The sequence below is a fragment of the Chlamydotis macqueenii genome, chromosome Z (genome assembly GCF_036417535.1).
Source record: "Chlamydotis macqueenii isolate bChlMac1 chromosome Z, bChlMac1.mat, whole genome shotgun sequence".
Classification (NCBI taxonomy): domain Eukaryota; kingdom Metazoa; phylum Chordata; class Aves; order Otidiformes; family Otididae; genus Chlamydotis; species Chlamydotis macqueenii.
This window is the reverse complement of record NC_141593.1, coordinates 59,742,282-59,803,229: the sequence shown is the minus strand read 5'-3', so window position 1 is coordinate 59,803,229 and position 60,948 is coordinate 59,742,282. Positions and strand designations below refer to the sequence as shown.

General features: G+C 40.1%; 1 protein-coding gene and 1 long non-coding RNA gene across 2 annotated transcripts; both read right to left on the bottom strand.

Moving 5' to 3' along the window:
- Window positions 1-6,932: 6,932 nt before the first annotated feature.
- Window positions 6,933-37,880, bottom strand: WDR36 (WD repeat domain 36). The gene is made up of 23 exons (XM_086770769.1): window positions 37,734-37,880; window positions 36,575-36,602; window positions 33,564-33,664; window positions 32,947-33,064; window positions 31,936-32,068; window positions 30,259-30,313; window positions 29,444-29,576; window positions 27,571-27,746; window positions 26,868-26,988; window positions 24,879-24,944; window positions 23,896-23,979; window positions 22,308-22,462; window positions 21,094-21,208; window positions 19,660-19,825; window positions 19,261-19,369; window positions 18,342-18,421; window positions 16,563-16,670; window positions 15,371-15,468; window positions 14,138-14,280; window positions 12,214-12,330; window positions 11,899-11,980; window positions 9,438-9,625; window positions 6,933-7,710 (listed from the first exon to the last, which is right to left on the bottom strand). Exons 1-23 carry the CDS (start codon window positions 37,878-37,880, stop codon window positions 7,561-7,563), a joined length of 2,673 nt encoding a protein of 890 aa, XP_086626895.1. The 3' UTR covers window positions 6,933-7,560.
- A 555-nt stretch (window positions 37,881-38,435) lies between these two features.
- On the bottom strand, window positions 38,436-38,870 carry LOC147596366 (uncharacterized). The gene is made up of 2 exons (XR_015261391.1): window positions 38,746-38,870; window positions 38,436-38,639 (listed from the first exon to the last, which is right to left on the bottom strand). It is a non-coding gene; the product is annotated as an uncharacterized LOC147596366 (long non-coding RNA).
- Between the last annotated feature and the right edge of the window lie 22,078 nt (window positions 38,871-60,948).

Sequence of the window (60,948 nt, the reverse complement as noted above, 5' to 3'; positions counted from 1 at the left end):
CGGTTAGGGCTGTCAGTTATTAGAAACAGAGAGCTAATGCAGCTTAATAGTTACCTAGAACATAGCATCCCTTTTAGGACTGTAACTAGGACTTAAAACAGTATTTAAATCAGAAGAACAAGAGATCTGGACTAGTGTCTAAAGCTGTGTTTCAGCGGGGTTGTTGTAACCACCCTCTTGCTGATGGAACACACTCAGATGGTCAGAATATCCTGCCATGACACTTTGGATTTGGCTCCTTCTCTACCGTCAGCATTAGCACTGACACTCCACTCCCATGTGCCAGCCCACAGCTCTTGCTAGATTAATTCAAATGAGGTTAGATTAATCTTGTCTGAACAATTTTCATCTGATGCTAGTCAGATGCTGCATTGTGTTTCTGCTGACCAGGCATATCAAGGAGCTCATGGTCCGTGTTTAAGTTGCATGTCAACATACAGGACCAAATTCTGCTAATCCCAGAGCTCCATCTGTGTTTCTTAGTCCAAAGACCTAAGTGGAGTTGGGCTGACAGAGGCAGGTTACCTTAAGACTACTGGTAACATCTGTAATGATCTGTGGCTCTAGGATTTCCTCCTCCAACACATCAAGATGATAAATAAGCTGAGGAATGAGTATCTGAGCTGTACTGTGGTTCTGCTTGAAAAAAAAACTTATGAGATTTTTCAAAACCTGCCCTTTCAGCATGAAAGGAAATGAGGTGTGCCAGAAGAACAGCACCTCCTCAGTCATGCCAGAATACTTTGTTTTAGACATGTCGGCTACAATCAATATTTATTCTTTAACTGCCCAGCACTGGGCTTAGTTAAGAAATATTCTCATACTCATGGAGCAGAGAACCTAACATGGTTAAACTTCCATTAGCACATACTGTTTTCAGTATCATTATTGCTTAGGATTAAATTTTACTTCATTATTTTACCTCTAATATTTAATTGATTTTTTCTTTCATTTTGACAATTTCTGTATTTTCTTTCTTTACAAAGTATACTAACCAAATACTTATAAATTAGGTTAATAAATTTTTCAAGCTCACAGAAACAGATATGTTCATGGAAAAAAAAACCAAAACTTACCTTGATCTTCTGCTTTCTAAAGACAAATCTGTTCAGGTCCCGACAATCCTGAGAAACATTCAGTATATCTCACTAACAGGTTTCTGTTGGGGAAAAATCAGTACATTTTACATGTAATTTTATCAAGGAAATGCTTTGACAATATCTTTGTATTTGCCCACTACATAATTTCTTTCTGTTGTGCTTTAAGAACTTGACATTGGCAATCACAACACACAGACACAAATCCCAGTTTACGTGGAAAAGCAGCTACATTTCTCCGAGAGGCTGAATTCCAGCTTTGGCTCCTCTCTTTACCGGGAAATCATTCCTATCTGGTCCCGTAAGGAAGGCCAGGAGACATCTTGCAACTTGCATGTTATCATGCATATGATATGCTCAATGTTTAACATTAGCCAGCTGGGGCCACTTTTGGACTCTGTGACCCAATCTAAGCAGAATTGCCCATGGGAACTATGTGAGGCAGGATCTTGCAGTCTGCTTGCTGTAAAGGGAAAGAGGGCTTCTACAGCACAGCCACAATGCTCCCACTGCTAAGGAAGGAAAAGGAGCAACACGTGGATGCCCATCTCAATCCACAATGGGCTTTCAGCAACTGGATCCTTGCTTCCCTGCAGGATCACTGCTATTTACTTCACTGACTCCCATTCCTCCTGTGCAAAAAGAGGATGTGTTCCTCTTTTCCAAGCAATTTTTTTTTGGTCGTAACTCCTGCTCTCATATTCAGATATCTGCTCTGACATTTTCATTAATCATTGTGGGAGATGCTGCAAAGGGGACAGCATCACTAGAGACAACATTGTCTCCTGGGACAAGTACCACTGTACTGCAGTCCATCCTTCCTCTTCCTGAGGACTGACAATCTTTCTTACTTCTGACTGCACAGTTTTTTCACAACATCTCAGGCATTTTCCTTGCTAAGGAGTGAGATTTAATTGCAGTTAAGTCCCCAGCTCCTGAAAAGATACATCTCAGTCTGTTTCTTTTACAATTTAGAGATTCCTACTGTTTCCAAGCCTAAGCAGCAGAGTCTTGTTCCAGAAATACATTTCCAGACACTACCCTTTCCCTAAGACAACAGCACTTTTTGTCTCTTTCTCAGCTGGCGACATGCTTTTACAGTCCCTCTTAACAGTGGCTCTTGGACCTCTCACCATTCCCAGACTAAATGCCTTATACCCTAGAAAGGGAGTTTTTGCTCAAGCACAAATTGTATTACCAAATGGTTATAAAATAGTCAGTCTGTAGAAGCTATTATAAAAAGAAGAAAGATCTATAGCTGCAGCAGAGGACGTAATATGGTGGTGATACATGAGAACGAAACCTCCAGGCTCCAGGGATAAAAGGCAAGAACTTGTAAAACAGTCAAATGTGTTGTGGCATCTACCAATTTTAGAATAGTTTTTCTTATCAGACATTCACCTGAAATACTTTCAACTCATTTGGCAGTCTAATTCTTCCATGCCTCATTGCAAATTTCTCGAATGCCAGTAGTATTATTCAACCTTGCTGCATCTAATTTATTGAGCTTCTTTGTTATGGGATATTTAACAAAATAATACATTAGGCATAATTAGAATGTGACTAAATTATTTTCTGTATTGCTGATTATACTGTATTACTGCAAAAGTAATTCACACCTCTATGCTGTAGACCCAATAACACCCATAAGCCAGCCCACAGTATAAAAGGTACACGGCACACAGAATGCAATGAACAAGCACCAGAATTTGCAAAATCTTAACTGACAGCATGCCTGTTTGCTGCCATTAACCAGCAAAGCTCCATGATGTGCCATACAGTATCAGAGAGCTTACTCAATTTTTCTGGGGAACATGTAATAGCCAGGGTAGAAGGATCTTAGTTATTTTGTCCTTCATTTTTCTTCTCTCACTTTATCACGGCTTAACAAAAACAAAAGCACAGGTGCTAAGGACATTCAATGACAGCATTTTATTCTCCTGCAATACATACTGCAAACACATAAAAAAATTAAAGCAGACTCTGCACTGACATCAAGTAAGGCATTGATTGGATTCCTCATCCCTGAAAAGATAAATTATTTTTTTTAAAATTAAATTTTTCGTCAAACAAGTAATTCTTAAGAAGTACAATCTTTACAACTGGCAAGGTGCAGAAAAGACTGATGTGCTAATATACTATGCTCAGGAAACATCTGCTGATGTGAACAGTCAAAAGGAGAAACTACTTATATATTGGTGATACCTAAACAATGCTAAATTCCTTCAACACAGCTCATCGACAAAGTTCAGATAAGCCAACAAATACTTTGGCTTTTCTATTTCACAGAATGCAAATCAGTATCTTCCAGTTTCCTCACTCTGGTGCAATGACACTTGCATTATGACAATTTGCACAGACTTGAATCTTTCCTAACATTTCTTTTGAAGAAGCGAGAGTTAAATTTGAAATGTGCAAAGTATTCAAGTGGTTCAAGTCAGTAGTCTATGCTGGTGGCTGAACAACATGTAAACATTCGCATGTGTTTTCTCTCACTTCACATTTGCATGGTTTTCCTCATAATACCTCTATTTTCACTTGAAAGAAAAATGAAAGGAAAGATTGCAGTGAAGGGTTATTATGGCTCAGAGAAGAGCAACTTTCACTGTTTAGAGTTTGAATCCAGCCAGCCACAAATTCAGCAAACAAGGTCCAACTAACAGGTTTGGTGTCAAAACAACCACGAGTACCAAATCACTCTGAAAGCAGAACACACTCAAAAGAAAATAGTGGAAATACTGAGACCTAACTTGACAGGACTGCTGTGTACAGGAGTTGCTAAGAGAAGCAGCTATGCTCAGAAACTAAAAAAGCAGAGAAAATCATGGGGAAAATGGAGCACAGGAACACAGGCGAGTACCAGACTTGAGAAGAACCTGGGAAGAGTGCTGTGACACAGAGTAACATGGAGAATCTTAACAGAAAGCTGCTAGTCAGAGCTAGCCTAAAAGGGGCTTGGGCATTGTGCAAGAATGGCAAAATCTGCAGTAGCTGACCAGCTTCGAAGTAAACCTAGGGTTAACAACTATTTCCCTTAACCCAGGTAATGTTTTTTTTCTCATACCATAGTGCATATGCCACTACAATGCCAACAGGCTAAAGTGAGTTCTTACGGGTAATGCGAAGCCTAATCTATCAAATTAGATTGGAATGTGTCTTACCACTTGTAATCAACAACTTTTGAATAGTATCACAAGAGACTGTTCTTTTTGTCTTGGGTGAAGGAATAATACAAGAAGTAGCAGCTAAAATACCCACTTGCATCCACTAGCAAGTGGAAGTTATTTTTTGTTTCTGAAGAAGTTATTAAAGGCAGAAAGTTGCTCACCGTTTTGATGTGGGGAAAAAAATGGCAGAATAAAATGCTAACAAGAAGCAACCTACTGGTGTAAGACTGGAACCATCTTTAAGAATAGCCAAACACTCCTGAAATAGCCGTGATGATTAGGAATGTCAAGGAAAAGACAAAAGAATAAAGCAGGTGGGATATCACTAAATTCTAAAGACTATTTTCTGAAGATGATTGAAGTGTTCTGGGTAGACTTAAAACCATGTGTAAGATACAAGAAACTGGATTAACATATTTAATGAGATCATCCAGACCGCAAACATTATGTCAACAGTGTTACTCATAAATTGTTCAATGTTTAGCTTGCTCATTCTGCTTTCAGAAGAATGGCCTATTTGGTAAAAAGTATGTCTTCTTTTTTTTTCCTCCTAACTACATCAAGTAGTCAGAAAAAAAAAAAAAAGGACAAAACACCCCCTCCTCTACAAATCTTACAGGTTTTGTAGACAAATCTTGTACATACAGGTTTAAACCTCTGTGCCTAAAAAAGTGTTCTTGTATGTCAGTGAAAAAAACATATGTGCACACTCAGTAAAATGAAGTATTTCCACACATATGAAATATTTCACAACTACTCTGGCTGAGAGGGAGTGAAGCACAAGGACCAGAGCACAATTACTATTTATCATAGTCACGAAGTAGGAGGGGCATAAAACATTAGAAGATACCAGGTCTGGAGTATACATTTTTTCCCTTAGTATTTAATGAAATTGTAGGTGCCATTACTACAGGACATTATGAACAATAAATGAGTTCTAAAAGAGATTACATAAACTCGCCAGAGAACAAACAGGTCTGTCACAGAATATTAAACACAACTGTTAGAACACGGCTGGGTCACAAAGTATCTGAACAGCTGTCTGCTGAAAGCTGTTGTGGTATGCTTGACCACATACACAGGTCCTTACTCCAGCTGGAGACAGGACACTAGGCCTGACAGACCTTTGCTCTGATCCATGAGGGAAGTTCTTTATTCCTCTTACTGAGGTAGGTCCGCAACTAATGACTTACTAATCTTTTAATATTCTATTGTCTTGGTTCAAAAAATGATTCCTTAAGACCTTCTAAATTAGTTACAGTAACATCTATAAGTTCAGAGGTTTATTATGTATTTAATAAATATGATGCCCAGAGGGCTGGAGCACCTCTCCTATGAGACCTTACAGCGGTCTTCCAGTACCCAAAGGGGACTAACAGGAAACTCTTTAGCAGGGCCTGCTGTGATAAAAATGAGGGGTAAAGGTTTTAAAACAGAAGGAAGTAGATTCAGACTTGATATAATGAGAAATTTTTTTTACACTGAGGGTGTTGGAACACTGCAAGAGGTTGCCCAGAGAGGTGGTTGATGCCCCATCCCTGGAAACATTCAAGGCCAGGTTGGATGGGGCTCTGAGCAACCTGATCTAGTTGATGTTCCTGCTCCTTGCAGGGGTGTTTGACCAGATGACCTTCAAAGGTCCCTTCCAACCCTAACCATTCTATGATTTTATAATTCTAATGCATTTAAGTTGGAAAGATTTGGGGCTGCTTCAGATCCATTCAAGAAATTGGGAGTAATGGGTTCTCAAGAACTGTATCACCAGAAGCTAATCACTCTATGGTACAAAGGATTTGCTTAAATCTCAATAGTAAACTTCATAAAAAACCCCCTCAAGTGGACATAATTTCCATGGACTCCACATCCTCAGTCCTAACTGGCTAGAACGCCACAGTCTGTAAACTTCCAAAATACTTCTCTGTTCTCTTCAAGCTTTAGCATGAGCCAAAGTTATGGATAAAGAAAAGAGCCAAAAGAAAAGAGAGAAGCTGTAAAAGCTGACTTCCCATCACCATCACCTTTGCAGTCCTTTGATAACAGTGATGACTTTTCTTGCAAATTTGAACAGCCAAAAGGATGCTGATCTCATGATAGATGTGGAATTGTCTCTTGTTTCAAGCAGTATTCAATACTCTACACTGCATGTGCATGTTTGCAGATAATTTGTTCCAGGATACGTGACTGAAAACAGTTCCATAATGTGATGGCATTAAAAGAAAAATCATATATATATAAAACAGCAAAACCACACTACTGTTTCAGTCTTATGCCAAATGCAGTGAACCCATCTTTCAAGCTTTCTCATCAAAATTCATACACTTATATTAGTTTCTCTGGTGGTCTGTGTCTCTGGCTGGAGCCAGAGATAGATAGCAAAGGCCTTGTTCAGGAGATTCTTCTGCTGTGAGGCAGTACTCTCAAATACCAAAGTTCAAGTTCTAAGATAATTCCATTCTCACATTCCCAAACCTTATTATTTGAAACCTGAATTTCAATTCATAAAAGTAACATCTGATTAAAATAAAAATTCTCCGCAACTCAAAGCTTTTATGCTGGCAATCTTTATCTCCTTTAGAAAAGAATCCTAATTTCTGTAAGAAATCAAGTCTCTAAAATTAGAGCAAGAAACCTGGTTATAAGAAATCGGTGGGGTTTTTTGGTTTAGTGCCATCATTTGAAACATTTGGTCAAGTTCCATCATTTGTAGTGCAGCTAGAAATCTTTGCTTTCAGAAACAGGTGAACACAGCTTTCCAAAGTGAGAACAAAACTAATTTTCACAAACTTGATAGTAAAAGCGCTGATTGCAGAGGAATGCAATTTTTACATTCATTTGCTCCAAATTAATGTTAATAAATTATTAATAAAGCAGACTTTTTGTTTTATTCTTGCATCAACAATAATTGTTTATTAAGCATAATATAGGTTTTGGTCTCCTGCACAGAAATTACATTTCCACTTTTTTTTTTTTTTTGCAAGTTATTTCTTCATTCTGATTTACATTTTTGGCCATGAAAGCACAAGGTAACAAACTACATTAGCTATAGCTGTCCAACTCTTTGTTCAGTGACAGCACAAACTAATGCAACATGAATATTTCAGCTGCACATATTAATTATTGCTCTAGCTGAAGTTAATAAAAATACTCGGTTATGCACATTCTAAAGTACTTTGCCATACACAGATGTATAAAATACAGCATCAGAAGTCCCAGTGTAATTCTTGGAATTCAGTATTTTTGGTGAATTGTATTCTCATTCCGAGGGGAATTTTATGCAGATAAAACCCTTAAGGATTTTACAGCAAAGCACTTTTCATGTATGTTAACAAACACAGACTCTGATTGAAGAGAGTCTGCAAATGAATCCAAGTTTCCTTGAGTTGCGTTGACAATCTGGATACTTCTTCCAATAGGCTTGGCTCTGATACGAGAATCTTAAGATGTAACTGAAAATGAAAACAAGCAGTTAGTCAAATAAACATAGATAATAAAAAATTTAAAAGATTAGTTTCCTTATTCAATTCCAGTACTTTGCATTCAGGAATGTCCCAAGTAAGGCAAGGACTCTTTTCCTTCAATTAGTTCCCTTAATGCTGCCTCCCTTTTCCTAGTCTTTTACAAGTCATTTTACTCCCACGTATGTATTACACGGGATAAGGCAGCAAAATGTCTTAAATAAGTTATTGCTTTACTAGATCATCTTCTGATGCTGTGCTGAATCTACCCTAATCATACACTTCTCTAGAGGGTAACTTTCTCCTCTTTCCAACCTGCATCACAAATTCCTCTGTACGTAGCCTAGAAGAATGATGCCAGCACACTCTATACTGATACAGGGAGATGATGTCTCTCTCTATAATAAACAGTAACCTTGGTACAGCATAAAGAAAAGAAACCTCTCAATCTCGTGGAGAGGCAATATGTTACTACCACTTCATGGATGGAATAGTTATTTTCCCTGGCTACAACTTAAATCTAGGACTTTTGCTAAGATCAGAGCTGTTTTACTTGGAGCCTACAACAGAAGATAGTGGTATTCATGTGTCATAGGGTGAGTTTGTATTATTCCACTGTAGTTCAGATTAGGAGCACATTTTGGAAGCAAACTACCTAGCTGTTCCTAATTTACACTAGAAGAGCTAAATTTATTTTGTATGAAAATAAGGAGAGATGAATTCTAACATCTTAACAGTGCAACTGTTAATTGTATCCGGTCCATGGGACCAGATTAATACAATCCAGACCAATAATAGACATGATAAAAAGTCACCAGCAAATGAATACTAAGACCTCAACCCTAAATGTTTCACTCTACAATCTACTACTATTTATCTCCACTACTTGTTCTTGTGGAAGCTGCCCCATGCGTTCTATTTAACTCCAACAAAAGGAAAAGAGCAAGTTGTATTTGTCCAGCATTACACTCTATTTTTAAAGCCAATTCCTGCAATACTGCTATCAAGAAATATTCAGTTAAATAGACAGTATTACATGTGTCTAAACCTTTATAACAACTTTTTCCTAGTAGACTGTAATTAATTGCTTTCCCACAGTTTCATAAATCAGAGTATCCTGACAAGGTAAGCATTTGTACATCAGAAGAGTTTCAATCTTTTGCAGAATCACTTTCCCTCTGAGGGTAACTGCTACTGTATTTTATCACAATAACTTTCTAACTTCCACACACCTGGGAATAATTTCACTAGCTCTGTGATGCTTCACTGATCACAGAAGAAAGGCAGCTCACTGACATGGAAAGTAAAAGTCAGGCTTGCAATGTCTAGTGACAAGACCAACAAAATGGCTATTTTACTTCCCAAAGCATCGTGCGTTGAATTATTTTCTTACTTACGACACAGTGTATCTTAGCTTCGGTATTAATAACCATTAAGAACTTCGGTATGTTACAAAAAATAAAAACAATTCTAAGTAACAAGTGCTAGAATAAAACTTATCTGGCATGGTCCTCTTCACAACATCTGATTTTTGCAAGTTTTTCTTGACTGTGACCAGAGGAGTTTTCAAATTGCCTATCATTCAGTTAGTCATTTGAAAACCAACCCCAACAAAAATCACTTAAGGTAACTCTTTCAAGCAGACAAGTTACATCCTTTTACTGGCCAACCACAATTTTAAACAGGACTAACAAAACATTTTATTAGAAAATTGTTACCTTTAAAAACAGCGCAAGGTATGCCTGAGCAAGTTCGAAGTTGTACTTCTTGTTCAGCATTGTCTCAATCATTTTCAAAAAGCTTAGCATCACCTCCGTTGAGCCACCACCTTCAGGGGCCAAACTCCTTAGTTCTATCTCAATATTAGATGGTCCCAAGCTTTTCAGTAAGTTAAGTGGAGCTGTATCTGTGTTAAAGCATTGAGTGATACATTATCAGTAATATTGTCAGAAAAGGACTCAACAAATCCTTCATGTGGACAGGTTTGTTCCAAAACTCTCAAGCAGTGACTGTACGTTTCAAGTTTCTACTCTTTCCTTACTTTTTGGTTTTCCACAGAATGCCAACCTGTTTTTAATGTACTACTCCATCACATACTACTGAGAAGTACATCTCTAATAAGATAGTTGCATTTTATTTGTAAGTTCACCTTGAAAAATACAAGTAACATATTTGCATCTGTATAACTTTTTTTTCCCATTTCTGTCTTTTAAGATGAACAAAATTTCTTATTAACCACATAACATTGTCATTTTACTTATCTTGGCTAAAAGAATGTATACACTTGGAACTTCAAACTGTTACTACAAGTATATCTTAGAAGAGACAGAGAACTACTTTTACTAGGAATCTTTAGAGTGTTTACTCTTACTGACATTAAACTAAATCAAGGATCATTTGGTGCATCTAAGGTAATTACTACTTTTGTTAAGTGAATTTCTGGGACCTTGGGAGTGGTGGAGTGGGGGAAATCCCACTCTGGTAGAAATACATGTTGTTTACAAACTCTCTTCCTCTTCTTCATGGATGTTGTTCTTCAGGATTTCTACAGTCCTACCTGATCTTTGACAATTCCATCCATTTGCTATAAAAATGTAGAAATATTCATGGTTGCAAATATAACTGTTGGTAAAAACATTTTTTAAGATGTCTTCTAATTCATATTTGTTTTGCTAAGAGGTTGCTAACAAGAACAACTTCTCATACTCCTGTATCACGGTAACTAATTGGCTAATATTCATTAGGTTGTGTAAATCTGCTTCCATCTGTATTTAATTCCTATGAAAATTATTATCTCATTTTTAAATGTAATCGTGATATTAACAGTACTAAACAGATGCATTAAGTCATTTTTGTGTTGTGACATTAAAAAACTAAGCACGGAACATGCTATGAAGCTGGTACGCCTATAATACGGAAAAGGTGCCCAGCTCAATCTATGTTCCAGAATCCTGATTTGAGGTACAAAACCCTGTCTCCATCCCACTGATAAGCCAGGACGGCTTTTAGTATAGTACTATTTATCTGCACAGCCTAGTCACCTTTAGAAGTGATGCTTGTAAACTAGCAAGCACAGAGCCAGCTTACACATCAGCAGCTTCCTGAGTCATGATCAACAGGTTCCCTGGACTGGGATTACAGCACAGATCCTAGAGCACACCTGCCTTAGCAGAGACGTGGCCTGAGGGAGGCCCACAGGACCACTACTGCAATGCATCACGGAGTGCATTTGTTCCCTGGTAGAGCCAGCTTCTAGCTGCTTGGTTAGGTTTTTAAATATTCACCTGATGTTTCACTCTTCTCTGAGCAGCTCTGAAGTAGCTTAACAGAATACTATCAACTAAAACCACAGCATAAAAATACACCCCCTTTGTGACCGATAATTAAGTTCTGCAAATTAATTTTTTTTTTTAGTGCAGTTGGATAAGCCAGTCATCTCAAAACCGTATAAGAAGGGGCAGAAAAATTATCAGCCGAACTTACTTGTGGACAAGCTGCCAGCGACTGTCCGTTTACACTGCCGGCCAGCTCTACTACAAATCATTTCCAACAATCTAAATTTCAATTATTCTATAGCAGCACAAGTTAAACAGGGAAAACAGCAGGTACATTCCACAGACAGTTTCAGTGACAGAATTTCAAAATGAATTGACTGTTAAAAGAAATCCACCAGCTTATTTTTATAGAAATTATTTATTCTTAAGCTTTAAAGTATAAAGCAATTAAAGCTCTAAGTTTGCTGAATGCTTAGTGAAATAGCCCTTGAGAATAGAATCTGCTAGGCAAATTACATTTTTCATGTTTCAGTGAATCACCAGACTATTCCTTACCAGATCATTTCCTTCCTTTCTTACCCTACATAGCACCTTTTGTCGGTGAGATCACCACAGTCTCCAAAAAAGTCTAATAACCTTAGGAACATTAACTTATTTCTCTGTATACATCTTAGCCAAAACCAGGCCCCATACTGCAGGCAAGCTGAAATACCAACGGATCTTTGATCTATATTGGCTATCTATGTATTAGCCAGCTTTATACATAACAGATCATTCCCTTTGTTTTTGCTACTGTACCTGCGTATTTTTCCTCACATATGTTACAATTCTGACATTAGAAATCAAACTTATATAAAACTGTTATTAACATCTACATTTTTAGTGAAATGTCGTGTTAACTTACATTCGTTAGTGCTCAGGGCTTGTTCAAGATGAACGTAGAAATCTGATTTCTGTGCCAGTACTCCAAGGTTTACTATCTTTGACTAGACCATGAAAGTATAAAAGAGTGTACATGAATAAGTAAACATATTTTTACATCTCAATTACATTTGTTTCCTGCTGATAAAATAAAAGACTTTAAGAAAGCATTAATGTAAATGTGCTAGAACTGGTACTTCAAAGTCTTCAGCAAGATTTCACTCAGCATTAAAAAGCATTTAAGATTTTATTGCAAAATACACTAGATAAACACTACTATATTGATTCTTGTTTTTACCTGTGTATCATTTTCTTCCTCTGGAGCAACATATCGGGGTATAAGACCAGGAACTGTTGGGATGAAGAAAGGGGCTGACTTGGGAACTTTTGGCGGCTCTCTTGGTTTATTTTTTTTCTGTTAATTGGATATTAGAATTAAAATCATCATCACAGTAAGAACATGTAGGAATTCTCTTTGTCAAGAGCTTTATTTTTACAATACTATGAAAACTGTAAAGACCAACTGAAAAGCAAATACAGATAAAATGTTTCACAACTAAATATGACTATTTAGAAGAAAAACAGCTCCTCTCCGAAATCCCAGAAATCATGAAGAATTCCAAATAGTCTTCTAATGAAAAACCTTGAAAAATACCTACAGAATGGGATCAAATTTTGTGATTAGGTAAATGTAGCTGATAGAAGAAGGGCAAATATATGTGGCTGTATACTACTATTTTTTGCATATTTACTCTTTTTCCAGTTATGGGAAGACTCAACAGTGATTTGGAGGCATAACCTAGAACAACTTTATAGGCACTTATTAGCTGCATTGACATGGAGCTATCTACCTTTAGACAGCTATTTTTGCATGTTGCAGAAATAGTAATGGCAAAAGTTATGAAATAGTTCCTCTTTCTCAAGATTTATTGAACATCAAGGTAATGGTTAAGACAACTATTTGTTTTACATTACAGGAGAAACAGCCCTTATTCCACCTGCTTCTTAAAAAATACAATTGTGTTGGTTTTTTTTAGTGGTGGGGGGGCTATAGTGGCAGCTTCTTCAAGAACCTTCTAGAAGTTTGCCTTTTGTTTGGTGAACTCAGCTGGGCCTAGGGTAGACCCGCTGCTGGCCAGGGCCAAGCCAATTGGTGACAGAATGTTCCTTGGTAATGCCTCTGTGATGTGACTATTTAAGAAGTGAAGAATAACTAAATGAAAAAAAAAAAAGAGTGAAGATGTGAAGAAGTAGAAGCACAGGCAGAGAGGGGGAGGCGCAAGCCCTGTCGGCCTTGCAGCCCTCACCCTCTGGCCTCCTGTTGGGTGGTCATCTGGGCCTGACTCAGCCCAGCTGCAAGAAGTGGAGAGGAGATGAGAAGAGATCCTGAGAGGCATCTGCCTGAGCCAGTTGTGAAGAATTTCTTGTGAGAGGAACGCCTGCAGATGCCAAGGTCAGTGAAGAAGGAGGGGGAGCAGTGATGCTGCTCCTGGCAGAGATTCCCCTGCAGCCCGTGGTGCAGCCCATGGTGAGGCCGGCTGTGCCCCTGCAGCCCATGGAGGCCCACGGAGGAGCAGAGATCCACCTGCAGCCCGGGGAGGACCCCATGCCGGGGCAGGCGGATGCCTGAAGGAGGCTGTGGCCCATGGAGGGCCCGCGCTGGGGCAGCTGGTTCCTGAGGGACTGTAACCCTTGGAAAAGGACCCCACGCTGGAGCAGTCTGTGAAGGACTGTAGCCTGTGGGAGGGACCCCAGACTGGAGCAGGGGAGGAATGTGAGGAGTTCTTCCCCTGAGGAGGAAGGAGTGGTGTAAAACAATGTGTGATGACCTGACTATAACCCCCATTCCCTATTCCCTCCTATGCCGCTCACAGAGGCAGAAGGAGGTAGAGACAACTGAACATAAACTTAAGCCCAGGAAGAGAGAGGAGTAGGGGGAAGTTACATTGTTCTCTTTCTCATCATCCTGCTTTGATTTTAATAATAAATAAATTGTTTCCCCCAAGCTGAGTCTTTTTTGCCCATAACAGTAACTTCAGTAATCTCTCCCTGTCCTTATCTCAGACCTTGACCCTTTTTTTCTTATATTATCTCTCCTCTATTCCCTCAGAGAGTGGGTGGAGTGAGTGAGAGACTGCGTAGCTAGGTCCCAAGTGGGGCTATACTATGACAACAATCCAAATACTACAGTAGATAAGCAATGGTGTGCCTAATATCATTACCTTGATAATGTCAAGACTGAGGAGATTTTTCCACCTTGACTCTGGTAACAAGGAAAGAGTCACCAGCTGCTCTCCCAGTTGCTCAGGTGAGACATATTCTACCATTTCATCACACGTTTCTTCATCTCCCGACACATCTACATCTTTGAGGAACAGGTATCTTTTATGAATATACATACTTCATTTTTTTTTTTTAATTAAAAGATGGGTGCTAGTATAACATACAGCTGAAAAGCTACAGAAACAATCTTTATTAACCCTATTAGGTTTTCTCTATAATTCCTATGTAGTCTTGATCAAACACCACTATTTTCCCTTCCTTTTTGCAAAATACTACATGGTTGAAACCATGAATATGACAGAAAAGCTTAAAACAACAAAGAAACATAAACCATTAAAAGCTTTTCTAAGCATCTAAACAGAAACTTTACATTTGCTGACAACATAAAGTGAATTAAGCATTCAGTCAGAATCAGTTTACAGTATTAAAACATTCAAAGTTTTGGGATGAAATTCTGTCTCCCTGCTTTAAGTATCTAAAATAACAATGTGCTTAATATAGCACTCACCATCAAGCATATTCCTTGCTCTTTTATGCAGTCAATAGCTAGGTATATTTCTCCTCCAGGTGGAGATCTAAATGTAGGCACTGCTAAACCTGGGCAGACAAGATCTCCATCTAGAGGCCTTCAGAAGCACAACCATTTCTAGTTAAGGTATCAAAATGCAATTTAGGTCTTCTTTCACTAGGAATCTACCACAGGTACACAGACATGGCAGGTTACCTGAACCGAATTCTCTTGCCAACAAGACAATACACAGCAGTGAAACTACCATGGCATACAGGCAGACAAAAAAGTTGGAGGGACGTGAAAGAAAGAACAATCTGCCAAATAGCAATGTTAACTTCAAACTGGCCTCACAGATGTCAAAATGGAAGGTATTTACACAAGTCTGAGATTAAAGAAAGCCAGCAAGTAGCACAGATGTTTTTACTACCTACAAAATCTCCTTTAAGATGTATGTTATTCTTTATGTCCAAACTCAGAAATGTGACTAAACTTTAGTAAATATTAGGATCTGAGTAAGTATGTCAAAAATGGTACAAGCAATAGGAACAGTTCAGAGAAAGAATGCTAAGACACAACAAGTTCTCACTGGGGGAGCAAACCATCTTGTAGTTGAAATATAATACCAAACTGAAAATAAAATACTCTTTCATCTGAAGATTACCTTGCACAGGGCAGGTGCTGGGGCGTGTCACCATACAAGGTTCATAATCTGCCGGAAGGGGCCGTAAAGAGACAAGTGAATACAGAGAACGGTTTGACCTGAAAAAGCAAGACAGGCATTTTAAAAACAATTTTCAGGTGAATAGGAACAAGTATCTCAGACATAATTTTTACCGCAGTCTAACACTACTGCACTACAGCAATTCAACAGATTCTATTCAAGATTAGTTTACCTCATGTACCAGATAAACAAGAAATAAAATGTCATGATATACATAATCTGAAAGTCTGAAACACAAAAGTTATGCTGAAGTATTACTGCCAAGAATGTTTAATACACATGGCATTATGCAGTATGAGTACTTCAATCATTGCCAGTTACTGTATTTACTTGAAATTGCAAAATTGCTTATCTAAAAAGCTTGCTTTGTACTTAATATGTACAATACATTATGCAAATATAAATTATTCATCCTGCTTTCACAGAATTTCAGAGTAGTACTCTTGTAAATTTTCTCGGTATTTGAAATATGCACACAAGTCATTTGGGCAAACTATTTTTCCTGTCAATATAAACCAGGGCTAGGTAAAAACATTTGTCCTTATTCACAATGAAGCGTTTTTAGTTAAGCATAGAAATGACTAACAACTGAACACCCCTCAGGCAAAACTACAGGCAACAAATGTAACCTGTCAGTACTGCACCTAACCAGTCATTTGCAGAGGAAATTGAACTAAAACACATTTTACAACTGTGCTGATCTATCATTAAAAAAAAAAAAATATTTGCAACTTCCAAATTCTACTCAGAAGTCTCAGACAACATTGTATAACAGGACAAGGACAAAATCTTTTCTGAAAGTAACACTGTATGAGGACTGACATTTCAAAAGGAGTGAAAAAAAAAATAATAGAGTCAAAGAAAAACTTTAGGAATGGCATAACAGGAATTTTTTATAGGAACATTTAGAAAAAAAAGAGATAATATAATTATTAGAATAAATATCTTAACTGCAAGAGGTTAAGATTTACAAATCACAACAATGCAGAATAATTGTCTCAATTAGAACCAGAGAAGACAAAACTCTGGAGACGATACTTTGCAGAACAATTCTGTATTTGTGAAAAAGGTGATAAAAAGAATTCTTTCCCATCTGAAATTCTGTGTAGAAACAGATAGATTACCTACTCACCATAAATAAATTCCAAGATCATCCACATGTGTTGAAGCTAGAAAATCTCCTGTAGGAGACATAGTAAGGCTCACAGCTGCAGAGTCCACCAAAAAACAATCTATGAGGCTAAGGAGAGAAAAGATAACAGAGAAATTCTCAGCAAGATGACTTTGTTTATCTATGCATACCTGAATTATATGCAGAACTACTGCTAGATAACTTTTAAAAAACAGTATCAATTGATTCTTATTGAAAAGCTTTACATTATCAAAGAAATGAAAGACACAAGTAATGTTTCTGAAGTTTTACAATTAATGCTGCACTTTTTTAAAGGCATATCATTTTGGAAGGGAAAAATTATTAGAAAGAGGAAGTCCAAACAGTGTTAATTTCCCTCCCATTTATGCTGGAAAGAAGACAGTTACTGTCCATCCAGACCCATTTTAGACTAGTGTAATTCATCATGTAAGAATAAGTCAATTGTTTGATGAAACTCAATACACTTTTCATAGTAAAATGAAAAATTTACAGTATACAAAATTATTTACCAAACCATGTCAACAAAAGTAATCAATTCAAATGAAACCATTCAGTTTCAGGTATGACCAGAGCTGCACACTGCATAGCACTACCTTAAATTACTAAAAATCTATCTGATGTGCTGCTAAAAGAATGCACTGGCAAAACTCAAAGTTACTTTTCAGCCTGTTTTTTTCTGGGCTCCTAAACTTCTTGTGTGTGTATACTTGTGTACTTCTTGACCAAATTTCATTCTGAGGGAAGACTACTCACAGTGGATCATAAAAGTGTACTTTTGGCAGTTGCAAGCATGCACACATGAAAAATATAACTGAATTGAAGTCTTATTGAGTTGCTAAAATGAACGTGAGAACAGGCTTCTATTTATAAAATCAACGTGAGAACAGGCTTCTATTTATAAAATCAACTGGAGTATTGCATCCAAGTCTGGGGTCCCCAGCACAAGATAGACATGAAGTTAGAGCAGGTCCAGGAAAATGATCAGAGGGCTGGAACACCTTTCCTATGATGAAAGGCTGAAAGCTGGGGTTGTCAAGGCTGGAGAACAGAAGGCGCCAGGTAGACCTTCTTGTGGTCTTTCAATACTTATAGGGGTCTTATAAGAAAGACTGAGAGACACTTTTTAACAGGGCCTGTAGTGACAGGAAAACGGGCAACAGTATTGAACTGAAACGGGGTAAGTTTAGATTGGATATAAGACAGACATTTTTTATGATGAGAGTGATGAGACATGGAACAGGTTGCCAAGAGAAGTTGTGGACGGCCCATCCCTGGAAGTGTTCAAGGTCAGGCTGGACAGGGCTTTGAGCAACCTGGTCTAGTGAAAGATGTCCCTCTCCACAGCAGGGGGGTTGGAATTAGGTCTTTGAAGGTTGCTTCTATCTCAAGCCATTCTACGATTCTATGAACACTTCAGCATATCACAAAGCAATTCACCGCAGGCAATCTGTTGCCATTTACATTATAGTTCTGCTCACAGACAAAGAACAATTTCACACTCATTCACACTCATGCAAACTCCAGGTTTCATCACGAGATCTTCAGGACATTCTTATTCTGTATACCCAGAAAAAGGCACATATTGCTAGCATCGCAAAGAACTAAAATACTGCAAACTAATTTGTTACACTATGTACAACTTTGAACATCACATAGTACAGTTGGTGACCAATAATCAAGCCAGAAGGCTTTCTGCCACTTAACAGACAGCAACGGGATTATAACACATTTCTGCTGTATGTTTTTAAATGGACTCACCATCCAGAGGGAAGGTCCCATGTCTTAATGGTACAGTCCATTGATGAAGTTATTAGCCAACGACCATCAGGACTGAAAGTCTAAAATAAAACAGTCAATTCAATAGCACAACTGACAAGTCAGTCCCTACAGGAGGTAGAGGTTTTACAGACTTCAAGATTAGATTGGTCCCTAAAACCAGGATGACATGATATGGCCATAAACAAAAACTGACATCATCTTACTGAAAGCAAGAAAAGGACCAAAACAGAAGCTATTTGAGAATAGGTTTAAATATATGACACAGGACACATCTGGTTGTTAGTACAAACACTTTGGTCCTTGCTTTTATGTTAATGATGAAAACCACTCAGCATAAAACTGAAGAAATCAAATAAATACTAGCACTTAGAATTAAATCAGAAGCTAAAAACTATTTCAGTGAACACTACAAAGCACTATTACACAAGATGTAAAATAAAGAATTATCAGTGCATTGCATAATCTCAGATCTGTTTACATCTTTTATTTACCTGGCACATCTTTTTTATATATATATGTGTGTGTGTATACATGTGTGTGTGTGTATATATGTGTGTATATATATATATATTTATATAGTTGAGACTGTTGCACAATCTTGCTCCTCAAAATGGTTTTCATTATTCTTAATGCTTTATTTTGTTAAACCCAAAATTAGCTTTTTGCATAGTTATAGTAAAATACGAAAACACACCAAAATACATGATCATTCTAATACCACACATTTTAGTTTGAAAACTAACATGGCCAAAACTCCTGTAGAGATGAACCAGAACTTTACCATTCACAGGTGAACATAATACTCAGTGACTTAATATGCACAGAGAAATTCACCACGTTTAAACTTAATTAAGTATTTGTGTATGTCACCTGTTACAGAAAAGGAGCTAAAAATTACCATGTCATTAATGCGTCCATGGTGTCCTGAGAACGTCCTGACAATCTTCCTGGTTTCTATATCCAAAACACTAATACTGAAGTCATCAAAGGCAATTCCCAGAATACCACTGCCAAGAATCATTAGCACATATGATAGTGAATATTCAGACACAAAAAATAAAAACAATATCCTAACATTGCTCCAAAAATCTTTTATTCCAAGACAATCTCAGACAAACAGTATTATATTCCTTCAGTCTAATAAAATATCCTGTAGTCATTCATGGTTTGTAAACTAGTAGTCAGTTTATTTCAAAGCATCAGAAATTTAAAACTTTAATAGAATATTTGGTTGCCATGTTAGACTTATGTATTTACAGCAAATCAATAGGCACATGAAATGGCTTTAGTCTCTTACCTGTCTCTGTGAAGCAGAATTCCACTTGGAGAAGAAGAAAGCTCAGTGGAGTAAACTAGATCTTTAGTTTTGAATTTCCAAAATTTAATTAATCCTTCACTACCAGCTGTGATTATCAGCTGGTTTAATCCGTCCACTGCTACCCCCCTAATGGCCCCTTCATGTGCTGCAAACCAAGGGAAAAGAAAGCTGTATTTCAGAATTTCAACATAGCATAGAAATCCACAGAACGCAAAACAGCATTCTCTATGTCTTTGCCTAACTACACTAAATGATCAGTAAGCATGGGACAAACAATTCTAAAGCCACCTGACAAGACTCCTTGAATATTAATGTTTATTTGTCAGCGAAGAAACCAAACTGCTTTCAGGTAAGTACCTACAATACGATACAAAAGTTGTGAGTAATTGAAGCTGAATATTAGCTTTTATTTCTGCTTTCAGTTTGAGGGGCTTTTTTTGAATGTGAGATTTGACAGATTTTTTAATCACTTATGGAACGCCTCCGAGGGGCCCAACCACTCCAGACAAAATTTACGGCTTCTGGCACAAAGTCTGGGAGTCTAGGCTGCTTTACACTGCAGTGTAAAGAAAAGGCATAGCTCCTCTGCTTTTGGATCAATTTTAACTCTTAATCTACGCCTAGAGCTACTGGCCAGTAACCAAACTTACAAAATTCATCCCACTATCAAACAATGATATTATGAGGAAACTACTTCAGGTTTGCTACACTAGACGGCTTTTAGAAACTCAGAGATGTTCAAGGATTCATCAGGACTCTTTCCTTGTTGCTACAACAAAAAAGCTTCAGATCATGAAGGCCCTATTATAAATTGCAGACTTACAAAGCAATAGCAAACATACATGAGGATACACGTAATGAAATAAATATGTATGCGACATTAACAGGAAAAGTCTGAAGATTGTCACACTAAGTCCTAAGTTTGCAGCTGAGTAATTGAAAATAACAGCATATGCAAAGAACTGGACTTGCTTAGGATTTCAGTTTTCCATGCATGTAAAGTATTCCTTCATTTTTAAGCAGGGAGTACAAAACAGACGTGAAATTTTATCTCAGAGATAGAACCCTATAACAAGAATCAAGTACTGCAAATGTGATTATCTCAAAAAGAGCTGAGAGGATCTCATTTTAGTGCTAAGCACTTTGGTAACCGACAATTTTGCGTTAATTAAAACCCAACATATGCTAACATCAGAGCTACTAAAACTAGCAAGGATCCTGTCCTTCAGAGAAGGCTTCAAATTACTTCTGATTACAGTGCAAGATATGACAGTGTAGAGTAACCAGAAAAACTGAAAACATTCCCAAATACAACTCAGAAATTAAGTTAAACTTGCTAGACAACTGAACACCACGTCGTCCATGCTCTGTTAAGAGTCAGTATTTTTTTTTAAATAGTGTAGCAATTCATACCTCTTTCTTTGCCGTAATGCCCTCTGTGAATGCCAGATTGCATGTTATACACATCCACTCGTCCAGTTGACAGCCCAATTACAGCAAAGTTTCCACAGGAGGTAATGTCAACTGCCTTTTCAAGGGAGGGGAGGGGAAAGCACCCGTGAAAACAATTCTTTAAGTGTCCAGCTAATTAGCAAATTTGTTAGAAGGTATGTAACATATCAGGAATACAAAATACTATGGTTTTTATTAGACTTCTTCAAGGAAAAATGCACTGAACAAACAACAGATTACATCTCAAAAAAGTAGAGAGAGGAGCTCTTAAAATAAGCAAATAGTCAACAAGTAATAAACACGGCAGTGCATGCTCATAAAAGATAATGAAATACTGAATTAGTGATATCCATCGTAAGTCTTATCTACTAATATAAACACTGTAACCTAAACGACTAACCTATATAATCAAGACATCCACAAATTCTTTCCCTAAGATAACATCCAAGCATGCTGACAGCACGCTTCTTTCAATGCCCATATTGCCAGTGGCAGTAACAGCAAGAAACAAAGAAACAATAGTCTACATGTCTTTGGAAAGATACAGTCAAAAAAATCTAGCAGTTAAAAGCAAACCACTTCTTGTCTACCACTTCACTACTAAGCATAAGGTCATAAAAACAATTTACCACAACAGTAGTAGTATGAATGCCTAGCACATGAAGTATGCCACAGTAACTGCTTGTCTTGCAAGCTGGTAAGACTCAGTAAACATTTATATCTTTCACTGACTGTTTGACTTTCATTGTGTCCAGCTCCAGTTGTAAAGCATTTTAGAGAGAATATTCTGCCAGCAATTTGGAAATACATTTTTCCATATTGACAAAAACCAAAAGTATCTTCAGCAATTTGCATTCACAGAGCAAGTTTACCATCACAGGCATACAGTCAACTCTGTAACAGTATGACGGATTAGAAGTAAACACCAACCACCTATCTGAATCAGAAAATCAAATCTACACTTGGATGTTTAAGGAAAAAATGGATATGCAGCATTTTTCTTATGACCATATGCTTTACAAAACAGATACACTCAGCTGGCAGAAACCACTTTGCAAAACAACTAAAATATGTCTAGATAGTGCTTTTTCATTCTAAATATTGCATCTGTACAAACAGAAATCAAAATAGCATACGCTGTAATGCAGAAGAAACATTATACTGAATAAACTTACGGTTGCATATATATCAATAGGTTTGTGTTTGCTAAATTCTTCTGGCTTCAGTTTATGAGCTCCCATGGAAGTTTTCTGATAGTTCCACGTTGTACAGGTTATATACCCTTGATGGCAGGCAACAATACCATCCCAGTCACTCTGATGTGCCACTTCTGCAATGTAACACACATTCCTTTCAGAAACAACCATTCTAAAGTCAAATAAGCTTTTGTGATATCATAAGAAAGAGTACTTTGAAATAGCTTTAGGCAGAATAGTTCATATTTAGTGTTCTTGTGAGACAGTCAAAAGGTTACCATTCAGAAAATCCACCTGGCAAACTGTGGTGCATGTGCTAGTGTAACTACAACACTAATAAAGCCACAAGTACTTTTTTGGTATGTTATGTTTCATGACTTTGGGTATTTGAGCGTACGCAGTTTGAAAAGCATATTTAAACTTACATGGTTTAAACAGCTCAATCTGTACACATGTTTAGCTGAGCCTCTTAACTTTATTCAGCTGCTGAAGCAGCAGAAGCCACCAGATAAATAAATTAAAGCAGAGTTTAAGAGCTAAGTCTGCTTCACATAGCAAAAGACTTCTCTGCACTTGCAGGAAAATTGTTCCTCAAAAGCTCAGTACCCAAACTTTACAGCCACATATGATATGTGGGGATCCAAATAATAAGCAAGTTTGCTGGGTTTTTTTTCTCAAATTTATACATTTAAAAAAAAAACCTGAGAGCCTGAAATTGTGTACTTCCAGAACTTCAAAGAATAAAATACCTAGATACGAACTGGTTCACTTCACCAGACAAAGACAATACAGCTCCAAACACATTTAAGGTAGTTCTACTACCTTATATCCATCAGGCAGGTCTAATATTAACTTTAAAAGTGCACATACACAAACACACACACTTGCAACAATTATGTACAGATAGTCTGTATCATTTCAGTCTACAAATACAAATACCTTATGTAGTCAAACAGCTACATAAAACTGTAAATCCAAACCTTTCAACATATGAAACAATTAGCCATCCTCAGAAGACAAACAGCAGCTACACTTAAGACAAAACAGACTTCAAGTCTGAAAAGGTCATTAATTTAAAGAAACACGTTTTGATGAAGCAAAGACAACTGCAATTCTGCTTCAAAAAGTTAGGTTCACTATTTGCATACTGAATTGCAAATGAACAGAGTAATTTAAATTTGACTTTGAAAAGTGAGGAAAATAAAGGAACTGGGGAATCAAAATCAACCACTATAATTAAGATTTCCTCAGCTGACAGAGATCTTCAGCCATTCCAATAGCTGGTTGTCCAGTATGGAATAATATGTACACGTGAAGATTCTGGCTCCCGTGCTGGACATTTTAAAGGCAAGAGCCAGTTAAACATAAAGACGTTTGAAACAAAAGGCTCTTTTTTGAAGTAAAAGAAAACTTTAACAAGTAAAATGTCATTTCCAACTGTTACTCACAGAAGCTCAATAACCTCATCTTGATACAGCATGGGCTTTCAAAACAGTAGCGTCTTGAGGGTTAGAAGGTGAAATGAAGATATGATGAGCTCTCTTATGTATCTCAAAGACTTACTCACCCGAAGCAAAGACTGTAATTGGTGGAAGTGCCATCGTATCAAGCTTAAGACCTTTCTTTTTGGATTTCTTTTTGTTAATTGAACCTTAAAAATAGAAAAGAATAATGGTTTAAAAAGGATTGTTTACTAAATGTAGAATTCCTATTAAACTTAGAAAAATTTGGCTTACATTAACACAGCACTGCTGTTACCTAGGGTTTGAAGAGCTAAGAACATTAACAGAGTTCCTATCAAAATTCATGTACTACTTAACCCATTTTTTTCAGAATCTTGTGTTGACATCCTGAGGTAGAGGTCCCCCCAACACAGCTAAAATGATGGTCATATAGACATGACTATATAAAGTGATATAGAACACCCAGCCTCTTCAATAACCAAAGAGTCAGGAATTTCAAATTTATGCCAAAAGGATACATATAATCAATAAATCTATATCTGTCTATTCAAATCTATCCAAATACACATATATCAATATATAGATATTTAAAAATAAGAATTGTTTTAGTCTTTCTAACTTTCTAGCTCTCTGAACTGTGAAAGAAAGTGTCCTTTAACCATGGTATTGTGTGGAAGATACATTTTTTTAATTAAATTCTACATTAAAATAAAAGGAACTGAAGTTAAGAAATATGAATTAACTAATAATTTAGTGAATTGAATAGAAGAGAAATGGGGTAAAAAGTTATAATTATGCAGCTACTGCTTTACACATTTTTAATACAAAAATCATGCCCAGTGTTTCCCACAGTGAAACAGCATACACTGCCAGGCTACAGAAATTACTTTCCTTAAGCACAAACAAATCTGAGAGTACACTTTATATACATCACGAAGGACTAAGTTTGCAGAACAACTGAGGTGAATAGTTTTCACACAAGAGTTAAAGTGGAAAATAAGGCCTACCTACTGTTTTAGTTTCTGTTTACACAAATACTTTTCAGGGCTTTTTTCACCAATATTTGTACATTCACTTAAACACTTACCACGTCCTAAACTTTTATTGAACTTGTCATGCACTGTTGAAAAAGACTGCAATGTTCCATCTTGACCTGACAAAATATTAGTAGAGAGCAGTGAAGGGCAAAAGTCAACCGTTTGTTTACTCATAAGCTATCTGAGCAAGAAACACAGAAGATAAGCATTAAGAAACTTCAAACACCAAAGTATTTACCAAAAAATCTGGTAAAAGAAAGAAATACAGGTACACTGTAAGCAGAACTAATGGAGCCTAATTTCTACAGCCTGTATCTGCCTTCCCCCACACATTGTCAGAATGACAGCTCTTTTACGGACATCACCTCCTCTGTCCCCACCACAATATCTAGCTGTTCCCAGCTTTCTACGATTAAAACCTTACATAAACTATTACGTCTTTCAAATACCTCCATAATAATTCCGAAGCTTTTCCATGACCCTATATATTCCCTTACCAGCTATAATATTCCTTTCTTTATTCCTTGTCTAACCAACACATCCTGTGGCTGGTTAGGAACACTACGTAGGTCAGCCAGTAAGCTAACCCAAACAAAAGTTGTAAAGCTGAGTTGTCCATCTTTCCTGTAAACCAGGACTCTGATGAGACTTTGCTCCTCTACCCAGTGACCAACGTTTGCAGAACTGATAGGAACTGAATTTAATAGAGAGACAAAAGGCTCAAATCCGAATCTAGCAAACAGGTCCACTTTGTGGACGAGACATGAACAAGGCAGAACCAGAAACTGCAGAAAACGAAATTGCAGAAAGCATGTAAAATTAAAGGCACTGAGATGACAATGGAACAATTATAGTATTCAAGCAACCTTTACTTGCTATGATACAGAAGTAAGGCAGGATGTATACGCTGAGAACTGGGAGAAACGTCAAGGAGAATGAAAGCCAGTGACACTGCTGAAATTTTACAAAGTTAATTTGTGGAGATGCCTGTTCCAAGGAAACCAGGAACGCCTGTATCTAAGGATGCATTAGATCTCAAAGCTTGAGACCCTTTTCACTTTAGTGGTTGCCTCTGTGCCCTCTCCATATGTTTCAGTATAGTTAACAAAGCTAAAGCAAATGTGAGGATTTGTTAACCAATTCTCAATTGTACTGTGGTATATCTGATGTGAGCTGAATTACTGTTAAGTAGTTACTTGAATACAAGTTACTAGTTGGACAACGAGCAAGGAATTTTAGTACAGGTGGTTTTAGCACAGTGTATTGCTGTGCCATATAGATGCAACATTCATCAAAATGTAGTGCAATGTTTTCAAACGTTGCCCATGTAGATAATTTCATTATTTCAGAGTAATTAAAGATTAGAAGTCTCTATTATTCCATTACTGAAGTGCTCTGGCCCACAAAAGTCTGATCTAGTACTTAATTTCCTAAAGGGTCTATTTATAGATTTTAAAATATGCTAGTTTCTAAGGAAAGTTAGTCATTTATGTATTTTTACACTTTTAGATTAATATCTTGGTAACAAGCGACCTTCGGAATATATATTACAGACACAATTGAGCTATAACAAATTACAAAGACACTACAACCCACAGAGCTTGCTCAAACTAGTGGGAAAAGTGGAGTGGCCTCTCTAAGTTACTAAATGCATTATGCCACTTATTTTTCCCTATCACAACAGAATTTCCCTAGTTGTTACAGGTTTTCATTTTGACCAGCTGGTAGTTCCTTAGGAGATAATGAAACAATTTTTACTCATCAAACATATAAATACGAATGACAAAAACAGCTCTTAAGCTTTTCGGCTTGTAACTACCTTTCAGCCTACCTGCTGATACACATTTCTCTAGGAAAATCATGAAACAGTTTGATACGGTATTGAATGATACTGTCTACACTAATAATTTACTACGTTTCATAAATACACTACATAACACATGAAATGTAATCTACTATATTAGTAAAACAAAGACACTTAGCTCTCCATGTTTTCATTATGAAAGCAGGAAATCAGACTGAAGAATGAGAATTCATACCTGCACTAAGAATTTGCTCTCCATTTTGCCCATGGTATCTGATTTTTGTTGGTGGCGCACTATGTCCCATTCGGCTTCTCAATACACGTCCTATACCACCAGGTCCATCAAAAATCCACACCTGCCTCACGCAAAAAAGCACAAAAATGAAGCTGATAAAAACCACCCTGCCAATAATTACACCTCTTGGCAGGGGAACAGGCTTAGCTGGGAGCTGGTGCAGCAAGCTTCATACATTGGCTTTCATCCTTGATCCTAAAACTCTGGAAGTTCCCACCATGGCAGCTGATTGTTTCCCGCTGTTTATTCTGGCCCCCCACCAAAGGCTAATGGCATCAAGAGGACATGTAGCACAAGGGACTTTTATCAACAGCAATTGCTCATGACCCAGACCATTATAAAAACAGATCAAGATTTAAGATGGTGCACCAGGATATAAAGTGTGGTTCTGGAAAAGTGGATCCAAAGCTCTGTTCCTCAAGGCTATCATGAAGCAATAAAGGAAGCAATGACATCATGGTAGCAAATCCTTAAACCGCCCCACTACAGATCATGTGAGAGCCGGCAACTTCAGTAACTTGAATTTTGTTGTATATGTTTCATTTGAGAACTGCTACTTCAATCCAAAGTAAACATTTACACATTGGAGGACTACAAGAGAAAAAAAAGGTAACAGCAGATAGCAACAGCTATTGTAACTTACCCGTATAGCATTATCAGCACCATTAGTAATAAGCAGTGGCTCTCCAGGGACAAATGACATACCAGCTATTGCTGTGGAATGGGCATCTTGCATCTGACACATTACTTTCTTCTCTTCTAGATCCCACAAAGCAATGTGTCCAACGGGGCTACCAGCTGCCATAACTGGGTGTCCATCTACTCGAAAAAAAAGTTCAAAAGGCTTGCTTCTTGACATTCAGTTCATCCTTACTGACTTTTCACATCTTAAAATTGACTCAAGAAAAAGCAAAAGTCACAGGAAAAAGAAAATTCTCAAGCTGATTCTAAAAATAAGGCATGTTTTAACTGAAATATTCTAGTATTTCAAACAGAAAAAAAGTTCACTGATAATAAAACAGAATTTTTTTCATACCAGATCAGATAACAACAAATATATCTAGATCCAGCAGGCGATGCTAGAGGTTTTGCTTGAAAGAACAAGAGTGTGTGTTGTACCTGTACCATTTTCAAAAAATCTGTGCCTCAGATTCTCCCCCAATCTTATTAGCCTTCACACTTCAGTATGTAAAGGCTGCTATATGACCAGTCCTTTTTCTAAATCCTCTTATGTGTTTGGCTCAACAACTTGCAAAAATAAATTCCAGACATTGATTACATGCTTACTGAATCATTCCAAGAAATAATTAAAATTCAGTTCACAGAATTTCTAATTTTGTTCTATGTGCTCTATCCTGTTTAATGCTAAGGAGATACACACATCATACTACCTTCTAAAAACATAATACAAATATTCAAATAAGTTTTAAAACTTATCATACCAAGATAACCAAATCTCCTGCATAACAGGTAACTAATCTTTTTGCTCCAACAAAAGAAAAAGCCAGTTTCCAATTTGCAATTACATACATCATAGATGACAGGCCTAGGATCTTCTTTTTTGGTAAAGCCTCAGATATGGGAATTTGCCAAGTTCATTTTAATTTAAACAAAGAGCACTTTATTAAAAGACTAAAATAAGTACATGAGTTCAAAACAAACAGGTTATATTTACAGTAAAATTTCTAACTACAAAGACAGGAAAAGAGAGAGAATAGAGAATGCCCGAAAGCCACACATTCAAGCAGGCAATGGAAGTTATTTAGATTTATTAACATTTTGAGTTAAACAGCTGACACAAAAAGGCACTCTTTCTAGCTCTCACAAGTCTTTCCACAAGTCTCTTCAGTAGCATTTTTCCTCAACAGGGTCTGCATCAATCTATATTCTGTTAAACTTTGTAAGTTTGTCTACTCAAATGAGAGATTAGATTCAGTATCAACAGCTCTATGGGCAGGATCAAGAGTAAAATAACTAGCTTTAGAAATGAACACATGCTCATTAGGGGAAAAAAAAAAAAGCCAAAACGAACCACCAAAATAAACCCAAAACTGTGAACATAAAGTGTTCCCCAGTAACTCCTATTCAGTAGTCACCCAACCATTAACATTCTAATTTTGTTTTGGATGGGCGAAGACAGTACTGAGAAGTAGGTCTGGACACTAACTTACAATGTACTGATTATTCTGCAGTAACTCTAATAACTATGTAATCTGTTAGTTCTTGGTGCATTGTAAACACAAACTGTCTTATTTTTCTTTGAAAAAGAAGTACTGTATGTCACACTTCCAGTTCTGAGTCAGTACACAAGACTGATTATAAAAGAGCCAGTATGATGAAGATGTATTATCTTCCCTCACTTGTTAGTAACTTTTCTAGATTATCCGCAGTCTTTGAAAACTAAAACTCTCAGACAAAATTTTGATTCTGAAATGTTTTATCAAAACATATTTTACTACCTTCCACTTAGTTTTAGTGATTTTATACACATTTTCACTGAAAATGCTAAGACTTACCTGTACGAAAAGATATTGCTGTGATGGGACCCCAGTCTTGTTGAAATTTCATCAGAGTTTCATCAAACTTAATATTATGTACAATGATATGACCAGATACAAGACCAACTGCAACAACGTCCACTGCTGGAGCCTGCAAGAAAAATTGAACAGCAACTGAAATGAAAAAGGAAAAGCTTGCTGCTACACTACTAATACCAATACGTACGAGACAATGTATATAAGTCAATGAGAAATCATAAGAAATAAAGCATCTTGCACGATATCTTCTACCTATATTACTCTAATGCACCACCAAACATCTGATAAATCTAAACAAAAAATAAGAGATGCAACATGTTGCGCTCAGTCTCCATTGGATGAAACAAAGCTGTTATCAATACTACCAGTTAAATTATTTTTTGTGTCTACAAAAATACAATTACGAAATCTTTTCTTGAATCAGAAAAATTTTATTAACCTCCAAAGCAAAATAAATTTAGCAAAAAGCTACCAGTGTAACAGAAGTTACACGATGCTCATGGATCTTGCAAACAAACTGTTTCTGTGAACTCATTACATCGAGTGAATGAGACTAGAGATGTGATGAACACAAAACATCCCAGAAGCCAAATGCAACAGAACTAGGACTAGAGGAAGGGTAGATAATAAGACTTCAAGTCTGCCTCTCTTCAATGTCCAAATGCTCAAGGGAAGGTTATTAAAATTACCTGAGAGGATATAAGTCATCTTTATTGCTGTAATTTTAAAGAACAATATTTTGCCTGCTATTCTTGACCAGTTATGGAAGAAAATAAGATACCAAAAATACTAACTTGTTCAAGAGCTGTGACCGCTAAATGCCATCCTGGAAAAGCGTATAACAGTTTGCTGGAAAACAAATAAATAAAAAACATAAATCAATTAATCCTTGGAGATTTTCTAAAACAAAATGGATGCTTTATATGTACTTACACAGAAAAGTATGTCAGCTTTCCGTCTTTATAAATCAGTTAAAACAAAAAAAAAAAACCCCTGTGATACTCATAAGTAAACTTAAGAATAAAACTTATGGTTAATTTTTTATTGAAAAAGTTAGTGTCATGCATTAATACCACAAAAGTGACATAATTCCACAACATGAATAGGGAGGAAGACCCCCTTCTATGCCAGTTGGTCTCCATGCATTTCTGCTCTGAATGTACCTCTTCTGAATTCTTAACATCAACATAAAAAGCCAGTCTTGGTCCAAATTCTAATAAAAACAAATCCTTCATTTGTAGAGTAACTTCCCCAAATGAAGACACTAACATGTATTACAAGCACACTCCAACTTGTTTCTTTCAGAAATTACTATAGGCAAAATGTGAAGCAGGACTGTTCACTGACATGGCAGTCATGCAGTACTTACTACGAGTGAAATTAAGAAGACTATTTAAGAACAGATACGATCAAAAAAATCAGTCCATCACCACCAACACAGGCTGTCATTCTTAAAAGACTGCTAGCAGCCACACGTCATCACCTCTCACTTTCCTTTCTTGCCAGATACAGATCAAACATTCCCCTCAGTTCTTCCAATTTATTTTTTTTTGTCTAATTGTGCCCAGACCTATCTAAAAAATAATCTATGTACGAAACAAACAGTCAAAAATAGATATTGCTTAACCCAACAACATTGCTATAAGAGTAGTAACAGTCCCGTGCGTTCCTACACAACTAAGAGAAACTAAGCCGTCTAAGGAAGACTTTTTGTCATCCAGGATGTATTACACCTCAGATGCTGTGACAGGCATTGAGGAGACACAGGAGTACTATGAGCAGAGACCTTTATTTTTCTGTATTTTAGGTTATTCCTATTTCCTGATTTATACAGCATATATGGCATCTCCAAAATATTAGAATATGAAACAATTTAGCAGTGAAATCACTGAAAGCATACAATAGTGATGAGAACAAAAGCAGTGAACTATGCAAGAAAAAGCAGCTGATTGTGGTAGGCATGAAATACTGCCAGTATAGGTGGTGCTCTACTGGGATATGCTCAGAGACAGCTATATATCTGCACATCTCTTATCTGAATATAAGGATCAAATGCTAGTAATTACCTCCACATTACCTGCCAGCACTTCCTTAGACCCACAACAACCAAAAAATTAAGCTTGGAAAAAGGGAGGCAAAAGGCCTGAACATGCATTTACTATTATTTTAATTATTTTCATAGGAAAGCTATGTGATTCCAAGCAATAAAAAAAAAAAAAGTAGGTAATAAGAAAAAAAAAAAAAGTCCTGAACAACATTTGCAGGGAGAGTAAACAACACGCAACTTGAAAGGTATCAGCATTAAGGGAGTAGCAGCATTCTTAACTCCTGGAGATAGACCAACTGAAAACTTATGCCAAAGGACTCAGTAAAAGATTCCATGTTCAAAACCTACTGTACTTAAATGTATCATTTGTTGCATATCAAACTACTCAGAGCATGAAGTATATCCAAGTTATTATGAATCTTACTTGGATCTTATATTCCATAGCTGCAAGCTCCCTTGTTCACTCCCAAGGAGAATTTTATTCAAATAGGTGCTGGGATGCAGAATTGCAGAAACTGCAAAAGTGGTCTTATCAAAATCCACTTGAAGATACTCCTCTGCAAAAAAAGTAAGAAACAACGTTAGTGTGGCTATCCCTGAAAACCTGTGGGCTTGTCATCCCTTGGCAAATGTAAAGGGAGAACTGATGTTTACTCTGTACAAATCCCATAACTGATGTCTCTTGCATTAAAGGATTAGCTAACAAGTAACAGGACAAGCTAAACTTGTTTACGTTGTAACATCTGTTGGCTTGAAGGTATATTTTTTTTCCCATAAACCTACCTAGCACAACAATGCTGGAAAAACTGTAGTGATTTCTATCTTTCTGAAAAATTCCTGTTCCTGCCTGAGCAAAACATCTCATCACACTAGCATGACTTTTGTTTGTTATAGCAACTTCAAATCTCTAAAGCCTATCTGCAGTCACTTTTGAGACCCAGCATCCAGGGAATGACATCTCACGCCAGTAAGAATGCTTTCTAAAGAAAAAAATTCAGGGCAACGAAGCAGGATTTCATAAGGCACTTTACAATGGCATAAGAAATCAACACAATCAAAATATTACTTGTAAAAATTTAGTCTTACCCAGAGTGGTAAATACCAAGGAATACAGGATTTCAGAGATGGTGCCAAAGGTGCTTTACCACAGTCTTTACCAGAAAATGGAACACTAAAAGGCAATTTCTTTATAAGCATACATCTTTACACCTATATGGAACCTTACAGAATCTCTGCATATGGTGCAGGATCCATTCACGAAAAATTATTGCAGGATTTGGACATCAGATTATCACTTAAGTAGCACTATCATTTAAGGATATTTTTTCTTTAAGAATAAACTACTTCTGAACACATACGTTAAAAAAACTTTTTTAAAAAAATGACTGAATGTCTCACAGTGCTATCCTATAAACAAAAATAGAGTGTCTCTCACCTTCTGACTGTATATTCCAAACAATAAGAACATTATCAACATCCACAGAGATGACATGATCACCAAAAGGCTGCAGAAGGTGTATCCTTGCCTTGTGACCTTCATAGGTATGAACCACCTGTCATTTCAAAATAGAAAGGTTTTCAATACAAGCTGTTCAGGTGGTGTATCATGTTAACATAATACTTCAGGACAACTATTATACCAGCAACTAGTTTAAATAAAATACACGGAAAGGCTATGCAACTTTAAATGGAAGACAGATAACTTTCTCTAATATTTCAAACTGCAAAAGGCAAAAACATTTTAACTAAAGATTTTTAATGATTTAGTGTAATTTTAATTCATTTCATTCACATGAATTAACAATTTATTTTTTAATCTTTAAATAACTACTTAATAATTATAATTAATTCATAAAATGCAGGCCAGCCATTACAGAACTCGATCTTACATTCTCCTATTTTAAGCTTTTTATTCCTTCCTCTACAGTTTTTGTTTCCCTGAAATTGAAGGTATTAAACATCTACAGAAATAAATGTTTGTAGAAAATTAACTGTCAAAAGCTACACAACTACTGTTTCGTACTACTAAGCAATAAGAAAACTAATAAAAACCTCTTTGTTCCTGGCAAAAGCATGGAGAACATTGTCGTACGAAGCAAATATCAACATGCGGTCTGCTGCCAAACATGTAATGTCCTGTGGCAAAGCATTACCTGTTAATTAAACAAAAGAAAAGTTCAACAAGTTTCAAGTTCATCACAAAAGAAAAAGCCTGACAGTGTACTTATCTAGCTTGGTGACCCACCAAGAAAGCTCTCCTGTTGAATGTTCTGTGGAATTTCTTAAGAGAAATGCACACATTTCAGATGAGTGCAATTACTACTATAAATAAGATCACACTGGTAACAACAACATATGTAACATCAGATTGATAGATCACAAGGTGGTTCTTTTGAAAAACACTTAATAACACATTAGTGAATTATCACCACAAGTAAAGGCACATGTTAGCTTCACGACGACTTATAAAGAAGTTATCCCAACATAACAATTCCGCAGTCTGTCAGAGAACCACAGACTACTGGACTGGCAACACAGATGACAAAATGAAAGTCTTAGCATTGGCAATGCCTACTAGGTTAAACCATTCTGCAGATCTGGAAGTTAGTGACCCACTCCTGCACCCATTTTCTGACTACAGCTAAAGACACTGGGAATTTACTGCTCTAAGAATACACCTCACTCCACACCTCACAGGTTCAGAAAGAGTATCTATTACTATAATGATCTGCTACTTTACTAGCTCACTAGGTAAAAGAGTCAAAGCTCCATACCACATTGAGAAGCTGCTGGTGTGGTCCTAAATGACACAAAACTGAAAAAAATAATCTAGGGAAAAACACTTTCAATCTAGGGAGATACAAAAATGCAAATCATAGTGCTTAACAGTTGTACAAGGAAAGACCAGATCAAAAAATCAGTCACTGTGGGAGTATGCTAAGACACAAACCTACATGATCACACAGCAGCCTTCCCCACAATGTTGCTTCCTATTATGAATTATTACCAGATGCAAAGAATCCTGTACCCTTTGCTGTACTGTAGCACACCTGTGATGGGAAGAATTAAACTAAGAAATTTAAAAAGCTGCACTTTATAAGAGATTTTATTTGTTTGAACATGTTAAGACATCTTCCCATAGAGCCTCTGAAGTGACTTAGGCCTACAAGCAGGTTACAGATACCTGGTACTCCACACAAACTGTATGCAAGTCTGCTTAGGCCAAGACCGTTTTAAGCATATCTCTATTAAAAAGTTTAGAGCACCAACCACATAACATAAATAAATCAACAACACTGTACAGAGACATAATTTATTTTTCAATCACAACTTTGTAAGTAAACATCTCAATTTCTCAAAAAGCTTAAATGATTATGTCTGTAAGATGCAGTCCACTGAAAAGGATTTCACAGAATAAGCAACTCTTTTACGATTTCATAAGCTGAAAATGGAAGTTAATGTGTTTACAGGCGCAACTATTCACTGCTGATCTTCTAAATCTAGTCCTGGTTGTGTGACAGTTATTTATTCTCAGTTATTTATAGGTGCTCTGCTAACGAAAAGTATTTTGCTTTATGAGGTCTGTGTAAAAGCTTTGTGGTATACAGAAGTAAAAACTGTACTTTTCAAGACAGCACGCATCTTACTGAATCATCTGAATGTCTGCTGGAAGGGCCTCTGAAAATCGTCTAGTTTAACCTCCCACTCAGCTACTCCTAAACCTGGATTATCATCCATACTAGATTGGGTTAACTGCAGCTATGCCCAGTTGAGTCTTGAAAATTTCTGGGGAAGCAGATCACTCAAGCTCCACACTGTACTACAGTTTCCTCCCAGTAAGGGCCATGTTTTCTAACCTCCTCTGTGATTCACTCAAGCTGCAACCTGTGGCTGTTACCCCTTGTTACTCTGTCTACCATCACCACCCTTAATTCAGCTCCCCCATCTTCGTAACTACCATTCAGGCAACAGGCTGCCTCTAGGTCACCCCTTATTTTTCCTTTTGCAAGACTAAACTAATCCAGTTACTTCAATGTCTCTTCTCATACTGTGTGCTATAGGCCCCTCAGCATCCCTCCTGAAAGAGAAAGGGGAGCAGTGCTGGGGGGAGAACTGCCCTAACTGTGTACGGCAGTCCAGGCATGGCCTCACCAGCACAAAGTACAGCAGAATATCAGCCTTCCCTGATCCGCTGGCTGCGTTTGTAACATAGCTCAGTACACAGCCTGCCTTATTCAAGCTTACTGCATTGTTGGTCCACATTCAACCTGGCACCAGCACAGTCCCAGTTCCTTTCAGCAGGATGCCACGCAGCCAGTCAGTTCCTGGCTTGTTCTGTCCCAGGTGCAGGATTCTGCACTTGCCCTCGCTGAGCTTGGTGAGGTTTCTGTTGGCCCAGGCCTAGCATTTTGCAACACCTTTCCAGACTGAAGCTCTGCCATTCTGGGTGTCAGCTACTCCTCCTAACATAGTATTATCTACAAATTTTTGCTAAGACTGCACGCCACCTCATCATTCAGGCTGTTGGTGAAGATGCTGAACAACGTGGGCCCTGCTGTAAACACACAGGTGCTATGCTTTGTTACCAGGTGCCAACTGGATGTCAAGTCATCAATTAATATCCTGTGTATCCAGCAGTCCAGCCAACTTTTAACACTCCCTGAAGACTTCTAGTTCCATCCACACCTGTTTTACTCCTGTAAATATTTTCCCCCTATAAAACAGCCTTCTAGTAACCACAAAAATAAACAAACAAAAAAGGGATCTGGAATTAACAGTTTTGTTCACTGCTCTCTCCTTAAGGCCTAGGGGTGTTCTTGGAAAAACAAGATAACAAGAACAGGAGGTTCACAAGGTGTATCACTAAGAGAACCAAGTTACAGTTGCAACAGCAGTGTTTCTTCCAAACTGATATCTGATATTTCTAAGACTCCTTTCAACATATTTCAGTGTAAATATTAGTACATAAAATTAATTTTCCATTTTTTAGTTGAAAATCAAGTGCAGATGTCACATGTGCTAAAAAAAATAATACTAGGAAAGAACAATCTGTGCATACTTACTCACAGCAACAATACCAAGCTTCTTCACCTGCAATGAAAATATAAAAAAGGCATTCTTAGTGATCCGTTGCAATGTATCTGCTACCAACAGAACTAGGAACCGACCTAGATGAGATGAGGAATTTGCATGCCTCGCAACACAGAAAAATTATTAATGTTAGTTTACAACAACATCTACAGGAAAACCCACAGACAGTAGATCAAAAGGAATGGGGCAATGTATTTGCCAGAAGACAACTACTCAGCAACATTTAGTTGTGCTTCTTGATACACTTTACCCTAATGCACAGGAAACTAAACACATGTTTAGACATCCTGCAGAGCTCAGGCAACCTTGTTTTCACCTAATCTCTGCTTCTACTTTATTTGTACTACAGCCACACCATGTTACTATCCTAGCTCTGTTCACACAGAATTTGCTTCAGTTACAGTCATCTTTGCTCAGTGATGATCATTACTATTTTGGTTCAGAGTCTGTGGAGACAATTGACCAGAGCGAACAATAAAATACTACCAATAAAAGCAGAGGAAGATCTATGCTGTCTGCACTCTGCTGTTCACTATAATAACTCGATTCAGTTCTGTTTTGTTACTGTCTCTATACACTGAAAATGCTTTTATCATACGGCAAGAAGTGAGTCAGTATCACAGGCTTTCATCTTGCAGAACTTAATTACCCTCATCTGTTTCCACACAGAAGTTTTAATACACAGCCCTCAAACGCCAAGCCGCAGCTATCCAAACCACAGGTGAGCCTCTAGCAACAGAGGAAAAGCTTCAGCATCTGGGCGCTCCTCTGCCCCACGGATGGCCCGTGCTGCACCCGCCGGGGTTGCCCACATGGCTAAACCTGCCTGTTCCGGCCTGTTTAACCAGCAGCCTCCCTTCCTCCCAGACGGGAGCAGGCGAGCAGCCCTGACTGCCGCCGAGGCCTGCTACCGGGCCACATGCTCCCGCCTCACGACAGCGTGGTCGGGGGCGGGGAGGGGGAAGAGAGGAGGAGGAGGAGGAGGAGGCAGACTGCCCTGTCCTGCGCGCGGCGCCGGCCTCCCCAAGGCCCAACGCCGGACAGCGGCGCGGCGGCCCGGCCGGGGAAGGAAGCCGGGGAAAACTGCGCGTGTGTGGGGAGCGGGGGGGGCGGGGGGCGGCAGGTACTCACGTTGTAGGTGTGGATGCTGCGCCCGACGGCGGTGGCCAGGTAGAACTCGCGGTGGCGGCCGTGGTAGCGCAGGACGTGCGGGACGTGGCCGCTGAAGCGGCCGAGCACGCGGAACCCGGCAAACAACCCTCCGCCCTCCCGCGCCATCGCTCCCCCGTGCGCCGGCCGTCCGTCCGCAGGAAGCGTCCCCCCCGTTCCCGCTTCCGGCTAGCCCGCCCGGCACCGCTCCTCCTCGCGCCTGGCGTGCGCCGCCGAAAGCGCTCCCCGCCGGCCTCGTGGTTCCGCTGCCCGACGGGACGGCGCTCCGCCGACGCGGGCGTGGCCCCGCGGCCCCGATCCGGACGCGGTTTGCCCTCGAGGCGCGGAGGGCAGCCCAGGGCACGTGGCGGGCCACCACCTCCTCAGAGACACTCCCCACAGTCACGACTGCTCGTTTTGGTTTTTTTTTTTTCTTTTTATTCTTTTTTTAAATTTATTTTTATTTTTTCCTCCCCGCTTTCCCCTCAGAAAGCACCAGGCCCGGCTCGGGCTGCGGGCGCGGAGCAGGCCCGCCGCCGGGGCGCGGGCAGCCGGAGCCGGCCTCGGCCTCCCACGGCGCGTCCCGGCGGGGCCACCCCCGCCAACCACCGCTGTCCTGAGTGTTTGGCGGGTTTTTGTGTGTGTGTGTGTGTGTGTGTGTAATAAATTACATTTAAAAAAAAAAAACAAACCCAACCCGCAGGATGATTTCGTTGCCGACAATAAATACTCAGCAAAGTCCGGTGGGGGGGTGGGGGGCGGACGACAGCGAGTCACCCCCCGCAAGGCCCCCTATCCCAAATTGAAGTAGCTTCTCCACACCGCCATCAGCTCCCGGGCCTTGCTCTCGTCGCACGGGCCTCCGCTCGCCTCCCCGGCAGCACCGCCCTGCCACCGCACACGCGTTAGCGTCCCGCCGCCGCCCCCGGAGCCTCCTTGCAGTGGGGCGGCCCGGCCGCCCCCGCCCCGGCCCCGGCCCCGGCCCCGGACCCACCTGTGGCGGCTGGTAGCCCGGGCAGTGCCGCTGCACGACGGAGAGGGCGTCGCGCCAGCGGGGCGGCGGCGGCTGCCCGCAGTCCCGCGCCCTCTCCAAGGCGCACTCCAGCAGCCGGCCCGCCCGCTCCGCCCGGCGGGAGCCCTGCGAGCAGACGGCCCGTCACCGCCACGGCCCCGCCACCGCCCGCCTGAGCCCCCTTTCCCATCCGCGCCCCCGCAACGCGTCTCAAGAACACCCGTTCTCCCTCCTCGCTCCCCATCCCCGCCCCGTTCTCCTCGCTTTCCCCCCTTTTTTTCCCTTTCCTCCTCTCCTTTTTTTTTTTTTTTTTTTTTTTTTCCGTGGAAAGGGAATGCCGTCTAGCCGCCGGGGACGCGTGCACCCGGGCGAACCTCGGACTGCTGCGGGCCTGCCGGCGGGGAGGGAGCGTCCTCGCAGGTGTGAAAATCGAGCTGTAGCTCCTGGAGGGAAACAACAACAGACAGGGGATGCTCGTTAAAGCCGCGCGCCCCGGGGCCGGCTGCCAGCCCGCTTCGGACACCCCCTTGCAGACGGCCCCACCGCCCCGACTAGCCCGCTGTCACCCTCCCCCCTCCGCTACCCCCGCCACCCCCGGCGGCCCCCGCCTGCTCTTCCCGCTCAGTGCCGGCTCTGCCTGCGAACCATCCGCGTATCTTGGGAACCGCTCATCACCTTTGCGACCGTGACACCGTCTTCAGCGTCGGTGAAGCATTAGACAAGCGATTTTCAGTCCTAGGGGGTCTGCAAGGCGCCGGGAAGGGTCGGGTAGCGCTCTGGCAGCAGCCGCCCGGGCTCCTGCTCTCCGTCCCTGCCAGTCCCAGCTTCAGCGAAACACATTTTAGGAAGGTCGCCGGAGGAGAGTAGGAGACAACTTCCCCGTCCTGTTTCACAGGCACCGGTTTACTAAACTAGCCAACTCCCGGCTTGCTAATCGAGAATTTTCAGAAAGCGGTTGCCGGCGGTCAAGGGTAAAATCGTGGAGGCAGTTGCCGTCCCGACAGTTTCCCTCCGATGCCACCAGAGAAACCACCAACCTCGTTTTCAAAGGTCGTCTGCGGATCCAAAGTGTTTAGGAGATCCTCTTCTATCTTCTCGTGGTCACAGAGGCTGAAATTGTAGGTGGAGCCCCGCGCTAAATCGGCGATCTGAAGAAAGATGACCAAGCCACAAAAGACTGCGTAAGAAAAAGCCAAAGGTTAATTCTCCGGCACCGCTACGTGACCCGACAAGGCACGCAGAACAGATCTGAAGAGAGGGATGCCGGTGCTTCGGGAGCACTAGAAAAACGGGTTGATTACCCTTGTGATGATTATCCATGGTTGTCTTCACACGTCGTTTTTTCTCCTGCTGGGCTTCAGATCGTGGCTGCCTTCATATATGTACCTGTACGCCTACGGAAATGAAGGTTTCCAATTCCATAACCGGGGCTCAGTTGGACGTCTCATGCTCCTCTTTCCAGAACTGTAAATAATAATTATTCAGACTTGAAGTCGTGTCACTGATTGGAAAAAAAGACGGGATTAATGAATAACGATCAAACACAGCATCCAAGCCCAAAACACAACAAAAGAAAGAAAAAAATTCCGCAACAGCCAGTCTCGCGCCAAACAAGGGTGACTGCGTGGGGTCCACCTTCGGCGTGGACTATTGCCGTAAGCCGCGATTTTTCTCCCAAAGGCAAGAGAAAACTCTTCACCTGCGGACGGACTGCCCAGGGGCGGACGCTCATACTCTCCATCCTGAGGTCGCAGGGGCATCTCCTGTGCGCCGATTTAACACGGGAGCGGGTGGAGGGTAGTGCTCATTTCCCTGTGCTGCCTATACCTTTTTTTTTTTTTTTTTTTCTCTTGAAAGTGAACGTTTTACCTTACAAACCACTTTCCCCAGGGAACACTTTCACTTGCGCAGGCTGCGGGGAGAGCAGCCGAGGGACTCTTGTTCTGCCGTAGGGACAGAGTAGCTGGCACGGCAGCCGGCTGGCGACCGGGATGCCCGGGACATCGCGGGCCAGGCTGCTTGGGACACCGAGGAGTGGGATGCCTGGGACGTCGGGAGAGGAGAGATGTCCCCACTGCCTCCCTCGCCCCGAGGAGCCTCCCGAGTGCTTTCTCCGACGGCGGCCGGCACGGACGCCTCTGCCACGGCCCCCGCCAGGCATTTCCCAGTCCCGCCAAAGCCGTACCGGGAAAGTGGCCTGGCAGCTCCCGCGGAAGCCCCGGCTCGGCCGGCGCGGACCCCGAGGGGCCGGCGGGGCAGGGGCGCGGGGTTCGTACTGCAGAGCCACACCGAGCCGAGCTGCACTAAACCGAGTCTGCCGCCTTGCCGCGGGCGCGCCTCCTTTAAGCCCGGCCTCAGCTCGGTTTCAGAGAAAGTTCGTGTTCGTTTTCGGGGAATGCTGCTCCGGCGTGAGTCAGTAGGGAAACCCGGGAGGACTAGCCGCCTCCGCGGCAGAACGGGCCTTTACGGTCGGCCCAGCCGGGGACGAGCCAAAGCGGATTAGTCATCCCTGCGCGCCTGCCCGCTGAAGTGGGGTCCCCCCCGAGTGCTTCTCCCTTTTTTCTGTCTTTTCTTCTTCTCGAGCTTCACCTCGCAGGCCTGCCGGCTGCTGCCTGCCACCCTGCCCGGGGCTGGAGTCCTCTGAGGCTATGTATGTGTGTGGATATAAATTTAATTCGGCGTTTTAAAACCGATGCCTTAAAAGCTACCGCACTAACTGATACGGAGCTGCAGAGCAGGTCAGCTGAGCTTTAGCTGCGCTCAGGTAGCCCTTAGCACTCGACAGGCTCTTACCAGAGTCCTTCGCTGCATCACTCTCACAGAGTTGTGAAACTAACCAACAAAATCTCAGTTTCCTAGAGAGTGTCCTGTTCTCATAGTCCGGAAGCTGTTGGCGCTCTCTTAACTTGGAAAGCCACATGCTTTCATCTTTCTCCAGAGCTTTCTATCTGATGTTGCTAATGGGCTTCATAACAGCTAGTAAGTTAATAAAAATGCAATTATTCTAAATAGCTTAGTGTTTCTTGTTGTACAGCTCCATAAACAAAGATGCACCCCAGCATGAAAAAGTCACTTTAAGTGAGTTTTATTGTATTCATGAAAACCAGCAGCATAACTGACAAAAAGCCTATTCCTGAATTCAGGGTAATACTGATCTAAGGAAGGAATTCAGGACCAGGGACACACTCTGTTTTACTTTCCATTGTTCATTTGACTTTACTGAATGGGACACAACAATCCAGTGAATAGTTAAATAAAGGTGTTTATTTGTCCTTACTAAATCCTGTGTATAGGTAAAGGGTGCAAACTTGTTTTAATGCAAATATCACAGGCATGCAACCCTTTTCCACCACTGTTAATATGCACATGGTTTTATTTCCAAAGTTTTGTCTCTGAAGACAGCAGTAGAACAAAGTTGCAACAAACACTGGCAATAGAATCAGATCAGTAAATGAAAAATGCGTATTTTAAAGGAAGCAGAAACGTATATTGCTACAAAAGACAATTCAAAACATGCTTGTAAGTAAGTTCAAATGAAAGACTATTAAGAAAAAAAGGAATCAACTTACTTTAATCACTTTTTTTTTGTATGTGAAAAGTTCTGTGCATAAACAGTATTTCTCAACAACTTCGCTAGTCTCTTAATTTCCACCCAGCAGCAGCCTCAGAAATGGCAAATTATGATGAATATGTTTTAAAGTTTGCTGGCTACACTAACTTCTTCAGAGATACAGGTTGAATTATGACATATGTATCAGAGAGGTACGGGGGGGAAAAAAGGGGGAATGTAGAAAAATATGTCCATTTTAATAACTACGTAAATACAAAACTTTAAACTTTCACTTGCTTCAGCCATAAGAATGCTAAGGCCTCTCACTTCTGACAGCAGTTTTGGACCTGAGTGGTTGGCCAAATTTGAGGGATTTGGAAGTGGTTTCCATTAAGAAATGATTTCCGTTAAGAAACCACTTATAAGATAAACAACTCATGACAAGGCGTTTTTCTGACAGAGCTTTATATTTACAGTGTATCCATCTTCTTTCTTTCCTAGTCCCTGCTGCCTGGCTGCCTTGAAGACCTCACATTTGTGACCATGTTTGATCAGGAGAAAGATGGGATTGAAAAAGAGGTGCGAGTCAAGATGGTATTTGTGTGGGTGGGACTGCTGCCAGCCCTCACCAGGAGAGGAAGAGTTTGAAGCCAACAAGAAGCCACTGACTTTGGTACGTATTTCTGATCAATATTATTATGTTACTGGCGTTATAGTTTGTCAGTTTGGCTTGTATTTGCTGGGCCAATTTTTGATGATTACATCTTGGTACATTGCAACTGAAAGGCAAACTCTACAATTTTTTTTTTTTTAATATATATGAGTAATATATTCCCTCCTAAAATACCTCACTGCTATGGAAATGCCTTCATATCCTGGATGTTTAACATAATTACACTTTGGATATGTAGGATTTGGAATTTCTTAAATTGTGAAATGATGTGCTTGAAAAGGAGAGGTGAGGGGAGATGATGATTACCCGAGGGAAGGTAGGGAGGTGGGAAGGAAGTGAGTTGGTGGTTGAGGACATGCACAGGATATGTGGCAGGCCCAGTGCCCAGCACAGGCTGCCCCGGGGCAAGGCAGATGCACAAGCCTGTCTGTGACCTGCCCAGCTGTTCCCAGCAGCCACATAGGCAGGAGATCCTCCATCATTCTGGGCAAACACTGCTCAGATTTCCATTTTCATGCATCAGGCTGTGGCTGAAGTGTTCCCTGCTGGCCCCTCCACAGGTGCAGAAGGCACCTCACACTTCTGTGGTTCCCAGCTCTGCCTAATCACTGGTGGCAGTACCCAGCTGGCTAACCAAAAATACCCTGTCTATAGCAGCTTGGGTGTGTGAGCGTCACCATCAAGAAACCTGTACTCAAGTAAAGATGAATATGATGTTAGAGATAGCCTTCATGCACAGAGCACGAAGCTAAAAGCTCAACAGCCTTACATTTTTGATATGTTTTTGTTAAAACAGTTTTATTTCAGAAAAGGATGTAAAATTTTTTTGAAACGTCATAATTTCCAACATAATGGAAATTCAGAGTATTGGCTACATTTTTTTTTCCACATTCCCATCTGACGCCTGATCCTCGCTCTTCCTGGTCCCAGACACACAAGCCTGGCTGGGTTGGTTGTCTCTATGCATGTTTAGGAGCTTATCTTCTCAAACACAAGTGGTAGCTAAATACTGGTGATGACCTCCCTATGCCACTTGAAATATGTGTATGTATTCCCGTCAGGAGCACTTGAGGTTGGATGGTGGCTGACAACAAACAAAACAGCTCTGAGAGAGTGTAGCAGCTGTTGCCTTTAGTACTCAGCTTCTCCCAGAGACCAAAAGACATGTTGGCAAAACACAGACATATGTCCACATTATTGGAAAGAAATCTAACCCTTTTGATCTCATAGGCCATGATGATGGTATTTATTTGGGTAGCTGCTGAGTAGACCATCAGCACATGAGCAGGACTCAGGTATGTGGGTCCTGAGATGAATACAGAATACTTTTCTCCCCAGCCTCCCAATGCTGGCGGCTTCTGTGTGGCACATAGAAAACCCCAGGTTTGAACACAAAGGTGTCTAAGTCTCCCACATCAACAGCTGGCACATCCTTTCTTTTAAGAACTTAATACAGATCTTAACATTATTTTCAGGACTACTTATTTCTAAAATTAACTTCCTGTCTCTTTAGGAAAGCAAACATCTATCAGGAAGATAAACTTCAGCACCAGGAGCCAGACTGATGGCCATCTTGCTTTGGCAGGATCCAGACTCTCAGCTGAGGTTGACAGCTGACTAGTCACAGCAGCGAGGACCTGTTAGTCTCTGCACAGGTCAATTGTTAGAAGGAAGAAAATAAACCTTCCCAGAAGGAGTCATACTGATTCATTGCCAGAAGAGGACTGCAAAGACTCAGCACACTTGCAGTTAATAGTAAGGTGGTTTGTGGGTTAAACACATTTGTCCCTACTGTCCTATTACTGCCATCCCTTGTTCCCTTGCCATCTCCATTTAATTTGTCCAAGCACCTTCTGTCTCTGCATCTCCAACATAAGCCTCTGAGTCTTTTACTTTTCTATTCTTATCAAATCCTGATCATTTTCCAAGTTCACCCTTAATGCTTATTTTTAAGGTTTTGTGTTTCCTAGGTAGAGAAGAGTCTACCTGCTGTCAAACTTGCTTTCTCCTAATCCTCATCTTTTGAGATTCCATGAGAAGCTACAAACAAATGTCTTAAGACATCAGTTGCATCTACTCTGGTTCACAAATGCTAAAATACCAGAATTGTAACCACGTCACAATTTTGTGAATTCTTAGCTCATCTGAGTTGAGGCTATTCAGATACTTTAGTCTTGCACGTTCATACCTTGTTAACATGTTTAACTTTCTTTGAAGTGTAGCTTGCATTTCCCAAATTAATGAGTGGCCATTACAACAGTGCTGTGATCTTTTTTTTTTTACCCTTTTCTTTCAGTAGTACTCCAGTTTAACTCTGCTATTCTTCTCTGTCAAATTTAATATACTTACACTGTAACTTACTGTCTGTACACATTGAAATGTAGTGGTTAAGGAGAAACTGAAAAGACGCATACGGAGGACTCTGATCAAGTCCAGTGTGCATGCAGGATCTGAACAAATAGAAAACATCACTTTAAATTCTAGCTTCGAAGACATCACATTTAGCTAGGTAGGTCAGAGATTTTCCAGCTAGCTCAGATAAGGAAACATCAGTTCCCTATGTTTGAAATATTTCACCAATTCTCTAAGGTTTGTCTCATCCAATAATTATTTCAGTAGAAAACCAGTTGGATTACTGATGTGTTTTTTTAAGGGAGAAACCCTCAGGCCCTTAATCAGCAAGGTGAATTAAAAACTCTTGAGTTCTTGAGAAAGTTTGTCTCACTGCTGTTTAAAGCAGTGAAACTGAAAGGACATCCTTGTCCTTGTTCAGTCACTGGATCCACAACTTCTGGAGAAGCTGAAGAATGATATATATCCAACTGGAAACTTTGATTGCTAAACAACGTTTCATTTTTTTTCTGATACACAGGTGACAATCTTTAAAAAACAACAGTAGCCTGTTCCTTGTCCTATATTTGCTCTTTAATGCACTTTGTTGCTTGCTTTAACATTATGCAATGACAATTTTATAAAACTTTTCTCCACATTTCAGTTGCACGCTCTTTAACAGGAATATAGTCAAACACTGCTATGAATTTCACACTGTCATTGTAATTAAAGGATACTGTAAATAAAAACATAAATTTGTAAGATTTTTTTCCTCATTTCCTCATCAGGTATTAGTAAAGTAAGTAAATGATTTAAATTGCACTTGATTGAATGAGAAGATAAGCTTCAAATTAAGTAGTAATAATACCGAGATATCATATTCACTATGGGGTGCAATGTAACCTTAATATTACAAACAGTTTGCTACAAAGCAGCTTCTTATCCTGCCATTCTTCACTGCAGTGCAATGTTGACAATCTTGTGACTTTATGCTGATTTTGGTAAAAACTTGAAGCAGCTCTAGCCAGTGCTAAAAGGTTCACATCAAAATGGGATTAAGCTGTTGTATTTCTAGGGCTGCAGAAATGATCAGAATTAAGCTTCTTCATAACCAACTGATCAGTTTCATACCCTACTGCTTTACTTTTTGTTAAGGAACCAGGCATTAGCTGAATTTTCTTTCTCTCTACTCTCAAAAAGAGCAATGTGTCATAAATCTACTCTATGTAAATACTACTGAATTATATTTTCGCAGGAAAGATTGCCAAGTAGCGTAACAGATAGATGTAGTACAGCCTCAGGGAAAGCAAATTGAAATTCCTGCTAACTAGAACCAAGAGGATGTCTAACTCTTACTTTAAACTCCTGGCTTAAAGTACTTTCACTTGGGACTACAATCCTCAATGCTGCCGCTCAATTGTTGCATAACCCGGGCACACTCACTCCCTACAGGAAGCCTTCTGCCCAGAAGTCTTTATTTAATAATGTCCCAAATAATGTCAAAAACTCCTGGTATCTCATGGCCTTGGATTTGCATTTGGTGCTGCAAACAACCCATGGTCTAAAGACAGCCCGGGGAAGACACAGCACGTGGCAGCATCTTACAGGACATGGTTTTGGACAGCCCTACTTGTCAGCCTGAGAGAGCTGGAGGAACACCTACACTGAAAGCACAATAGTTTGTTTATTTGTTCCTGCCTTCACGGCTCCCTCCCTCCCTCGCCGGCCCAGGACCTGAGAGAGCCAGGCTGCCTGTCCCACTCCCAGGGAGGGCAGTGGCGTTTCCCACTCACACTGGAGCCCGGAGCAGCTGTGTGAGGAGCGGCTGCCTCCCCTTCAGAGGTGGCAACTTCTTTGTGGAGACTGGAGCCTGCAAACAGAGCTTTTGTCTCCTGCCAAAAACCCCACCTCCCACTGCTACTTCTTACACTAGCTGGCCTGGTAGTGTGCTCCAAGATATGTCTATCCGAAAAGCCACCAGAGTATTATATTGGATAAGGTAGGCTGTAGCTTGTGTGAGGCTAACAAAGCTGGAGTCTGGGTAAAATATATGTATCCATGTCACCTTATTCACATATTACACCCTGCTCAAAGTTTCAGGTCCTTACCAATCCCTGGGCACGCACCACGTCTCCGCGCAGGCCCTGCCTGCCGGCCCCAAGCCAGTCCCCATACCCCAGCCCTTCCACCAGCAGCTGCATGCTCTCTCAGCCCTGCTGCTACCCAAAAGTCTGCTTTCAGACAACTTAGATGTCTCCTATCTTTCTATCTTTAAATTTCCTCTCACTTTTCTGCTCATGCCATCTGTTAGCACAAGTCACACCGGGTGAAGGGTAGAGGGGAGGGGACACTGTGGTTTTTGCATCCAGGCTGTGCACAGAAGATTTTATTTTGGAACTACTCCTGTAGATACTGAAATCTGTTGTTAGTCCTCCTCTTTGTTATAATCCTCCCGTTTATGATATTTTTTTCTCCTCAATATTTTCCAATAGTCAGAAGCACTCAGGAAGTTAATGACAGTCTGGTTCAGGTACACAAGAATGTCAACAACTAAAAAGCTCCCTAAAACAGAAGTTTGAATGTGGGTTTTAAATACTTCACCTCCCTCCCTTGCTGAGTGCTGATGGTGTCATACTTTGTCTTCAGCATTAGAGCAACTCCCACAGTGTCAATCAGCTGCTTCTGAACTATTTCATTCACTAATGGTGCAGAGAAAATAGCTATAAACTTAATTAAAAAAAAAAAGCAAACAACTTTCCTGGTATTTAATACATTATCTGTTAAATATATTTAAGTCTACACAGTTATTAGCTCGAGCAGCATAAGCTCTGGCATGTTGTACCACTTCCAGAGGGCAAGTTTTGCACACAACTTTCCCGTAATGAACGGGTACAAATACCCAGTCATGGGGGATTTCTGTATAAGAGCTATTGGAAGGTCAGTTTCAAAAACCTGGTTTTCCAACAATTTCAAATCTTTTCCTAACCATTTTGACATATCTGAACTAATTGTGTGTACCGGAGAGTCTTGTGAATTTCACTAATTCTTGTGAATTTTACAAATCTAACTACTCTTTCAGTAATTGGCATCTGTTTAACTAATAAAATCTAATGCAAATAAAGAGGGCCAACTGTTTCACTCTCCAACTTCGATGATTTGGTTTGCTGTTACTGGTTTAGAGTGCTCTATTCTGGCTTCTCAAGTTTGTTCATGTTTCCTTGTGGTCTTTTCTGGCCAGCATTGCATTTATCTAAACTACTCTTCGTATGTCTGCATGGTTGTCAGGCTCCCAAACCATATTTAATGTTTCCAAAGCTCCAGAAAAGCCATGGGCAAGAAGAAAATACCAATTTCTAGCCCCTCTTTTGAACACAGATATGGATTCTCATGGTTCAGAGCAGTTGTCTTCCATCACATAAATTGGAAAGTACTTCTTTTTCTTCCCCACTGAATGTAAAGAGGAAAATCTTTACATTCCATGACAGGTTGCATAGCTTTCCAAAAGGATTTTGTCACTGATCTTTCTCAGCATCGCAGCATCATACTTTGCAAGTGGCAATCTTCTTTAAAATATTTGCTGAAATCTGGAAAAAACCAGAAACACAAGTTTCCTTATACCCTCAGCTCTGATATATAATAAGATTTATTTTCTCTCTCCACTTAACACTTGTGAAAATCAGATGGCCAGTGGATCCCAAGACCACCCTTGTGGTCCAGTGGTATCCTGGGCTGTGTTAGGTGGAGGGTTGCCAGCAGGTCAGAGGAGGTGATCCTTCTCTTTTCAGCACTAGTGAGGCCACAGCTGGAGTACTGTGTCCAGTACTGGGTTCCTCAGTACAAGACAAACATGAACATACTGGATAGAGTTCAGTGAAGGGCCATGAAGGTGATGAAGGGAATGGAGCATCTCTTCTAGAAGCAAAAGCTGAGTGAGCTGGGACTCCAGCCTGGAGAAGAGAAGGCTCAGGGGGATCACATCAATGTGTATAAATACCTGAAGGAAGGGTATAAAGAGGACAGAGCTAGGCTCTTTCCATTGGTGCCCAGTGAAAGGACCAGAGACAGTAGACACACACTGAAACACAGGAGGTTCCCTCTGAACATCTGAAACACTTTTTCATGGTGAGGGTAACTGAGCACTTGCACAGGTTGCCCAGAGAGATTGTGGAGTCTTCATACTTAGGATCATAGAATAATAGAAAAAGTTACGTTGGAAAAGACCCTTAAGATCATTGAGCCCAACCATAAACCTAACAGTGCCAAGTCCACCACTAAATCATGGCCTGAAGTGCCACATCTATTCGTCTTTTAAATACCTCCAGGGATGGTGACTCATCCAGTTCCCAGGGCAGCCTGTTCCAATGCCTGATAACTCTTTTGGTGAAGAAATTTTTCCTGATACCCAGTCTAAACCTTTCCTGGTGCGACTTGGGGCCATTTTGCCTTGTCCTATCACTTGCTACTTGTGAGAAGAGACCAATACCGACCTCCCTACAACCTCTTTTCAGGTAGCTGTAGAGAGCGATAACATCTCTCCTCAGCCTCCTTTTCTCCAGACTAAACAACTCCAGTTACATGAGCCAGTCCTCACAGGGCTTGTTCTCCAGACCCTTCACCAGCTTTATTGCTCTTCTCTGGACGTACTCCAGCACCTCAATGTCTTTGTTGTAGTGAGGGGCCCAAAACTGCACACAGTATTTGAGATGCAGCCTCACCAGTGCCGAGTACAGGGGGATGATCACTTCCTTATTCCCGGCCATGCTGTTCCTGATACAAGCCAGGATGCTATTGGCCTTCTTGGCCACCTGGGCACACTGCTGGCTCATGTTCAGCTGGGTGTTGACCAGCACTTCCAGGTCCTTTTCCACAGGGCAGCTTTCCAGTCAGTCTTCCACAAGCCCGTATAATTGCATGGAGTTGTTTTCACCCAGCTGCAGGACCACAATTCTGTGATTTTAAAACTTAACACACCCTGAAAATGGTGACTTCTTTTGAGTTCATGACATACTAATTTATGTCTTTTAGCTGATTTTGACAGTTGTCATCTTAGTCCTGATCCCAACACAGACCTACAAACCTGATGCTTCACTCCAGCAGAGAAATCAAAAGTGCTTGGGCTACCCACCCAGGCTGTCAAGAGTGGGACAGAGACCTTTAAGTAACAAGTTCTACTGAAGTCTTAGGACTCAGACAATGTCCCTTTGAGGTGGACCAGAGTATCCAACCTCTTTTGGGCTGAGTAGAGTAAATTACTCAGATCCCCCCACCTGAACAGCACATTCAAACACCATCTGCTGCTTCTTCCTGCTCTGCACTTCTCCAGCATGAATGCTGGCCTGATTGGCAAGCTCTGTTCAACTGCATTTTGAGTTAGCCTGGTAAATCAGGCCATCTCAAGAAGAGTGGAGAAATTTGATTCCTCTTTCCAGTTTTTGACTGGTGGGAGGCTCTAACCCCAGCTTCCCCAGCATCATGCTTCTGAACTCACCTCCAAGTCAGTGTTACACATCTAAGGAGATCTGAGCTTCAAAACAGGGACCTTGATTTCATGGATTGCCTTTAGGTAGCACTTAATACCAGGCAGTCAAATTATTCTCTCAGGGGCAGGCGTGTAACAGCACTGCTTGAGCTGTCCACCTGATCAGACTAAGTTGAACTTTCTCAGCTTGGCTTTTTGAGCCCCTTCAAATATTTTAAAATAAATGGAGCAAGAAATTCACAAGCAAAGCAGGAAATCAGAGGATAAAATGAATCCTTGGTATCAGAGATCTCAATCCGTTTCCAATGGTTAAAACACTCTGTTGGTCTCTAAAAAGGACTTCATTAGAGATTACACTTTGTTGTAGTTTTGATAAATGCTTTGTTAAGATTGATAAAAGTTGGCAAAACCATTTTAAGTGAATGTAGGTTATGTTGATACAGTGAAACACTAATTATCACAGCAAATAATAATTTTTAAAAATACTATTTTGATGTTTAACTGACCGCAGAAATATTTCACATAAACTTGATAGGATTAAAAAATATTTTCCAGGGTACTTTTCCCCACTTAGATCTTAGAAGTAAATGCAGTTAACTGAAAGTATTGTTTCTCAGCCTTCCTTTTAACTTTGAAGAAAAAAGTGTGTGTCTGAGCAACCACTGGCCTGAATGCAGCTATATGGAAGAGAAAGCACACATGTTAAATATTTAGACACTCTCCCGTTCCTACGCTGGGACGGACATCCAAGTATATCATGCCAACTACTGGAAGTAAATAAGAAATTTAAAAAGTCTAGACATTGCTTTCCGTCGGTTTCCAGACATGGCTGCTTTTATCGGAAATTAGATTGCGAGTATCACAACTCTTGGATCTGGACAAGACAGCTCATCCCTGAGGTTGTGAAGTCCGTGATACAGTGTTGCTTCATGAGTTTTCTCAAAGTAATTGAGATGAGAAGTTTGAACTTCCTAGATCTAACTTTTAAATTCTGCATCCTATGTGTTGGGTTAACAATTTCTGAAGGAGATTTGTACTTTCTTACTTGCAAGGATCAAATCTAATGGGGAATTACTCTGCTTCGGTGAAGAGGACTTCATGATATTGTTACAGATAACTCCAGATAAGATTCTTAGTACTTTTTTTTACATTGCAGTTGCATAGAAAGGGAAAGAAAATGTTGATTTACAAGGTGTCTTACACTCCAGACACTAAAGCACTCAAATGACTGTGTTCAACCCTGCTTGCTAACACCACACAACAGATACATCTTCTATTTGGAAGGAAAGTTTCTCGGGAAGGCATTTCAAAAGAAAGCATACCATTCTCAAGCTATCATTTGTTAGGAACAGGAACAAAACTAGCCTCTAATGAGTCCGCATTATGAAATAACTCTGATTACAGATCTTCCAAAGCTTGTGCACAGAAATTGCAAAAGGAAGCATGCCATTTGAACTGTAATGTTTGTTAGGAGTGGAAACCAAACAAGTTCTAAAATAACTGAGATTACCTGTACTAAAGGAGTGTTAGGAAGGCATCCATTAATTTCTTCAAAAAGTTGTCTTCAACATAAGATACGTATGATTAATTGAAAAGGTTCTTCATGATATTATTTTCCTTTTTATCTTTAATTCTATGTGAATTTCCCATACCTTTTAAATTTAGAAAGGAACATATCCCATACATGGACTAAAGCCTTGTGGATACATGGAACACTATCTCCTGTCACCAGTAAGAATTAAACCAGTGGCAAGTGCCCTGTTCAAATTCTAATAATAGCTATTGTATTTTAGAAAGTGTCAGAATAAGGCTAACTTCTTATCCAGTGGAAATCAACAGAAGTAGTAGCATAAGGAAGTATATACAAACCATTCTCTCATGACTTATTTCTCATTTTCTGGGGTTAATATGTCAATTTTCAGTCATGTTTGACTAACTGTCTATCTAAGCAGTATGCTATTATACTCAATGTATGTGGATAGATATGTACTCTACATAAAGGAGAATGGCTCAAGTGCATGAAAGATGCTAGTTGAGAGCTTAGAAGTCAGATCCAGAGGGAAGGAGAACACAATGGGTGTCCCTTAGAGATTACCATATCGAGAAGTAGTGTTGGATGAAGCCTTCCATAAACAATTGGAAGAAGCTTCAAGACTGCAGGTCTTGGTCCTTATGAGAAACTTGAACTGCCGTAATATCTTTTGGAAGCCACTTACATATGCCATGTCCAATACATACATATGCAATACATAAAATCATTGTTCCTGTGGGCTGCAAAACGACTGTATTCAGTGCTGCTTTTAGTGCTACTTTGTAAGCAGTATTTTATCTTATAGCTAACTTACAGCTAACTTGGGTATAGCCATCCAGACTGTAGTGACCTGTCGTGGTTTTGTTAGTGAAGGGGGGGCCTAAGGTGGTAGCTTCTGTAGGAAACTGCTAGAAGTTGCTCCCCTTTGTTCAGTGGACTCGGCCAGGCCTAGGGCGGACCCACTGCTGGCCAAGGCCGAGCTGATTGGTAGCAGAATGTTCCATGATAACGCCTCTGCGATAATGTATTTAAGAAGGGGAAAACAGAAAAAAAAAGAGGAGAGAAGATGTGAAGCAGCTGAGCGGGGGGCAGAGGTGCAGAGGGGGAGGCGCAGGCCTCATGGGCCTTGCAGGCCTCACCCTCTGGCCTCTCGCCAGGCAGCCGACTGGGCCCGACTCGGCCCGGCCCGGCTGCAAGAAGTGGAGAGGAGATGAGAAGTGAATAAGATGTAAAAAAGATCCTGAGAGACATCTACCAGCCTGTTGTGAGGAACAGCTGCAGATGCCAAGGTCAGTTCAGAAAGAGGGGGAGGAATAATGCGACTCCTGGCTAAGATTCCCCTGCAGCCTGTGGTGAAGACCATGGTGGAGCAGGTTGTCCCCCTGCAGCCCCTGGAGGTCCACGGAGGAGCAGAGATTCACCTGCAGCCCGTGGAGGTCCACGGAGGGGCAGAGATCCACTTGGAGCCTGTGAAGGACCCCATACCGGGGGAGGTTGATGCCTGAAGGCAGCTGTGGGCTGTGGAGGGCCCGCTGGGACAGCTGTTCTAGAGGGACTGCACCCGTGGAAGAGATGACCCACGCCGGAGCAGTTCCACGAAGGACTGTGGCCCATGGGAGGGACCCCACGATGGAGCAGGGGAGGAATGTGAGGAGTTCTTCCCCCGACCATGAAGCAGCGGCGTGAAACAACGTATGATGAACTGACTGCAACCCCCATTCCCTCTTCCCCGCTGTGCCACTTGGGAGGGAAAGGTAGTAGAGATAATGTTAAGCCCAGGAAGAGGGAGGGATGGGGGGAGGTTATCTTGTTCTCTGTCTCATTATCCTGCTGTTCGTAGTAATAAATGAATAGTTTTCCCCAAATCGAGTCTGTTTTGCCCGTGACGGTAACTTTAAGGATTTCTCCCTGTCCTTATCTCAAACCTCGAGCCGTTTTTCCTTATATTTTCTCTCCCTGTTCTCTCGGAGTGTGGGGGGAGTGAGAGAGAGACTGCGTAGTCTGGTCCCGATCAGGGCTGAACTACGACAGACCTCATGTAGCTGCAGCCTATTAACCCATGTATTACACTTTCAGTCATAGTGAAACCTAGTCCCTGTGTGTTTTACTACAGAGGATGAGAAGCCATGCCCTAAAAGTAATTTTTTGAATTTGACTTTGGCTCTAAGGCACAGCTGAGGATTCAGCTATGGCACTAGTTTAAAAGGTAATCATACTGCAGTTTCTGAGGTGGCTGCAGAAGGTAGCAGGGTTCTTGAGCTGGATCTAACCTAACTGTATTGACTGTTTGCAATACCGTCATCACAACAGGTGCAGCTACGGCAAGGACTGAGGTTTTTTTAAGCACCCACTAGGAAGCTAGTGTTATCAAGGCTACACAAAATCGGTACATAAATGAAAGCATTCATGATTATGTCTGTTTATTTTGAAGAAATACTTTTGGTAAGTTTGATTACATCACAGTATCAAATTGAAAATTAGGATATTTGCCCTTCAACAGAAATCCATTTTCAACTTCCTAATTAAGCATAAAATAAAATAAATCCAAGTAATATGATGAAACACAGTTAGAAGTGGGGGAAAAAAGAAAGTTCTCCATTCTTCAACAACAGATAAACTTCTGCATAATGATTTTAGCCCACAAATAGAAATGTCATACAAGCTCCAGCCACAAACTCTCAGGTTTTTTTATTCTACCCTGATCTTCTGATTTTTTAATGTAGTGGTGGATGAGTACAAAGAGCAGAGATGACAGCCTGCTGCACGTAGTCGCTGACGTCGTTAAGAAAAGATGAGCAATGAAAAAGAAACCACAGACTGAATAGCACAGATCTTCCAATAATCACTGTCTCACGTACCTCTGCAAGGCAATATTTCCTTGCCTGTGGAGAATACTGTTGAGTATCCACTCTCAACAGTGGATGTTGAGTACATTTGTGGGGAACAGAGGAAAACCCTAGACAGGCCTAAAGCTGAAGCCATATTTAACACAGCATTAACATGAACTATCTGCAAGCCTCTGATTGAAGAAACATGATCTTCAGCATCCAAAAAAAAAATAAAACACAGAAAACTGTTGGGCAGTGGGGTCGTGATAGTCTCCCTCTGGAAATATTTGTCCTTTTAGAAGAATGATTTTCAGGGAAGTCACTTGAGGCTGCTCTCCCATTCTGAGAAAGCCTTTCCCCTGATGCTGAATCCTGGCAGAAGTTAAAATATTTACCTAGAAAACAGACAGTTAGCTTTTGTCAAAGAAGATTTTAATGTAGGAGCCTGGATAGAATCAGTCTGGAGAGAAGTCAATGGTGAGTGAAGATAGTCATGTGGTTATCTTCACTTATTCGATGTCACTGCTTACAGCAAGAACTCTGGCTTGGTCTCATTGGAGCCGATACTTATCATAACTAAGGGCAAGTATAAAGGAATAAGATTATTTTTAAAATGTAAATTTAATGGGTAAGGTTCCAAATGAATTACAACTGGCAGGGATTACAACAGGCAAAGAGAGCTATTTCTACAAATCTGTTAGCAGTTAGTGAATGAGCACATACCTAGTTCTTAAGAAGGGGATATAAATACTGGTGATACTTCATCATTTGTAAAAATACATACAGCTAGAACAGCTGTCAAGAGATGATCTTTTAAACTCTTCTGCAAGGCAGAATCAACTATATCTACACTATTTCTGACAGAGGGCCTGTCAGCATATGTTTGATTACATCAAGCTATGAAAATAACATGACTGTTCAAGACAAGTTTCTGTAGTACTACTATTCAAATGATGTTTTCTAATGTCTGTGCTATGCCACTCATAGCATAGCTTAAGGCCATTAATTTTTATCTTTCCTACCTGAGAGAATGAGAACACAACATTGCTTTGCTCTTTGCAGATGTTTTCTGTATTCTTAAGTGATGTTATTTCCCCTCAGGGTCCTTATATTTGGAGTGAACAACCAAAATTTGTTGAAACATTTGCCTTTGAAAATGACATCTCAGTTTACACATCACATTATGCTGTTTGCTTTTTCCTTTTCCTGTAGTCTTGCCTTGGTGAATCATACTCAGTTTTAATAGCATTTTTTGCTTTAGTCCTAAAAGCAAAAAGTTAAACTGTGGCTAGATGTTTAATTTAATTGAAATGAAGTGAAGATAATACCAGAGGCCAAAAGAAGGAAGGTAATTTCCAAAGTTCTTTAAAAATGAGTGTTATGTTTATCACTTTCCTGCCCTTCAGTGTCAGGATGTTAGAGGAGAGCTATTTCAATTCCTTAGAAAAAAAAGTAATACATTTGGGGGATTTCACAAATTTCACAAACATTTCTCCCTTTGCTTTAGAAATGATCTACATTTTCCCCTTCTGAATCTTGGGGTTTTTTTACCTCTTATTTTCAAAATCGGTGCTTGATACGACATTTTCATCTTCAAATTCAAAAGAATTCCATCATTAAAATAGAAGTGTAAGAAGTATTGGAGGGAAATGCCTCAAGAACTGAAAAACATAAGAAAGAGAAACTTATAAATGTCCTTGAATACTCTGAGCAGAAAGATAACGTTTAGTATAACAAGAACCAAACAGGGAGGAAAGTGGGAAGCAGAATGGTCAAGAGAAGTTATGCATTAAGATAATGATCTATAATGCTGACAGTCCTGTTGTGAGTTATGGTTATACACCTTAAAATTATGGTGTATAATTTGCTTAGGGAATGGACCAAATTCATATGGCTGTATCTGAGTTTTGAGCTTACTCCCATGGTCCTGGAAGACTGATTGTACTAAGGGCTGCTTTACCTCTTACTTGGATCAATGCTTTTGTATATCCTCATGCCTGTTGCTACTTTGAGAGCTCATTTTGTGTAGCAGGGCAAGACCCCGTTTCAGGAAGGTGCTCCATGCATTGTACACCCGTCTGAGCACAGTGTTAGTTAGCCAGGCTTTGTGCATCTTGGTGAAAAATCCTGGGATTCTTGGCCATTTGGAGAGAGTGGATGGCCTGGTCCTATCTTAGCAGAGCCGCCTACATGCCAAACTGAGGAAGCTGGGAAGGGTAAATTCCTGTAGTGGGAAGAGCTCCAGAAAAGTTGTGGAGGTGGAAGGACAGCAATGAGACCCTCAGAAATCATCCCTCTGCATCTAGCATGAGCTAAACTGTCGTCTTGCCAAGACACTTACTACCAACCTCCAACACCTAGCAGCAAGGGGCCCAAGACCAAACTTAATCTCTGCAGGTGCTTTTGCCCAGCACAAGCCTGAAACAGGCCGAGGAGAACTGAAAATCAAGATCAGGCTCCATAATGCTGCAATTATTCCATTATCCTCTCTGAAATAATTAATACTTTAGAAAAGATTACTAGTAACAGATCATTTAGAAAATGGATGCTGCCTAGGCTAACTAACCCAGTTTCTGACAGTCAGTGGTTCAAGGACTTCCTCAGCTGGAGGCCTCTTTCAGGCAATGACATTCAATACCCTCAGTGGACCTGTCCTGCCCAAACTGCTCTGAGCCCTGCCTGATTTCATTGTGATTTGGTTTCCATGGCTCTTCAGCCAATTTATGCCACAGCTTGACCACGCATTTTGTAAAAAATAATTTCCATTGTCTATTTTAAATCTGACGCCTGAGAGTTGAATGTTCCTTTTTTTTTTTTTTTTTAAGAAACAGTGCATATTCATGCCTTAGTTACCCCTTTTCCCACCTTTTGGGAATTTCATGAATCACCCTCCACAATGGCCTCTTACTTGTGGAAGAGCTGTTAAGTCTCCTGTCACAGAGACTCCATCCTCTGCTCTTTTTCCATCTGTCTTTTTTTCAGTTGAGGGAACTAGAACTGGACTTGGTATTCATGATTGTGAATGCAGTTTGAGAATCTATACAATTGCAGAATCATGTTTTTATTTTGTTTTCAGTTCTTTTCCGACTCATGATACTGTAGCAATTGTAGCTAACAACACCAAGCGAAAGCTTTAGATTAAGACCAGGTGACCTAGTGAAAGATATTATCTGATCTCCTTAACAGGTCACAGTGTATTATTTGCCTTTTTAAATGCTTCTGCGTGTTGAGCTAGTGGCTGTAACATCTATGATCTAACAATCGTATCTAACCTAGCAAACACAGATAGGGCAGTTTCTTCACATACACATTATGTTTCTTTTATCATTATCAAATGTCACCTGTCATCTTAGCACTCTGTCACTCTGTACTGTGCAAACCTTAGTCAAGCATAAGACTAGTTGCCAGATTTTGCTCTGAAAAATGTCAATTATTATTATACCATTTGCAAAAGTTGTCATCTCACCATTCAACCCTTCCTTTCGGTCATAAATGAGAAGAACAACATGAATTCCTGAGTGCTCTTACAGAAAATGTCTTTTCATTGTGAAACCTCACAGTTCATTCCTGGCATTTATTTCTCAACATTTAGCTGGCTGTTAATCAATGTTACTCTCCCACAGCAACTTTGTTTCTTTAAGAGACTTTCACAGGACACCCTTGTCAAAAGCTTTTTGTGAATCTAACAGTGCTGTATGAGCTGACTCACCTTACATACATCCTTGTTTTAGAGTAAACTAGTACACTGGTGAAGCATGATCCCTCTCACAAAAGCCATGCTCTTTCCTCCGAAGTATAATGTTTATAGCCACTTTCTGCACATTCTCTTCTTTATTACAGTAGTTACAAGTTTACCTGTCACTGCAATTAGACTTACTGTTATTTAAATTTCTGATCCACTCGTGGAGCCCCGTTTGAGAATCTGGTGCCATGCTTGCCACCTGCCAGTCCTTCTGTGCCAGGGCTTATTTGACCAGGAGTTGCACACTGCTGCTGCTATCTCAGCTTTCACATGTTGGTCCTTTCAAACTCTTGGGTCAGTATCAGCTGGACCTGACAGTTTGTTGCTGTTCAGCTTCTCATTCAAAGCAAGTTTTTGAGAAAACTGAAAATTTGTTTTGAGCCAACTTTTTAGACTTTTGCTTTGCCAAAAAAAAAATGGCTCTGGTGTACAAATCTGCATTAGACAACAGTGCAATACTTAACTGCTATGGATTGTTTTACTAGAGCATTCCTTTACTTTTTTTTTTTTTTTTTCCTGTTAACTCCACAGCTTCCTTGGCATGCTTTGAGTTTCCAGAAAAATGAAAATACATTCATTATTTTGTTTTTATGCCTTTAGATAGTTTTTCTGCTCTTTAGCTGCTTTATATGGGTTTTGTGTCTAACTTCTCAAGAGTTCACTGATGACTCTGCCTCTCGTTTGGGCTTAATTTCTGTGTTAAAAAATTCCTTGTCTTACAACTGATAACCATCCTTTGGCTGTTGAACAGAGTTGCTTTTGTGTGTGCATGCGATATCTTTACAGTCCTTGATCTGCTGTACACATTGACTTGGTTTAGTAAATAACATATATCCATGATGCTTGCAAGTTTTTTATATTTTGACCTGTTATTTCCAACTTCCCTCTAACAAGTTTCAATATTTTTATGATGATGAGTGCACCCTCACCCAGCCCATTTAAATAAAATCTTAATTCAGCAGATTTTTTCCCCTCCTGGGAGGACACTGCACTTGAGCGTCTTGTGGTAAGTTCTGCAGGAGTCTAAGATTTATATATAAAGTCAGGTTACTTGGGTTTTTTATAGCTAACCCAACTTTGTTTCTCTTCTTTTGAGTTCTCTGGTAAGTTGATTTGAGAGGTCACAATTTACAGAGTCTAAAATTTCAGTCCTTGCATTATAATGCAATATGACATTTCTCTTGTTCACACAGTGGCTCAGGAACAACTGAAGTTGTACATTGCTAAAGTATTTTGTCAATAATATGAAACTTTATGAGGAGTAAATAATTCAGTAAATGGCCTATTGCAACTTGCCCAGACTTTCTGCTTTATCTGTCACCTGATTCTGTGATTCCCTTCTTGATGAATCACAGTGTGTAGTTTTAGAAGAGGATATGAACAAAACTAGGATCTCAGAAACTCTGAGTAAGGAGTGGAGTCATCGTGAACCCGTAAAAGTATATCCCAGACTGCCAAGAGCTGCCAGATTGTGCCGTATCTTCGGAGCAGCTGCTTTCTGTCATGTTAAGAAACACACCAGAGGTATGACAGATTGGTGATAAGAAATCCGAGTGGATCAAAATCCCATGCTTGAACAGGAATGGAATGATATTAGGGCTGTAGTACTGGCCACTTCACTGGGATGGAAAGAGTAACTGCAACACGTTAAGAAAGACCAGAGAGGCTGCTGATGATAAAGACGAAAAAAGACATGTAAAGTAGAGTAAGGCAGGCAAACAATTTTTTATGCTGGTTAAACCAGGAGAAAACATTTTTAAAACACTTAATGTTCTTGATCTGCAATAATACTCTTTGCTTAAATCTCCAAATCTATTGAAGAACTACATGACACTCTAAGAAGTTTTTTAAAAATGCCAGCATTTTGCAGCTACTGGCATTAAAATAAAGTGGGAAGGAAATAGCGCTTTTGAAAATTCTTATTTCATTAAAAAAACACACTACATTGGACACAACTTTATAGCCAAGCAGCTATGATTGTATTGCTGCTTACACTGGTACTTGATGTAGAAGTCTTCAAGTTATTGGAGGTGAGACCCAGAAAGTCAACC

What these genes read in the sequence shown, in the direction of transcription:
- WDR36 (XM_086770769.1), bottom strand. Translation starts at nt 37,880, where the DNA reads ATGGCGCGGGAGGGCGGAGGGTTGTTTGCCGGGTTCCGCGTGCTCGGC. An exon ending in CTTTTGCCAGGAACAAAGAG is followed by an intron (nt 33,065 to 33,563) that starts GTTTTTATTAGT and finishes TTGAAATGACAG; the next exon opens with GTGGTTCATACCTATGAAGG. An exon ending in AGCAATATCTTTTCGTACAG is followed by an intron (nt 27,747 to 29,443) that starts GTAAGTCTTAGC and finishes TTTTTCGAGTAG; the next exon opens with ATGGACACCCAGTTATGGCA.